Source organism: Linepithema humile, chromosome 3, assembly GCF_040581485.1.
Source record: "Linepithema humile isolate Giens D197 chromosome 3, Lhum_UNIL_v1.0, whole genome shotgun sequence".
Taxonomy (NCBI): Eukaryota; Metazoa; Arthropoda; class Insecta; order Hymenoptera; family Formicidae; genus Linepithema; species Linepithema humile.
The window spans coordinates 10,355,333-10,408,608 of record NC_090130.1 but is presented as its reverse complement, the minus strand read 5'-3'; the positions used below and the strand labels follow the sequence as shown (position 1 = coordinate 10,408,608).

General features: G+C 32.3%; 4 protein-coding genes and 3 long non-coding RNA genes across 12 annotated transcripts; 4 read left to right on the top strand and 3 right to left on the bottom strand.

Annotated features, from left to right (window-relative positions):
- Positions 1-4,934: 4,934 nt before the first annotated feature.
- Positions 4,935-8,379, bottom strand: LOC136998907 (uncharacterized). Its single transcript, XR_010889424.1, has 2 exons — positions 5,559-8,379; positions 4,935-5,348 (listed from the first exon to the last, which is right to left on the bottom strand). It is a non-coding gene; the product is annotated as an uncharacterized lncRNA (long non-coding RNA).
- Positions 8,380-9,618: 1,239 nt separating this feature from the next.
- On the top strand, positions 9,619-10,985 carry LOC136998906 (uncharacterized). The gene is made up of 3 exons (XR_010889423.1): positions 9,619-10,057; positions 10,143-10,413; positions 10,516-10,985. It is a non-coding gene; the product is annotated as an uncharacterized lncRNA (long non-coding RNA).
- A 966-nt stretch (positions 10,986-11,951) lies between these two features.
- Positions 11,952-13,383, bottom strand: LOC136998905 (uncharacterized). The gene is made up of 3 exons (XR_010889422.1): positions 13,051-13,383; positions 12,538-12,773; positions 11,952-12,179 (listed from the first exon to the last, which is right to left on the bottom strand). It is a non-coding gene; the product is annotated as an uncharacterized lncRNA (long non-coding RNA).
- A 1,633-nt stretch (positions 13,384-15,016) lies between these two features.
- Positions 15,017-17,251, top strand: LOC136998903 (uncharacterized). The gene is made up of 2 exons (XM_067352279.1): positions 15,017-15,800; positions 15,861-17,251. The coding sequence occupies exons 1-2, from the start codon at positions 15,221-15,223 to the stop codon at positions 16,118-16,120; spliced, it is 840 nt and encodes a 279-aa protein (XP_067208380.1). The 5' UTR covers positions 15,017-15,220; the 3' UTR covers positions 16,121-17,251.
- Positions 17,252-19,023: 1,772 nt separating this feature from the next.
- On the top strand, positions 19,024-24,927 carry LOC136998901 (uncharacterized). 6 transcript variants are annotated; one of them, XM_067352277.1, is made up of 6 exons: positions 19,024-19,549; positions 19,980-20,272; positions 20,383-20,470; positions 20,873-20,936; positions 22,297-24,334; positions 24,643-24,927. In XM_067352277.1, exon 5 carries the CDS (start codon positions 22,309-22,311, stop codon positions 24,331-24,333), a length of 2,025 nt encoding a protein of 674 aa, XP_067208378.1. In that variant the 5' UTR covers positions 19,024-19,549; positions 19,980-20,272; positions 20,383-20,470; positions 20,873-20,936; positions 22,297-22,308; the 3' UTR covers position 24,334; positions 24,643-24,927. The 6 variants fall into 6 exon arrangements, with proteins under 6 accessions (XP_067208378.1, XP_067208374.1, XP_067208377.1 ...); XM_067352273.1 differs by having other exon boundaries at positions 20,686-20,936; XM_067352276.1 differs by having other exon boundaries at positions 20,674-20,936.
- Positions 24,928-29,029: 4,102 nt separating this feature from the next.
- LOC105679557 (uncharacterized) lies at positions 29,030-29,848 on the bottom strand. Its single transcript, XM_012379634.2, has one exon. The coding sequence runs from the start codon at positions 29,846-29,848 to the stop codon at positions 29,030-29,032; it is 819 nt and encodes a 272-aa protein (XP_012235057.2).
- Positions 29,849-30,569: 721 nt separating this feature from the next.
- On the top strand, positions 30,570-32,943 carry LOC136998904 (uncharacterized). Its single transcript, XM_067352280.1, has 5 exons — positions 30,570-30,813; positions 30,902-30,964; positions 31,334-31,587; positions 31,713-31,872; positions 32,692-32,943. The coding sequence occupies exons 1-5, from the start codon at positions 30,696-30,698 to the stop codon at positions 32,814-32,816; spliced, it is 720 nt and encodes a 239-aa protein (XP_067208381.1). The 5' UTR covers positions 30,570-30,695; the 3' UTR covers positions 32,817-32,943.
- Positions 32,944-53,276: the final 20,333 nt, after the last annotated feature.

Here is a 53,276-nt window from a genome sequence, read left to right as displayed (position 1 = left end):
TTACCTTGTTAGGTATAACCTGAGTAGGATTTGTTATTTTTTTTACGCGGGGGAGAGGCTTCGCCCCTACGGGGCGAAGTCCTCCGCCGCCTACGCGTAAAATTTCAAACAAAGCGAGGTTCAACGTGGGTTTACGAGTTTCTATACAAAGCGCAATAATGTCATGTGCGCAATGTGTATGTGTACAATAATGTCTTGTGTGCAAACGTACGTTTGTATTTTTAGTTTTTAAATGTACGTAATAATATTATGTGTGCAATGTGTATATGCGCAATAATGTCTTGTGTGCAAACGTACGTTTGTATTTTTAATTTTTAAATGTACGTAATAATATTATGTGTGCAATGTGTATGTGCGCAATAATGTCATGTGTGCAATGTGTATGTGCGCAATAATGTCATGTGTGCAATGTGTATGTGTGTAATAATGTCTTGTGTGCAAACGTACGTTTGTATTTTTAATTTTTAAATGTGCGCAATAATGCTTGTAGGCAATCGCTCTGTAGGCAATCGGGAATATCGGCAATTAAAGCTGTCGGCAAAATGTTGTGGGCAAACGAAGTTGTTGGCAAATGGAAATGTAGGCAGTTCAACCCCTCTCAATAAAAGCAATATGTATATGTAATAAGTAAAAATTATATAACACAATTAACCCATTAAAGCCCATAGCTAGACCAGCGAGGTTAGCAAACAAATAACAATTGGAAATAGAACCGCAGTGTGAAAAAAGGTTAGTGACATAAAAAGCACTGCAAAAATTAATTTTGCAACTAATTGTTATAAACAAATTAATAAAAATTAACTGTAGAGAGAAACTGATTACGCCAATTGATTCTACGAGAAAAAAATACAAGAAAAAGTCATATATGTTTCTTTTGTATTTTTGGGTAGAGTTCCAAAAGAGTCAACCCTCCGATTTTGCTTTGTTTGGTATACTACTGTATTTTGGTGCGCTAATTATGAATATGATAATGAAAATTACCGACAAGGTCATTTTCTTGATCAAAACTAAAAAAAACTCAAAAATCATCATTTTTTAAACATTATTTTGATAAATATTGATGTAACAAAGAAATGTTTCAAATAAAAGTTGTAGCTCTCAAAAAAATACATGCATTTTTTGCATAGAAGCAATATTTTTTGAAAAAAAATGAGATAATAGGAAAGACACTCCCACTGCATCCAGGCATACACTTTACAACGCGAAGCAAGGTTCTACATGGGTTGCAACTTTCCACACAAAGCGAGGTTTTAACTCAAACCTATGTGTATAGTTTTTTGATGGCGGAGCCTCCCGCAGGGGGGCGGAACAAATTGCATAGTGCGGGGGAGTGTCTGCCCTATTATCTCATTTTTTTCAAAAAATATTGGTTCTGTGCAAAAAATGCATAGGTCATAAATGATGTATTTTTTCAAGAACTACAATTTTTATTTGAAACATTTCTTTGTTACATCAATATTTATCAAGATAATGTTAAAAGAAACGATAATCTTTGAGTCTTTTTAAGTAGTTTTGACTTTGAAAATAACCTTGTCGGCAATTTTCATGATCATATTCGTAATCAGCGCACTAAAATACAGCAGTATATCAATCGATAGCAAAATCGGAGGGGTGACTCCTTCGGAACTTTATCCGTATTTTTTTCCCGTACAATTGATTGGCGTAATCAGTTTTTCTCTACAGTTCATTTTTAATAATATGTTCATAACAATTACTTGCAAAACTAATTTTTGCAATGTACTTTTTATGTCACTAACGTTTTTTCACTCTCCGATCCTATTTCCAATTGTTATTTTTTTGCTATTCTCGCAGGTCTAGCCATGGGCTTTAATGGCTTAAAAGCGTTTATTGTATTTACAAAAAGAAACGATATGTACATGTGTAGTAAGTAAAATTATCAGACATTTACTTGGTACAGATATTTGCGACATAGTGACATGTAAATAATACGAAATATGTTCACAGTACGTTCTTCTTTTTCTTTGAAAAATGTTTTTGTAATGAATAGACGAATCATTTACGTAAGTTTGATGACAACAAATTATCTTTGCATTACAATCTACAAAGTGACAATTCATCTATTTCAAATAACTAAATCAACACATTTCTAGACTATACAATAGGCCAATATTTATTAAAGAATTGATAAAACTGTCGTTTTCCTTACGGTGCTAAACTAATTGTACATATTATTTACACATATGTGCAATATAGATTTTTTATTGTTACTTTTAATTTGCTTTTAACACTTTTAATACAATATGTTTAACTATCTTATTTAGCTATTTGTAGTTAACTATATTTATATGCAGTTATAATGTATTCTCTTGTATATCAGAAGTGTTAGATTCTCTTGAAAAGCTTTCAATTGTACGTTGTTAACAAATACATTGTTCTGCTCAAAGTGTGACTGGACGTAGATTTACAAGCTGTAACAAAATGCAAAGTATTATGACATTACGAAAAAATTGGCTTATTTATGCTTTCATTTATTTAATTATAATAGTCATATAACAAAAATAGTAAAGGAATTTTTGATTAATGTAATATAAGTATGCACACTGTCGAAAAATTCGGAAAATTTACACAAAATAAAAATTACATAATAAATAATGGAAATATACAAAGTAAATAGTATAAGATTTATGAAATTATGTACATTTGCAATATATATTTACTAAATTTCTGTTATTTGTCATGTAATTTTTACATCTGGTTTTGTAAATTTATCAATTTTATTATCCAGTATGGAACGCCGTGTTTAATTATGATACTACCTTATTATGACTGCATAATTGGTCATCAATCAGACTGTTATTTATAATTGTACATCTCCATAAGATTTCTGTTTTTTCTTCTATTTGTACGTTTCGTAAACATGCGGATTAGTTCTCTGCGAAAAGTTTGTCCCGTTGCGCAGTACAGAACAAAATTTATACTGTAATGTGCTACGTTCAATAAGTCGAATATTGTGATCATAACAAACACATTGACATATTCATCTATCTGCAAAAATTATTATTGTTATTTTTGTTGTATAGAATGGGAGGGTCTCAACTGCCTACATTCCCATTTGCCAACAGCTTCGTTTGCCCACAACATTTTGCCGACAGCTTCAATTGCCGACATTCCCGATTGCCTACAGAGCGATTGCCTACAAGCATTATTGCGCACATTTAAAAATTAAAAATACAAACGTACGTTTGCACACAAGACATTATTGCACACATACACATTGCATACATGACATTATTGCGCACATACACATTGCACACATGACATTATTGCCCACATACACATTGCACATATGACATTATTGCGCACATACACATTGCACACATAATATTATTGCGCACATACACATTGCACACATAATATTATTGCGCACATTTAAAAATTAAAAATACAAACGTACGTTTCACACAAGACATTATTGCACACATACACATTGCACAAATGACATTATTGCGCACATACACATTGCACACATAATATTATTGCGCATATTCTTTCCATGCGAAACGAGGTTCAACATGGGTTTACAACTTTGTTTGTGAACCTTGGTTAACCTTGTTAGGTTTACCTTGTTAGGTATAACCTGAGTAGGATTTGTTATTTGTTTTACGCGGGGGAGAGGCTTCGCCCTGTAGGGGCGAAGTCCTCCGCCGCCTACGCGTGAAATTTTAAACAAGGCGAGGTTCAACATGGGTTTACGAGTTTCTACACAAAACGCAATAATGTCTTGTGTGCAAACGTACGTTTGTATTTTTAATTTTTAAATGTGCGCAATAATGCTTGTAGGCAATCGCTCTGTAGGCAATCGGGAATGTCGGCAATTGAAGCTGTCGGCAAAATGTTGTGGGCAAACGAAGCTGTTGGCAAATGGGAATGTAGGCAGTTGAACCCCTCTCGTATAGAATTATTATTAATAATAACGTGTCGTATTTTAACGCATCCCTTTTTTTACGTAAATATCTAATGTAAAAACATTATTATATGATGTCATTTATAATGTAAAAATTAAACATTATAAATTATTTTATAAATTCAAATTTTAAGAGAAAAATTAATTAATATTTTTTGTTACATACAAAATGCATTTTTAGAGTAAATAAACAATATATTATGGTCAGTATTATTTTAATATGAGTTATTGATACGTACGTAACTATGAATGTAAGTAATGAAATATGCAGGTAATTTCAATATTACAAATATGCTCGAAACGAGAATAAGCATTTTTGTGATCTTATGCTGAAGCATTTTATCCCTAGATATCTGAGTTCTCTCATTAGAAGAGTCGGACGCTGTAATCAAGGTTTTGCGAACATGATGTTGATGGTAAATATGGCATCCTATCAGAGTATTGCAGATTACTATCACGAGAGCAGGTAGAGTAAATATTAACATAGAATCCATTATGTGCGTTTTCAGAATAATTCCTTGTTGAAGGTCAAGTTGTAGATGTTTATATGCATCAAAGGTACTCATTTCTCTTCCTCTAAATATTTCATAGTGTATAGTTCCATAAAAAAAGTAAATATTTAAAATGCTGCGCAAAATTGCCAGTCCCATTAGTATGATCACTACGATTTTTGCTCGTTTGATAGTGCACCAAGATCGACGTAGAAGCGGATACCTTGTCACTATATATCTCTCGATGGTGAAGGCTACTATAAGCCACACACTCAAAAACTCGGAAAAGAAGTTCAGAAAGCCAACAAAGGTATATAACCAGTGCAAATAATTTTTTTTTAGATTTATATCCATTAAAAAGAGCCAGTCTATAAATAATAACATTGAATAGGCGATGTCGCTTATTGCTAGCATGCCCAAGTAGATGTTGGACGAGGAAGAACGCATCTTTTTACGGAAGAGCACAATGGCGGACAAACAGTTTCCTAAAAGACCCGGAATAATTAAAATTGGCAGAATGTACTTTTTGATATTTAATAAGGTCTCGAAATTATCTACAATTACACGGTTTAGCTCAAAAAAAAGATAAAATTCATTTATGACATCAGTGATGGGAAAGTGTCTGCCTACAATATCTTTGTTACATAAATCTTTGAATTTTGTAATTCTACTTGTATTCACAAGTGAATGATTCATCATGATCTTCTGACTACTGTCGATATACACGTAGATAAAATATTCAGTTAAGCTTCGCAAACTTTCGTCAAGATGTCTTTTGTTGTTACAAGCATGCAATAATAGTTCGTGTTTAGATATGCTGGAATAATTTTTGCCGAGATCATTTTCAGAAAACATCCTTGCGTATGGTTATGAATTGTTTGCAACAGTTGCTTATGAGATGAAAAGCGATATAATCAAGTTGCGTCACGTGTCTGAAAAGCGTTATAACATTATTATTAATATGTTATTCTTTGAAATCAATGAATCTTGCATATAAATTTTATTTATCGATATATTTATTAAAATAACTTTTTTAATATTAAAAAGAATAAAATATACAAAATACACAAAATATGTACAGTTTTAAAATATATACGTTTTAAATATTTAAAGTAAAATGTCTTGCGCACTATCTCACTTACCAGAGAGTCGTTAAAAATTGTGAAGCCTACGAATACAGGGGTTACAAATTCTCAGCAATTCCCCGATTTCAATCGTTCAACTACTAGACACTAACGATTGCAAAAGACTGAATGTCGAAACGACTGACTTGGATGGTGATAATTTTTTCTTCCTGGAAGTTTGTGGCTTACTAAAATGATTAATATTTTGATTGTAAGGTTGCTCATATCCGTTGACATGTGAATTTCTGCAGGAGCCTGTAGCTCTAATGAAGTATTTATAATGACGAGAGAGGTCCGTTTGTTTTCATTTTTGATTGCCAACAGTTTCGTTTGCCTACAATGTTTTGCCGACAGCTTCGATTGCCTATAATGCTTTTCCGACAGCTTTGATTGCCTACAAGTATCATTGCGCATATGTAAAAATTAAAAATACAAACGTACGTTTGCACACTTGACATTATTGCACACATACACATTGCACACATGAAGTAAGGAAATCGTATTAATACTTTGCACACAGGATATTATTGTGCATATACAGATTGCATGACATATAACTTAATGATATAAACCTCGTCTCGCATCTGAAGCATCGGGTGATGTGAGTTGGTTCTCGCTTGGCGTGGAAAGTTGCAAACCCACGTGAAATCGTCTAATTATAAATTTTTCAGTATAATGTGTTGATTTCCTTATTTGACGTGTACAATAATACTATGTGTGCAATGTGTATGTGCGAAATAATGCCATGTGTGCAAACGTACGTTTGTATTTTTAATTTTTGCATATGCGCAATAATGCTTGTAGTTAATCGCTGTGTAGGCAATCGGGAATGTCGGCAAATAAAGCTGTCAGCAAAATATTGTAGGCAAACGAAGCCGTTGGTAATCGGGAATGTAGGCAGACTCCCCTTATAATAACATTAAAAAGCAGTAATAAATTACCGAAACACTAAATGTCGAAACGACTGACTAGGATGAAGATAATATTTCTTCCTGAATGTTTGTGGCTTACCAAAATGATTAACATTTTGATTATAATGTTGCTCATATCCGCTGACGTGTAAGTTTCCGCGGGAATCTGCTGCTCTACTAAAGTATTTATAATGACAATAAAAAGCAACAATAAATATCACTAAAATAATAAATAAAATTTATTAAAAAGAAATTTTTTTATACAAATAATATAAAGGTATTACTCTTTTTCTTATTATAATAATATTTGCGAAAAAACAAGATTATAGTGCCGGAGCCGGTTGGATTTGCTAAAAAATTTACTTTATTACAAAAATTACAACAGACGTTTCGGCCAAAGGGACGTGGCCATCTTCATTGTAACAAATTAATTTAAATAAAACAGTCGCTAGTGGAACAGCGTTGTTAAGAAAGTCAGAATGGACAACGTTCTCGAACAATAATTATGATTTTGGTAACGCATCCTGTTAATATGAAATGACAAACGAGTTAAAAGCGTTCTCCAAGCCCGAAATTACCCCAAAAAATTATATATAAATATTTTTGGTAACACGGAAAGTACATTTTGTTTTTTGTCTTGTCAAACCTATGTGAAGCCAAGGATCATCTAACTTGCAATTAGAAAAAAATAATAAATAAGATTTTAATAGGTCAAAAGTTGTTCCCTGGTAGAAAGTGCCATGCTAGATCCTGATGTCTAGCTAGCTCCTATCTTGACTGTCATGTTGTATCCTTATTTAATATAATAAATTTAGTTTTGAAGTGGCGCGAATCAGCGTCAAGCTATTTCTAACGAGGTGCTAGAAATATACTATGTTAATAATGTCTAATTAGAAGTAGCCTGGCGCTAGTTTTTTCCAGACTACTTCTAGTCAGGGCTATTCAAGGCTGGGAAAAGATCATTTCTGACATAAAATATGACATTTCTGGCATAAAATATGACATTCGGAATTAGTTAGGCTAGGAATCGAAAGATTTATGTACTGCAGTCTGCAAATATATCTAAATAATCTAGACGTTTTAAAATGGATAAAAATTTGAAATTATTCTCTGCGAGATACAGAGCTTCCAAATATAGAAATACTTTAAAATTTAAAAGACACATTAAACAAATTAGTATTAATAGGCAAAACAAAAAATTGAGGAGCGGCGTGGAATCAAAAATAAAAGAGCATTGTGGCAATTCCAATGATTTAAGAAAAGAATCTGTATTTGACACCCAAGAATCTATTTCAGTTTCTGAAAATAAAATTAATAATCAAGACACTAATAGTGATGATTCTAGTGAGTGTAACAACGATGAAATATATGAAGAAAACGAAGATAATGATGTTAATGATCCTGAAACTCACATAGAAACTGAACCCACTGATGCAGACAAAGAAAAAAAATTAAGAGCATGAGCTTTAGAATGTCAAGTTCCGCAATCAACTTTAGATAAGTTGTTAAATATTTTTCGGGCTAGGTTAATGCCTTCATTGCCAAAATCCACAAAAACCTTTTTGCAGACAAATACTGCAACATACAAAATAATTACAATAACAGACTCTGACGGCACTGAGGGACAATTTACTTACTTTGGTATTAAACAAGGCCTACAGTCTTGTGTAAATAACGATATACATAACAGCAATACTTTAAATTTAATTATTAATATCGATGGCATAAAACTATTTAAATCTAGTGCAAAAGTTGTATAGCCTATACTCGTAAAAGTTTACTTTGAATCTGACGTTTATTCTCCATTTGTCACAGCATTATACTCAGGAAATCATAAACCGAAGGATGTAGAAGAATTTTTATGTCAATTTATTTTAGAAATTAACGATCTTAAGCATAGTGGCATAGATATTAACGGTAAACAATATGAAGTAAAAATCAAATGTTTTGTATATGATACACCGGCTCGATCATTCTTGAAAGGTATAAAAGGACACAATGCTAAATATGGCTGTGAACGGTGTACAATTGAAGGAATAAAAATTAATAATACAATGACATACATAACCAAAGATAATTGTGAAAAACAAACTGACGAAACTTTCAGAAATTTCAACGATATCGAACATCACACAATTGTTTCTCCGCTTGTATTAATACAGCCATCATTGAATATGATAGATCAATTTATTCTCGACTCAATGCATCTTTGTTTTTTAGGAGTCATGAAAAAAATATTGGATGCGTTGATGTCTAATGATTTAAATGTTAAATTAAGTCAAGAGCAGAGAAGCGAATTATGCAAGAAAATGGAAATTATAAAACACCAGCAGCCAATCGAGTTTGACCGAAAAATTAGACCTCGTGCCATTTAAATTATAAAGCAACTGATTATAGATTTATTTTATTATTCGGCGGGCCAATTCTATTTAAAGATATTCTCGATAAAAATATGTACAAGCATTTTCTTCTTTTACATGTAGCATGTCGAATGTTATGTTCAAAAAATGCTTTAAACTATGTCGATTACGCCAGAGATCTGTTGCAAAAGTTTATTTTAATATCAGAAGAACTGTATGGTCCAGAATTTGTGGTAATGAACGTACACAGCCTTCAACATATACCAGACGACGTACAGAATATGCAATGTAACTTAAATTACATAACTGCGTTTCCGTTTGAAACTTTTTTAGGAAAAATGAAAAACACATTACGTTCACCACACAATGTTGCTCCTCAATTAGCTCGAAGAATGCACGAAAAAAAATTATGTCTTAATGAAAAACCGTCTCTCCCTTCAATAGAAATTCTACAACAGACTAATGAAGAAATAAAAAAATTAAAATATAAACAAATAACCATTACAACAAAATCACTCGACAATACTGTTATTTTAAACCATAAAAATATTTGTCGTATAAAAAAAATATATGTCACAGATGGTATTTTTAAAGCAAACGTCGACATTATGAAAGTAAAGGATTTCGTGTACACATATCCGTGTAATTCTGCAAATGTAGATATTTATGAATTAAATCCTAAACCAGCATCAACGGACAAATCAATTTTAATTAATACAATTTCAACAAAATTAATGATTTTAAAATCAAATAAAGAAAATACAAAAGTCTTTGCTTTGGGACTTTTGCATTAATATAAAAGCAAATATTTAAGTTTACAATTGGCTTAGTGTGATGTGGTGCGGTGATAAGTGCGGTGATAAGTGCAGTGTGCAAAACATGAAAATATGGATTTAAATAGAAAGGTTTATAACAATGTAGTGTGGTTGGCAGTGATAGTCGTGTAGAAACTTGCAATTTCCAAACTTTTGCACTCTAAGCCACTACACAGAGCAAATGCTTTGTGTATACCGCAGGCTAACGTCTGCAGAATTCGAACTGAAGAAAATAGTGTCTATCTAATGTCAAAATAGACGGTGTCAATATTCATGTGTGAATGTCGACAATGTTGTCATAGAAACGCTACCAAGGCTCGAGAAACAAAAAACGTTGCAAAAAACACGAGCACGAACAAGATGGCAGGACTACTGAACGAAAAGTATTTACAAGATTGAACATCGCTATTGATAAAAATCGAATTTTCACAGTAAGTGATATTGTAACATAGCCAGTGACATAATTTTTCTACAGGTTGCTGGGTATATTTAAATTTGTTTATCTTATATTTATAGATGTCTGACACTAGTGATAGTGACGACGAAAGTCGTCCATACGTGATCGTCCAATTCGTGACAAGAGGAAGAAAAGGGTCCACAAAACAACTGGACATTGTGCCAAGAAATTGGCTCGACTGAAACGCGAAGACAAAGAAAATAAAATGTAAATTTCTTCCGCCACCATACACTGAGAGAGATTCCGAACTGTTACATAACATTGTAAAGAATTTAGACACTGCACCAACATCATGGCCGGAGTACACCGTGGAAATTAAAGCACATGGAAGTATAAATTTATGTAATTTTACTATTAATTATATAAGAAGTTAATACTGTGAAATATTACCAAATTTTTATTATTGTTATTATTGTAATAAACTTATTACAGAAACGTATGCCGATGCTCTGCTTAGATTACAATTATTAAATGACAAGGAATTTGCTTTTACAAGTAATTCAAATAAAGATCAAAATGAAAAATCAAAGAAGGTAGAAAATTCAATTCGCAAAAAAAAACTTCAAAAAAATGAAGAACGGATAAAAGAACTATTCAATTCTGTCACGACAGTGGAAGAATTTCTTCACGAGGATCGTCTTCCAAACGAATGTATTTGTAAAATGTGTATTTAAAGCATAATTAATAGGATGAGATGTATTAATAATCTATTTTTATATTCAATAATAATTTATAATTATTAATTATTTTTAACATTTTCAGCTTTCAAAATATTGAAAAAGACTGGCGAAAAATCATATGTAGGAAAAATTGGTTCTTCCAAATTATCTAGCTCATCTAAATGTACTTTGTAATTGTCTAAGTTTAATATTTAATGTATCTATTTAGATTTTTACCGCATATAATTACATTTTCTTATTTTTTTAGGCGAAAATTTATCAAAAAGACTTGAGAAAAAGAATAAATGCACGGACAACCTACATATATAGTATATATAGTATAATATATGTAAAATATGATAAAATATAGTATATAATATAATTAGTTATATATACGACAGCTTTATGTACAAGAGTTTTATAGAAGAGTTTTATAGAAATAGTGTACAAGTTTTTTCATAGTTCTTTAGTTCCACTTGGTGCCATTTCCTGATATCATATTTTTTTTGTAAGAAGTATATAGGATAGCTTTTTTTGAAAATTTTAATACATATGACAGGTTTTTTTGAAAGGTTTAATATATACGACAATTTTTTTGAAAAGTAAAACAATACTGTTTTGTTTTAGTTGTAACAAGAACGTGTACTTGGCGCCTTTTTTTTATAGATTATACACTAGACTCATATTTAATAACAGAATTGATAAAACTGTCGTTTTTCTTACGGTGCTAAACTAACTGTACATATATCAAGAGACACGGTAGTGTCTCGCGCCAAGTTCACGCGTAGCGCAAGACCGACCGTGTATCTTTACGCGAGCCCGAAAGTTGAGACGAGCCGAGATTATCGGATCTCGATAACGGCTGGGCCGATTGAGTTGGCAATAGGCTCAATCGATAGCGCATACCCAAATTACATCAGAAAAGTCTGCTTGTTTTTGCTCTGTGTGCTTTATAAAAATAAATATATGCATTCAAAGTCGAGAAATCTAGAAAATCATCTCGCTAGGATGTATGTCGCGTTGAGATGTATGTCGCTCGTGTCTTATTGGTCAGCGTCATTCTAACATGGCGGCGCTCAGACCTGTCAGCTCGCAGTTTTGATGTATATATTAATTACATTTATATATTAGTATCGGTCGTAAAATGTATATATAACGTGTTGTGGAGACGAATAAAGATAGTGTATATCAAAATACTATCTACTCATATGTGCAATACAGATTTTTTAATTGTCATCTTTAATTTGTTTTTAATACTTTTGATACAATATATTTAACGATCTTATTCAGTTATTTGCAGTTAACAATATTTTTATAAAGTTATAAAGTATTCTAGTGTATATCAGAAGTGCTAGCTTCTTTTGAAAAGCTTTCAATAGTGCGTTGTTAACAAATACATTGTTTTGCCCAAAGTGCGATTGGACGTAAATTTGCAAGCTGTAACAAAATGCAACGTATTATAAAACTGTGAAAAAATTGGCTGATTTATGCTTTCATTCATTAAATTATAACAGTCATATAACAAAGATAGTAAAAAAATGTTTGATTAATGTAATATAAATATAAGTACACACTGTCAAAAAATTCGGTAAACTTACACAGAGCAAGTGTAAGGATTACATAACAAATAATGAGGAAAAATACTAACTAAATAGTATAAAATTTATAAAATTATGTAACGTTGCAATGTATATTTAGTAAATTTCTGTTATTTATAATGTAATTTTTACATCTAATTTTGTAAATTTATCAATTTTTTTACAATATAGAACGCCACGTTTAAATATGGTATTACCTTATTATGACTACATAATTATGCATCAATCATACTGTTACTTATGATTGTACATCTCCATGATATTTCTGTTATTTCTTATATTTATTTGTGCATTTCGTAAACATGCGTATTAGTTCTCTACGAAACGTTTGTCCCGTTACGCAGTAGAGAACAAAATTTATACTGTAATGTGCTGTTTCTAATAAGCTTGTCATCATAAATATTGTCATCATAACTGACTCATTGACATGTATCTGAAAAAATTATTATTCTTAGTTTTGTTGTACATAACTGTTAATAATAACGTGTCGTATTTTAATGCATGCATTTTTTTACGTGGATATTTAATAAAAAAAAACTATTATATGATGTAATTCACAATATAAAAATTAAACGTCATAAGTTACTTAAAAAAATTTAAATTTTGAGAGAAGAATTGATTAATATTTTTTTGTTATATACAGAATTTTTAGAGTAAATAATCTATATATTGTTGTAGATATTATTTTAAAATAAATTATTGATACGTACCCAACTAATAATGAAATGATAGCAATATGTAGCTAATTTCAAGATTACAAATATGCTCGAAACGAGAATAAGCATCTTTGTGATCTTCTGCTGAAACATTTTATTACTACAAATCTGAGTTTTCTCATTAGAGGAATCGCACGCTGTAATCAAAGTTTTGCGAACACGATTTTGCTGGTAAATGTGGTATACTATCAGAGTATTGCAGATTACTATCACGAGAGCAGGTATTATAAATATTATGATAGAATCTATAATGATCCTTGTCCGTATAGCTTCTTTCTCAACGTCAAATTTTAGATGTTTGTATAAATCATAGATATTTATATAATATTTAAAAAATACTACATTTCTATAATGTAAAATAAAAAAAAAAAAAAAAATATGTAGAATGCTGCGCAAAATCGCTGGTCCCATTAGCGTGACCACTACGATTTTTGCTCGTTTGACAGTGCACCAAGATCGACGCAGAGGCGGATACTTCGTCACTATATATCGCTCGATGGTAAAGGCTACTATAAGCCACACATTCAAGAACTCGGAAAAGAAGTTTAGAAAATCCACGAAGTAATATAACCAGTACAAATAATTTTCTTTTAAATTTATACCCATTAGAAGAAACCAGTCAAAAAGTAATATCATCGAATAAACGATGTCGCTTATTGCTAGCGCGCCTAAGTAGAAGTTGGACGAGAGAGAACGCATTTTTTTACGGAAGAGCACACTGGCGGATAAACAGTTTCCTAAAAGACCGAGAATAATAAAAATCGGCAGACTGTACTTTCTTAACCTTGAAGAGATCTTATAATAATCTACAATATAATGTTTTAACCGCAAATAATTATTAAATTCATTTATGACGTAAGTGACGGGAAAAAGTCTGCCTACAATATCTTCGCGTTACATAAATCTTGAAATTTTTTAATTCTGCTTATGTTCACAGATAAAGGAAGCTTTATGATACGTTTTCTATTGACATAATCAATAAAATATTTAGCTATGTTTTGCAAACTTTTGTCAAAGTCTCTTTCGTTGTTACAAACACGCAACCGAAGTTCGTGTTTAGACGTGATAGAATAATTTCTGCCGAGATTTCTTTCAGTAAACATCCTTGCATATGATTATGGATCGTGTGCAACAGTGTTGCTTATGAGATGAAAAGCAAAAAGCGATATGATCAAGTTGCGTCACGCGCCTGAAAAAAAGGCGTTATAACATTATTACATATTAAATTTATTGAAACCAATGAATCTTGCATATAAATTTTATTTTTTGATATATTTATTAAAATAACTTTTTTTAATATTAAGAAGAATAAAATACACAAAATATATATAGTTTTAAGATATATACGTTTTAAATATTATAAAGTGAAGTGTCTCGCGCGCACTATTTCACTTACCTGAGAATCGTTAAAAATTCTGAAGCCTATAAATACAGGGGTACAAACTCTCAGCAATTCCGCGATTTTAATCGTTCAACTGCTAGACACTAACGATTGCAAAAGACTGAATGTCGAGACGACTGTCTTGGATGACGATATTATTTCTTTCTGGAAGTTTGTGGTTTACCAAAATGATTAATATTTGGACTACAATGTTGCTCATATTCGTTGACGTATGAGTTTCCGCAGGAGTCCGTCGCTCTACTAAAGTCTTTATAATAATAAAGAAAAAGAAACACTAAATATTACTAAAATAATACATAAAATTGATTAAAAGCAGAATTTTTTATTTTTTTATGTAAGATATTATATTGAATATAGTTTTTTTATTAGTATAATAATTATGATTGAATGACAACTGTAATTATTGTATATTATGTATTGTATAACGAGAACAACAAAATAATTTACTTTGCGTTGTTTAATTTGTTGTGTGAACGTGTTCCCAGCGCCATTTATGCGCAAGATATGAGTCAGTAGGGACCGCCGGGGTTAGGCAGGAAGGGCCCGGAATTGCGTGTTGGAACACGGTCGCAAGACACTGCAAGAGACACAGAAATATTGTCTACGTGATTATTACGAGTACCAAGGACCTACACGGCACAAGGACGTACATGACGATAACAATACATGGTGTCAGAAGTGGGATCACCGAAAGAGAGTGAAAAAAAAAATCCCAAGAGTGATACAAGTGTGTGATAAGTATCAGCAGGACAAGAAAGAAAAATGCCGCACGACACACAAGAAGCAAAGGCAATTCTGCCTAGTGTACAAACACCTTCGGAGTTTAATTTCGAGAAACCCGAATCGTGGGCGATGTGGTTGAAACGTTTCGAACGATATGTTTCCGTCGCAAATCTCAAGGACAGAGCTGAAAGTGAGAAAATCGACTTATTGCTGTACACGATGGGAGAAAAGGCTGAAGAAATTCTTGCACAAATATCCACAGGAAGCAATTTGGCAACGTTAAGGGCCGTCACAGACAAATTCACGGAATATTTTTCGCCCAAGAAAAATACAATCTTCGAAAGATACAAGTTTAATTCGCGAAAGCAGCAACTGGGGGAGAGTGTGGACTCATTTGTCACAGCATTATACTCTCTCGCTGAAACGTGTGAATATGGCGTGTTAAAAGAAGAATTAATACGTGACCGAATAGTCATTGGTGTGAAAGACGCACGTATCTCAGAGCGTCTTCAATTATCAGCGGACTTAACCTTAGAAAAAGCATTGAACATGGCTCGACAAGCGGAGACACAAGCCAAAGAGGGAAAAATGCTAAGAAAAGAAGCCGAATCGGAACAAAGTGAGTTAAACAGAGTACTTCGCTCGTGAAAATATAAAGGTGAGACAAAGAACTATCCAGAACAGCGCGACAGCAAGAATAAGATGCAGAGAGGAAACGAAATCTGTGGAAGATGCGGCAAGGCGAAACACGCGGATTTCAAGAAGTGCCCAGCACACGAGACAATATGTCACAATTGCCAGAAAATGGGTTATTGGGACAAAATGTGCAAGTCGAAGAAAGTACGCAGAGTCAAGGAACAAGAGGACGACGAAGGCAACGATTCTGATACGTCAACGATATTTTTAGGAACAATACGCGAAAATTTACTGTCTAAATGAGAATTTTTATTTCGTGCGTATGTGAGAGAGTTTTCACAACAGGTAGATTTTATTATAGATACAGGCGCGGATGTTACTTGTATTTTTACTGATACAGTTCCGAGAAAATTAAAAGATAAAATAAGTAAGACAGATAGAGTAATACTTGGACCGGATGGGAAAAGACTATCAGTTGCAGGATATTTACCGTTAAATATAAAAAAAGGAAATATCTCAACAAATTCGAATATATATACATTAAATGGATTAAAACAGAATTTATTAGGAAAACCGGAAATAAGTAAATTTAAATTAGTAAATCAGATTAATTATTTGCAAAGTAAAAGTCTGTCAAGAGTATTGCCGTTTGAGGAATATCCCAAAGTTTTTAACGGATTGGGAGCATTTAAAAGAAAGCTAAAAATTCATCTGAAAGAGGAGTTCAAGCCATTTTTTCAGTCAGTGCCACGTACAATACCAATTCCGCTATTAAACAAACTTAAATTAGAATTAGATAAATTGGTCAAAGAAACAATTATACTTCCGGTTGATTTTCCTACAGAGTGGTGCAGTCCTATTGTAGTAATTCCAAAGAAAGGTACAGATCAGATCAGAATTTGTGGGGACTTTACACAATTAAATAAAAATGTAAAAAGAGCACATTTTCCTATACCAAAAGTAAATGTAACATTATCGAATTTAAAAGATTCTAAAATATTTTCAAAGTTAGATGTCAAAACGGGATTTTATCAAATAAAATTGGAAAAAGAAAGCCAACCGTTAACGACAATAATCACACCTTATGCCCGAGTCGAAATTTAGCGTCTCTTTTAATGCTCATACAGCCTATATGAACCTATTTTTACGGAATTAGAACCTAGAACTCCTCTTTTAAAACTTGATCTCCTATAATTTGACGTTGAAATACTACTTTAAACCTATAGAGCCTCACAAAATAGATTGTATTACTGCGAGAACTCCTCCATTAAACCTCGAACTTTTATCTAGTATATATATATACTAGATAAATTCGACCTATAAAAGTTATTATAATGTTTAATCATAAAGGAAAATATTTGATTCGTTGCATTTCCAACTTTCATTAATATTGATACTTTTCCGTTTCCTTCTTCAAAATAGTGATATAATATCTGAAAAAAATTCGACGCAAAAAAATTTTTTTAAATTAATTTTTTTATTAAATGTTAACTATTTTAGATGTACTCGTTAAAATTCAAATAAAAATGAAAAACTATACGAGCAATATGCATAATGTGGTTGTATTTTGATTATTGCTTTATTAAGTGATACAATATTATCAAACGTTTCAGTCTTAATTTGGACCTTTTTCTGTATAAGTATTTCTGTCTGAACTTGTTTTAACGCATGTTAACTATACTTAATAATATACTCTTAACTATATGTATTACATATACTTAATAAATAATATTTAATTCAATAAATATTATGTAATGTTTTTAATATCTTATTTTATATTTAATATCTTAATTTAATATTTTTAATATAATCACAAAGGTATATGGATTTTCAGCACTAGTTTTATGATATTATCAAGAAATTCTAATGATTGCAAAAATCTTCACAATAATAAAGAAAATTACTAACTATATAATTTTAATTGATGATAATTTTAATAGCATACAATTTTTAAAAATATCAGAAATCAATACTCAATAGTTGAATTTTGATATTATATTTTGATATTATCAAGAAATTTCTAATAATTACAAATTTTCAAAAGATAATAAAATTCAACTAAATGGTATTGATTGATGATATTTTTAAATTGTATGCTATTAAAAATTATCGTTAATCAAAATTATAGTTAGTATTTTTTTTTATTGTGAACATTTGCAATCATTAGAATTTCTTGATAATATCATAAAAGTAGTGCTGGCAAAAAGGAATCTATATATTTTCAGGGTCTAAAGCGGGTCAACGGAGGGTTTTAACTAAACCCTACTTTGAAGCTTTAGCAGGAAAAAAGGAAATTTCGGACATATTGTAGCGCCAAAGTAGGTGCTATTATATACATACGATACAATGCATAACATCTACTTTGACTCTCTTATGCCTACCTCAAAATAAAAGATTAAGGTTCAATATAGGTGCTAAATTTCGACTCGGGTGGTAGATATATGTTTACTCGACTACCATTTGGTATTAATTGTTCGCCAGACTATTTCACGCAATGGTACGCTGAGATTTTAAGAGATGTAGCAGGCGTAGAAATACATACAGATGATGTAATAGTACATGGTGCGACAGTGGAGGAGCATGACAAAACACTTCGTACAGTATTAAGTAGGTTACAAAAAGCAGGTATAACGCTAAATAAGGATAAATGTGTTTTCGGAACTAATAAAATTGAGTTTCTAGGTCATCAAATAACAGAAGAGGGTATAAGTATTTTGCCAAAGAGACTAGAAGCAATTACAAACTTTGATTCTCCAAAAGACAAAAAGACTCTTATGCAGTTTCTAGGAGCAGTAAATTACGTTAGTAAGTTTGTACCGAATAAATCACACATATTAGAGCCATTAAATTCATTGTTAAAAAATAATGCACAATTTGTTTGGCTAGAATCACAAGAAAAAGCGTTCAACAAACTTAAAACATTATTAAAAACAGCTCCCACATTGTCGCATTATGACTACAGTAAGCAAGTTGTAATACAAGCGGATGCATCCAGTTATGAATTAGGTGCAGCGTTGATGCAGATAGGCAAGAATAATAATCGCGAAATAGTAGCGTATGCGTCTACCACACTTACAGAAACGGAAAAAAGATATAGTCAAATAGAAAAAGAAGCGTTAGCTCTGGCGTATGCGACAGAACATTTCAAAGATTATATAACAAGAATAGATATAATACTGGAAACAGATCATAACCCAGTAAACATCGAAATCTTGTAGACATCGAAAAGATATTTTATTCAAGATGTCTTCAAGATATTTCTAAAAGATATCTAGAAGTTATTTAAAAGATGTCTAAAAAAGTTTCGTTGAAGATATCTTTATAGAATATCTAAAAGATATCTATAGACATCTAAAAGATCTCTTAAAAGATATCTTTAATATATTTTTAATAGACATATTAAAGATATCTAAATGATTTCTCTTAAAATATGTCTTTAAGGCGTTTCTAAAAGATATCTATTATATCTTAAAGACATCTAAAAATATGTCTTTAAATTATTATTTCTAGTAAACAAAATATAATTAAGTGTTATATAATACAGATCATACGTATAATACAATAGATGTGTTGCTCTAATTATTAAAATTATGCGGGCATAACATTTATTTTGATTCCGATTCTGGTTCCGATTTCCAATTTCGAGGTGGCGCGCGACGGTGCCACGATGGTTCGGTCTCTATTTCCGCCGACCACGATCCTAGGCGGACGCGTATTCGATAGAGAACAAAAGTAATTTTCTTTTTTAACATAACTTTTGTAAGACATTTTATAGAATTATATTTCATTTTTATAATATTTGTTAAATATTCATAAAATTACACACACATACACACACACACACACCATATTCACAAATTTGAGGTTATATCTTGTACAATGCCAAAGCCGCATAGCAAATTGTAAGCCTTGTTCATTTTGTCTCTCGAGGACTGCTCGGAGTTTTACATTACATTGATTGCTTACATTTTAATTTACTACGCAGCTTTAGTATTGTACAAGATATAACATCAAATTTGTGAATATGGTGTGTGTGTGTGTGTGTGTGTGTGTGTGTGTGTGTGTGTGTGTGTGTATACGTGTACATATGTATAATTTTATGAATATATTTAACAAATATTATAAAAATCAAAGTCCCCTTAATCATATTTTGTTGTTATAGTACAACACAACATGGCTAATGTCAATATGAGAGTATTCTTTGACATCGAAGTGGGTGGATTGCCCATGGTCTGAATAGTCTTAGAGCTTTTCTCAGTTATCTATCCTATAACGTACGAAAATTTTTGCGCTTTGTGTAGTAGAGAAAAAGGACTGGAAAAACAACATACAAACCGTTGCATTATAAAGGCATTGTATTTCATAAAGTTGTGAAGGATTTTTTAATTCAAGGTGGAGATTTTTCAATAGATAATGGAACAAGTGGCGAATCAATTTATGGTGAAACATTTGCAGGTAATTTTATTATTTTAATACCGTAGACTTGATTTAATGTATGAATTTACAAAGAATACAATTAAAGTATATTATCTTTGATTACTACTTAAAAATTGCAATTTTTGTAGATAAAAATTTTATCGTGAAACATAATAAGCCATTTTTATTATCAATGGCAAACCGTGGTAGAAATACTAATGGATCACAGTTTTTTATGTAAGTGCTTTGAAATAATATTTAAAAATACTATATTTTTAAACTGTTAGTTGCATTGTTATTTAAATTTATAATCTGTGAAGTTTAATAGTGTATATATCTGTTAAATATCAATTAGTAATTAATATCAATTAGTAATCAATTATAAAAATTACAAAGTATAATTTATTGTTGCACGATATTATGTCTGTTTATGTATGTAGTAAACTTTGCAGGCATCTTAAGAAACAAGATATTCAACATGGTTATAATTATATAAGTTCCAACTGCTCTTAACAAATGACTGTTACCACAGTTTTGATAAATACGTTTTGGACACACTATATAATCGCTCTTCCTAACAACCGTTGCTCTCCAACAGTCATGACAAATAAAAGCTGTTTTTGGGATCTTCTTTTCCAGTCGTTCTTCAGGCGCTCTACATTTTCATCACAAGAAAAAAATATTTTAGTATCGAGAAACAAAGGTATTTATATATGTATAAAGTTTAAAAAATTCTATTGTCATGGATATTATAAAATAAATATTATATATATAAATATTACATCTATATATGCAGTCTGTTTCACAAAAGCGTGTACAGAGAAACTCGAAAACGATTTGGGATAATGAATTGAAATTGAATATTTAACTTAATTGAAAAGAAAAACACAGATTGGGCATGATATAGATTATGACGCTTTATTAATAAATTGTCCTATCACCTCCATTATCAATAATTGCCTGGCATCTCCGAGGTATACTTTCTGCCAATGTTATAGCACAATTTTAAGACAAATATTTCTATATAAATTTAATCTGTCGAACTAACTGCTTAACAGTATAAATATTCTTCCCTCGGAGCTTAAACTTGCACGATTAATAGAAGAATTTGCCAAAAAAAAAGCTTCATCCGAAAAAATAACATTGTCCTAATCACGGTCCAAATTTTCTTTCGCCCAAGCGAGCCTTTTCTCGACGTAGTTTGCAGACAGTAGCGGTTTCTTCACTGTCCTACGAAATTTCACACTATGAGCCTGTAAACGCCTTCTTGTAGTATCACATGACACTTTTTTGCACAAAGCCGTTTGTCCGCTATGCAATAATAAACGGGGATTCTTTTGAAACATCTTTAAAATCATTGCGTCTTACTTTTTCATTGTTTTTTGCACAGAGTCACGATCCAGCAGGTCAACAACGTTTTTTACATCGAAATAGCGTTTCATTCACTTATTTACAAATGTCTTCAATTTTTTTCATGTACTTGGAAACCGTTCCGTATGTCATTTTTGGTCCTTTCTATGAAATTAAAAAAATACACTCAACCGCAAAAAAACGGGCCATTCAATCTTAACACAATTTTTTGATATTTTTGATATTTTTGAAAAGTTGAAAGAAAATTTCTCTTTAAACTATTGCGTTGCTCTGGGGAATCGATTGTCTGACACAAAAATATATGAGTATTTGACTGTATATGTACATGTATATACCAAAAAATATTATTTAATTCCTCTATAAAACAAAAAAATAGTTTTCGATTTTTTTATTACTCAGTTCTATTGATTACATTGTTTTAATAAAAAATATTTTTACTTGAATATATTTAGCAATAATAAAAAATAATTTTTATTATGTATTTTCTCGCTTCTGACATTACAATCTGAAACAGTTGTGATGAATGAACAAGAGACTGTTATATTTAATGAGAGAACTTTAACTTTTTTAACTTTAACTTTTTTTTATGAGAGAAGAATTTTAACGATTTGTTGAAAAATTAATTTTGGAAAAATTTTTATTTTGTAAACACACGGTATGAAACATTTTAATTTTGTAAATACTCTTTTAAGAAATATTGTGATATGCCGAAGAGGAAAAACTATGAACATTTGAGTCGTTCCCAACAATGGCGTCGACGACAAGAAATAGACAAGAAGTTTACAATTAATGAAACAAATAATAAAGAAATTGAGAATGAGAATCCTCAAGGAGAGTCTCACAAAAATATTGATATTCGTAACATTTCGATGGAGAATGATGTATCTCAAGATGTTGAAGATTTTGGGATTGATTCTTATTCTGAAGATTCTGACGTGGAGTCAGATTTAGATGATAAACATAACGATGAAGTTTTGAATTGTTATCCACAAAAAGAAGCAACACTACGAGAATTTCTACGGAGTTGGAGTATTGAAAATAATATTACTCATGTAGCCATTACTAAATTGCTAAAAGGTCTCAAAGCTTATGGACATGAAGATCTTCCAACTGAAGCTCGAACGTTGTTGCAAACACCACAAACAACATCAATGATTAATACTGCTTCTGGAACTTATTATTACCACGGATTGAAAAGAGCATTGGAAGATCATTTGAAACACACTAGATCTGTTAATATTGAAAATCCAATCAGGATCAATTTAGGCATTGACGGTTTACCACTGGCAAAAAGTTCCAAAGCACAGTTTTGGCCACTTTTAGGACAAATTGTTCACATAGATTATAGAGAAGAACCTTTTGTCATTGGAGTTTATCATGGATATTGTAAACCTGGAAAACCTGATGAAATTATTGATAATTTTATTGAAGAATATACTGAAATTGAAGAAGAAGGATTTAATTATGAAGGAAAAAATTATGAAATTTTGATAAATACCGTAATATGCGACGCCCCGGCAAGAGCATTTATGAAATGTATAAAAAGCCATACCGGATATTATGGATGTGATAAATGTGAAGAAGAAGGTGAATGGATAAATGGTCGGATGTTATTTTTAAACAAAAATGCTCCATTACGTACTGACGAAACATTTTTGTTGCGGCAAAATGAAGATCATCATTTAGATAATTCACCTTTTGAAAACATAGCCTTGAAAATGGTTACACAATTTCCTTTAGACTACATGCATCTGGTTTGTCTTGGTGTAATGAAAAAACTTACAAAATTATGGATTACAGGTATAAGGAATGTTAAACTGTCTGCTTCTGAAATTCATAAATTGTCAGATGATTTGAAACAGTTAATACCGTATATACCTAAAGAATTTTCAAGAAAACCGAGAGGATTGAATGAATTGGATCGCTGGAAAGCGACGGAATTCAGATTGTTTCTTCTATACACAGGCTTGGTAACTTTGACGTCATATTTACCAAATGATTACCTGAGGCATTTTTATGTTTTACATTGTGCAATTAGTATTTTGTGTAATCCTACTGATTGCAAGTATAATAACAAATATGCAAATGAATTGCTAATACACTTTGTACAAGCATACAAGCTTTTGTATGGTGAACAATACATTACTTACAATGTACATAACTTGATACATTTGCACAAAGATGTTCAAAACTATGGATGTTTAGATATGTTCAGTGCGTTTCCATTTGAAAATTATTTTAAAGAAATGAAGAAGATGCTTCGAAAAAGTGCACAACCTTTACAACAATTACACAGACGTTTAATGGAAAAATCATACAATGGAAGAGATATTAGATATGAGTATCAACAATATCCCATTCTTCTGAATTCCAGGAATAAAGAATTATTATTTGGATGTACATATTCCTACCGGGAAATAAAATTCAAAAATTTTTCATTGTCTTGTATAAGAGAAGCTGACGCTTATTGTTATATTGATCATAAGCATATTGTCATGATTGAATATATTGGTAAAAGAAATGGAGAAATAGTAATAGTTGGAAAAACATTACAAAATTCATCGAATATTCCTTTATATCCATGCGATTCACGACAGTTGGGAATTCACATCGGAAATATATGGTCCGAAATTGGCATATATCCAGTCAGTAAAATAAGCGCTAAAGCAATGCGACTTCCTTACAAAGAAACTTTTTGTATAATTCCCATTATACATACTGATAATTGAAGTAAGCAATTGCTGTAAAATAAAAAAATATTTATAATAAATAATTATATTACATAAATAATATCAATGATAATTATATATATATATATGATGCTAATGATGTCACGAAAGATAATTTCTAATTTTTGAAAATATTTAAAAATTTTTTAATTTATTATAAATTTATAGTAAATTTTATCGTTATTAAAAATTCTAAGCACAACAATATTTTAGAAAATAAAATAATGTTTTAATTATATATTAAGAAGATTACTCCTTCTATTTATCTCTTTAAATACTTACTATTACTCAATCAATATTTTATTTTAGATGTATTGCGTTGTATTTTGGGACCAATATTGCCAAATTGTTCCTAACTGTTGGATAAACTTTTTGCAAAAAACATTTGCATATCCATCATCTAAATATAATATGACTAATGCAATAAAAAAAAGCTGAAGCCTGGAAATGATTGGAACGTTTCCAATTATCATAAAATTTTGGGACCTTATGATACTTACGATAAAGCTCGAGAAATAGAAAAGTCATGCATTAACATCTCGACTTCAGATGAAGTTCAATTAGCTACATTAAATGATTCTGAAAAAAACCAAACATTACCTGCAAAACGTTTGATAAAACAAAGACAATTTTATGGCGATTCTTCTGACGATGACAATCATAATCGTAAGTTATTGGATAACATAAATTAATAAATATTAATAGATAAATATATATAATTAAGAAATATTATATAAATATTGAACTAAATTAAAATATTGAATAAATATATATAATTAAGAAATATTATGTAATTATTGAACTAAATTGAAATATTGAATTAAGAAATATAAATATTGAAGAGTCATAAATTTATTTACAAAAAATTTTATGTATATTATACAGCAAGTGCTTCCAAAAGAAACAAAACAATAGAATTACCGCCAGGAAATTATAAAAATCGCTGGGAAAATGCTACACCTAAACAACTTGAAGGAGCACCGGCAAATCCAGAATATAATAAGAAGCAAGTGAGTATTAAAAATAATAATGATAGATAGATAGATAGATATATTTATTTGTTCCCCTCAGGGTTACAATCTCCCTCTCCTTCTCCTCTTCCATTTACATCCAACTTACTTCTAACTTATTCTAACTTACTCTAACTTACTCTAACTTATTCTATTTATACTCTATCCTTAACCCTAAATCTACATCATGAGTATTCACGAGCGTCTCGTGCCTACCCCTTGTACACACACACACACACGCTTTGTGGACTTCCGTTTCCTATTGCATCTTTTAAATCATTATATACTCTCTCCCCGCCTTCCCCTCGCTCCCCCCTCTCTCTCTCTCCCTCCCTCTCTCTCTCTCTCTCTCTCTCTCTCCCTCCTTCTCCCCCTCTCTCTCTCCTTCTCTTCTCCTCTCCTCCCTCCTCTCCTCCCTTTTCCCTTCCATCTCTCCCTCTCTCCCTTTCCATCTCTCTCATCCACCATTCCCCTTCCCCTTCCTCTCCCAGTATTCTTTCCACTACTTCCTGCCAACTTTTCCCTCCTTCCTCCCATTCTCTACATTCCTCCCAAATGTGCTCCCACGATTCTATCCCTCCTTCACACAGCCTACACCTCCTTTTTTCCTCCTCCTCCCAATACCTCCCTTCTCTCACCTCACTTCCTAATCTAAACCTCGCCACTCTCTTCCACCTACTTTCTCCCCACCCTTTTTTTAAATACCCCGGTATCCCCTCCCTTTTCACCATTCCATACCACTTATTATACCTCGATTTTTCTATTCTTTCCCATCTTTCCTGTCTGTCCCTCCTTTTCCCTTCCTCTACTATCTCCTTCTCCCATTCCTCTCCCATCTCTCTCTTCCTCTCCACTTCTTTCATTTCTATCCCTCTTTTCTCAAAATATTCCTTTCTTTCCCCCTCCCAATTCGATCCTATTTTTCCTTCCTTACTTCTCTGCCTTATTTCCTCCCAACATCTTCTCACCAACTCCCCTCCCTTACCCTCCCTCAATCTTTTCTCATACCTCCACGCTCTTATCCCTGCTCTTTCCCTCAATTTCTCCCTTTGCATCTCCTCCCTCACCATATACCCCGGCGTCCTACTCTCCACTCCTAATATCCATCTCAAATATCTTTCCCCTACTTTCTCCACTTCCTCTCTCTCCTTCCATCCCCAGATCTCCACCCCATATCCCATCACCGTCCACACTAACTTATCAAAAAGCCATATCCTTCTTCCCCAGTCCCTTCCAAATCTTCTTTTCCCTATCCCCCACACCTGTCTCATAACCACCGCTGCTCTTCTCACCCTTTCTCTTATTTGCGCTTCCTGCCCCCCATTTCTCTGTATCATATATCCCAAGTATCTATATTCTTTTACCTCTCCTAGCTTTTTCCCTTTCCACCTCCAATCCTTTTTCCCTATCCTCCCTCCCCTCCTCCTAAACCTTAGGATTTTCGTCTTTTCCGTGTTCAGCACCAAATTTTTTCCATCCAGATAACTTTCCAACCTCCCTATCATGCTTCTCATTTCATCTTCACTCTCCGCCAATAACACCATATCGTCCGCGTACGACATTGTATATACCCTACCATCTCCTAACTTTACCCCACCCCATTTCACCTTTCTCATCTCCTCCTCTAAATCCGCCATCAATATATTAAATAACAAGGGACTTAGCGGGCACCCCTGCCTCACCCCTCTCGTCGTCCAAAAACATTCCCCTGTCCTCTCTCCTACTCTTACTCTGCTTTTAGTTTCTTCCATACTTTCCATACTTCTCTCTATAATCCCCTTTTCAATCCTTCTTTTTTCCATATCTCCTCTCAATACTTCCCTATCTACCATATCAAATGCCGCTTTCAAATCCACAAACAATGCTACCATTTTCCCTCCTTTCCTTTCCAGCTGCCTATTTATCAAATAATTCAGTACATATATATTATCTATCGTTCCCATTCCCTTCCTAAAACCCGCTTGATTCGGTGATAAACTTTCCTTTTCTCTCATTTCCTCCTTTAACCTTTCCGCCAATATCATCATATATACTTTATATGCTGTCGGCATTAACGTTACTCCCCTATAATCCTCTACCTTCCCTCCCTCCCCTTTCTTAATTATCGGAATTACTTCTCCTTCTCTCCACACCTCCGGCCATCCTTCCCCTTTCCATACTCTCCTGCATACACCCCATAGCCACTCCTCCACCTCCACACCTCCATATTTCCACACCTCTCCTGGTATTCCGTCTTTTCCTACTGCCTTTTTCTCCTTCAGATTTCTTATCGCCCTTTTCACCTCCCCTCTACTCAACTCTTCTCCTCCTCCCTCCTCTGTTTCTTCCCTCTTCCTACCTCTTCCTTTCACCCTGTTTTCCACTCCTCCCAACATATCTTTGAAATATTCTTCCCATTCCTCCATTTCTATCTCCTCATTCACTCCCTTCCTTCTCTTTCTCTCTCTATTTATTATCTCCCATACATCCCCCTCTTTTTTTGCCTCCATCGCTCTTCTCTCCCACCTCTTATTCTCCTCTCTCTTCTTCTCCTCACACAATTCTTTGTAGTCCCTTTTCTTTTCTCTATATCTCTTCCCCTCCCCTCCCTCTCTCCTCCACCTCCTCATCTCCCTTCTTAACTCTCTTTTCACTTCCTTACATTCTTCATCCCACCACCCTCTTCTCTCCTCATTCCCCCTTTCTCTATCTTCCCTCCCCATTTCTCCCAATACCCCTCTTATCCTCTCCTCTCCTTTTCTCCATACCTCCTCAATTTCTCCATCTCCTACCTCCAAACTTGCTAATCTCTCTTTGAATCTCTTTCTCCCTTCCTCATCCCATTTCCCTCTCCATGCCTTCTCCCCTCTTTTGCCTACCTTTCTCCACTTTACCTTCCCTTTTATCTTTATCTCAATCGGCTGATGATCCGACTCTACCCTGCTCCCTATTCTCATTTCTCTCACCCTTTCCTTAGTCCTACTACTGCCCAATATGTAATCAATTACCGTATTTCCCTTCCCTCCCGTGAATGTATATTCTCCTCCTTCATCCCCCTTTACCCCTCCATTAAAAATTTCCCACCCTTTCTCCCTTATACATCTTAACAATTTTTTTCCCTCTTTATCCACCTTCTTATCTCTCGACATCCTCCATCCATCCTCCTCTCCCCTCTCCACACTTCCCTCTATTCCCCCACCTTCTCTCCCCGTTCTCGCATTAAAATCCCCTCCCATCAATATTCCCTCCTCCTCCTCCTCCTTCTCCATCCATCCCTCCAACTCCTCCAATGTCCTATCTATCCCTTCCCTCCTAACGTATACTCCTATTATCTTCCATCTCTTCTCCCCTATTTTTATATTCCCCACCATTATCCCCTCTTTCTCCTTCTCAATTCCCGTCCCATTCTCCAATATATCCTTCCTTATCCCCATAATCATTCCCCCCATAGCTCTTCCTTTCTTATTTACTTTCTTTGCTTCCTGCATCCCCCATATAAATCCTCTCGGTAACCACCTCTTTATCTTCTCCCATCCCTTTTCCCCCACCCACGTTTCTGATAATACCATCACATCCCAGCTCTTCAGATAATTCCAAAATTCTTTATCCTTGTTTCCCATTCCCGCCACATTCCAAAATAATATCCTCCATTCTCTCTCCTTCTCTCTACCTTCCCCTCCCTCTCTTTCCCTTCCTCCACTTTCTTGTCAATCTCTCCCTTCTCCAATTCTCCCCTCCTCTTTTTTCCTTCCCTCCTCCCTCGCCGTTCCTTTCCCATTTCTCAATACTTCATTCTCCTCATCCCATATCCACCATTCCTCTTCTATTCTTACCTTCCCGTACACTCTCCATACTCTTTTTCCCTTTCTTCTTTCCTCTTTCGCTATTTCTTCCAATTTCCACTCCATTCTCCTCTCCCTCCATGTCAAGTCTTCCCTAATTATTTCTTTTCTCCCCCTTAACTCCCTCTTCCTTCTCATCACCTCCCTCTTCTGCTCTTCTTTTTTTAACTTCACCCACAGCGTCTCCGTTCCCCTTTCTATATTCCTTCCTAACCCCCTCATTTCCTCTATCTCCACCTTTGCTCCAATCTCCGCCATTAATCTCTCCACCGCCTCTCTCCTCCCCCCTTCTCCCACTTTTAACTCCTTAACTATTACATTCTTCTTCCTCTCTTCCCTTTCCCTCCTCTCCAACTTTCTCTCCAATTCCCTTACTCTACTTTCCACCTTCCCTTCCTCCCCCACCTTTCTCTTCTTTTCTCCTTCTTTCTCCTCCCATCTCTTTTCCATGTTTCCTACCCTTCCTTCCACCTTTTTAAGTCCTTCTTCCCACCTCTCTCCTTCCTTCCTCCAACTTTCCTCCCTCTCCCTCATTTCCCTCAACTCTCTCTTTAAATCCTCCACCTCCTTCCTCAACGCCTGCTCTTGCCTCCTTCCTTCTTCTATTATTTTCTCCGTTATTTTTTCCTTCAACTCTTTGTTCGCCTTTTCTCCATTTATTTTCATCTCTTTTACCTCCTCCATTAATCCTCTTATCAAATTTTCAATCCCCTCCCCTTCTCCTTTCCCTCTCTCCGGCGACCTCATTGTTTTTTTACATGTCCTGAACACTTCCTCCTCCCCCTCCCCTCCTTCTTCTCTCCTCCTTTTCCACATCTCATCTACACTCACACTCCTATCCCTCATCATTATTTTCCCCCTTGCTCCTCTCACACTCATCTTCTCCCTGTCACGCTTGCGCACTCTCTCTACCTGCCTCTCCCTAGTTACTCTCCCGCACTCTCGCTTTCCAATCTATCTCCTACCTTCTCCCTGACCGACTCGAGCCACTCGCTTACCTCTCTACCTTCCCTATGTTCCGCGCCTTTCACCTTCTTATATCACCTGTCTATTTTCCTTCCTCTCTCCTTGCCCTTATTCTTTCTATCCCTGCCTCTCCACTTTCTCTCCCCTTCACATGCACCTCCACTCACACCCCCTCCACTCTCACCTTCCCTCCTTATCTCTATACCCTTTTCTCACTTAATTTTCTCTCACTACCGAACCACGTATCTTTCTCACTACGCACCGGAAACGGAAGTCCTAAAAATAATAATGAATAATATGGATTAATAATTCTTTACATTGATACGTAGAGAAATAATGAATAATAAATAAAAAATAATTATATATATATTACAAAATATGTATACATTATATATTTAGATATATATATATAAATAGATTTTTATTTTGAATTACTCAGGACCTCATATGTGATAAAACCTCAAGTGTTAACAAAGACAAGCCAATCATTTCTGATGTTCCTTCATCTTTGAAGGACCATCTATTTTCGCTTCAAGTTTTCCACGAAGAGAATGAAAGTGAAGAAATGGAAATAAATGATGATATTGCTGACTGTTATCGAGAAATCGGTAGTAACGAGGAAAATTCTAATTATAATATAGAAATTGACAATGATGATAAAGAAGCTGAAGACGAAACTATCGGTAACTTTTTATGGAATAATATAGTATAATACAAGTCAGTAATTAATAAAGAAATTAAATAAAGTATGATTATTGTTATTTGTTACAGATGCAGAAGTGAATCTTCCAATAGTGACAGTGAATATGAATGAAGAAATACATGCATCTCTGAGTAAGTAGCATTATTTTCTGAAACAGTTCAAGAAATTGAAACAAGAACTGCAAATAATATATATCAATTGTATATTTTATTGTATCATTGTTCTCTTAAACACTGCAAATAATATACACAAGTTGTACGTTTTAGTACATTGTAGTATTATAATCTTTTATATATAATATTTTTATTTTCTTTGAAAAATATTTTTATTGTATTGTATATTGTACCATTATAGCATTATAAATTATAGTATTATTATTATATTATAGTATTATTATTGTATTTTAAAATTATTTATAACATTGCAAAAATTTGCATCTCTTCTGATAATGATTATATTAAATTTTGAATAGTAAAATATTAATAGTTTTTTTGTTTCAGATTCTTTAAGTGAAAAGCTAAATATTTTATATGAAGGCTTTGAACAATTAAGAAAAGAGATAAAACAAGAAGCAGCTAAAAATAGTTCCAAACTGAGTGCAATACTTGCTATTTTAAGAGATAAATTTCCAGCAAACGAAGGAATTGATGAAGTTACTATGGATTTGATGCCTCAATTTCCTTTGACATCAATTGAACAATACCTAGAATTCAATGAAACATTGAAAAATAATGAAGCATTTCGTAAATGTTTTGTAAGTATCACATTATTCATATAAATCAATCAATGGATTAATTTAGAAATGATAAATATCAAAGAGTCAAGAATACTTGTAAATAATGTTTTAATAATAGCACTTACAGACAATATTTTTTGTAGGACAAAAGAATTAAATGTATTGGTGGTGACTCCATACAAAAAATGGTTTCCAATATTCTAACAAACTGTATATCATTTGACCTTGGTCATAAGCTATCTTGGACCGGTGCAAAAAATACGATTGCAATAGAAAATTCTACTTTTGCAAACATCATAGTTGGTAAGTGGTACATACTTTTGCATACAGTAAGAAATTATCTATATGAGCTTTCAAATTTTTGCAAATGTTATTTTTTAAACAAATGAAGAGGAAAAGAGGGAATCTTGAGCCCAAGAATTTTTAGTTGTTATTCTTTTAAAAATTTATGTAATATTCGAGTAACATTTCGTATAGGTTTTGGTTAAAATTTAACCATTTTCAGTACATCTTAAGCAAGATTCAATCCATTATTTATTATATATATATAATATTTGTAAGAGCCACGTAATGCAACATATCAAATCTTTAAAATACTTTCATTTATTTAATTAATTAGTACTCATTGTGTTGTGATTATTTTATGATTTCATACATATTTTTTACAAAACAATCTTTTAATTATTCCAATTGTTAAATGACAATGTATTATTTACGGCTTTTACAAATAATTATATATATAATAAATAATGGATTTAATATTGCTTAAGATGTACTGATGGTTAAATTTTAATCGAAACTGGAATATTAAATAAATTTTTAAAAGAATAATAACTAAAAATTCTTTGGCTCAAGATTCTCTTTTTTCCTCTTCATTTGTTTAAAATTACATGAGTCTTGGTTTTAACATTGTTATTTTTTATTTTATATTCTTTGTGAATGCACGTATGAAAATACTCATTGACATTTATAATGTATAAAAATTATATAGAAGTACAACTTGCTAGCTATTTTTTAGAATAGTAATATTTTTATTTATATAAATAGAAATCTTCCTCAACCCCATATTTCATGTTGTTCAACCATATTTATCTACTAATATAAATATGTATATATTTGCAGCGGCTGTAAGTTTTACAAAAGGCAAAGGACCTGACTGCACCGTTACATCCATTGTAAAACATATCAAGAGCTGGTTACAACATGCTGGTGATAAGATGAGATATAGAATGAAAAAACAACAATAGAGGACTGCTTCATCAATATTCTCGATTGAAATACATTTGGCGTCATCTTTCATATATGTATATTTGCTATTAATAAAATATACTGTGTTAATAAAATATCAAGTGAAAAAATTGTTTTCAAGTTTCTCTATCAGAGAAACATAATATGACAATGTTAAGTATATTAATTAAAAGTTGCAGTTTAGAGCAATTTGCACTTATAATTAATATACTTAACATTGTCGTGCTATGTTTCTATCCATTTTTCCAATATAGATTTTAAGATCTCTCAAAAAGATATCTAAAAGATATATTCAAGACATCTAAAAAGACATATAAAAGATATCTAAAAGATATTTAAAAGATATCGAAAAGAGATCTGTAAGATGTCTTCGAGACATCTTTTAGAATCTGCAAGATATCTAAAAGACAACTCTAGATATCTGAAAGATATCTTAAACTGTTGCATAAGATATCTTTTAGATTCCTAAAAGATATCTTTTCGTTAAAAATGTAAGACATCTCAAGACATAGCAAGATATCTTTTAGGGATCTAAAAGATATCTTTTTGTTCATTTGGGAAGCCACTGATTCAAATTTTACAGAGCAAATCGCTTGATGATTTAACGCCGCGTTTGCAAAGAATCAGATTAAGATTAATGCGATACAATTACAAAATAGTTTACGTGCCAGGTAAGCAACTGGTGTTGGCGGACTGTCTGTCAAGAAGTCCGATTAGTAGAGAATCATATTACAGTGATGAGTTACCGCAAGAAATTGAGGGATATATAAATTTTGTAGTTGATAACTTTCCAACTACACAAAATATGTTAGAGAAAATAAAAGACGAACAAAGAAAAGATTTTATTTGCTCTAAATTAAAGAATTATTGTCTGGAAAAGTGGCCAGATAAAAATAGGTTGGAAGATGGTTTGTTACCGTATTATAGCCTCAAAGAAAATATTTCGTTCTGTAATGATTTATTATTGTATAATGCACGGTTAATAATACCTTCGAGTCTGCAGGTAGAGATATTGTCTAAGATACATTCAGGTCATTTGGGCATAAATAGATGTCGCGAAATGGCGAAACAATCAGTGTGGTGGCCAGGTATTAGTAGCCAATTGAAGACATTGGTAGAAAACTGCCCAAACTGTATAGAGCAAAGAAGAAATATTAAAGAACCGTTCGTAAAAGAAAACTTTCCCGAGAGACCGTGGCAGAAAATTGCGATGGATTTATTTAAGATTCAAAACAAATGGTATTTGATTGTAACGGATTATTATTCACGATATTTTGAAATTTTATCTTTAAAATCATTAACCGAAAAAATGGTCATCAGGAAATGTAAGAAAGTTTTCGCAAGATTTGGAATTCCAGAAATAGTAAGAACTGATCCAGGTACGCAATTTTCGGCCGAATTCAAACAATTTGCTAGAGACTTCGACTTCAAACATATAACAAGTTCACCTAAATATTCACAAAGTAACGGCGAAGTCGAATCAGCAGTAAAAGTTGCTAAAATGATTCTAAAAAAATGTACAGACGTTAGCAAAGGGTTATTATCATATAGATCGACGCCTCTACATTGTGGTTATTCCCCTGCTGAGTTAATGTTTTCAAGGAAAATTCGATCACTTGTGTCTATGTTACCAGCTAAATTAGGGACATTTATAAAACATAAAAAGCTCACAAAATTTGAAAAAGCAAATAAAGACAAGCAGGAGAATAATTACAACAAAAGACATCGCGTAAAGAAATTGTCACAATTAGCAATAGGAGCTAAAGTATGGATTACAGATAAGCAAGTTTATGGAAAAGTAGATGAGATAGATGAGAATCCGAATTCATATATAATTAAAACAGAAAATGGTAGAATACTACGTAGAAATCGATGGCATCTAATATACGCTCCATATAAAGATACAGAAGACTTTGACGCGACAATAGTAGTAGATGACGAGGGACCAGTTTACGTAGAAGAAGAGAGAGAAGTGGCGAATGATGAGAATGATGAGCAGACAGAAGTAGAACAGGTAGAAAACGCGGAACAAAATGTAATCGAAGCGAAACATGATGTAAACGATCAGGGCGAAGCGAATGGTGTAGTTCCAGAGCAGGAACCACCCAGAAACCAGGGATCAAAGCGAGAAATTAAACCGAATACGAAATATAAAGATTTTGTATGGCGCCAAAGTTCTGTAAGAAAAAAAAAATAAGTAACTCAATAAAAGGGAAAGGGTGTTGTGTGAACGTGTTCCCAGCGCCATCTATGCGCAAGATATGAGTCAGTAGGGACCGCCGGGGTTAGGCGGGAAGGGCCCGGAATTGCGTGTTGGAACACGGTCGCAAGACACAGAAATATTGTCTACGTGATTATTACGAGTACCAAGGACCTACACGGCACAAGGACGTACACGACGATAACAATACATAATTAATTTTATATTTTTAGTAAAATTAATTTATGTGCTTATATGCGAAATTATCGTGTTACTACTTTAAGAAAATTTCGATACTGATATTTATTTTAACAAATTTAATTGGAAAAATGTGACCGGGGTAACAAATGCATCCTAGGTTGATGATTACTCTCTTGTTTTGACAACTATTTTTGACACCAAAGACAAATTTAATTTATATTATTAATCTAAGTATATCGATCAAAAATGCTCACTTAAAAGAAAGCAATATGTACATGTAACAAATAAAAATTACAAGATATGTTTAAAAATGTTTATTATATAGAAAAATTAAAATGCTCATGCGTAAAAAATAAAATTATCAAATATGTACTTATACATTAATACGTTAATTTGTATAGATCTGTGTGATACAATTACATCTAAGTAATACGCAATACGTTTTTTAGTACGTTTTTTTTTTTTTTAGAAAATATTCTTGTAATAAAAGAATTGACGTAATTACGGCTTTATTTACGTAACTTTGATGAACAAATTGTCTTTGCATTACAATTAATCATGTGACAATTCACCTATTTCAAATAGTTAAATGCACACTTCTCCTAAATTACATAGGCCCACTTTCAGTTACAGAAACAATAAACATAAAACTCTCGATTTCTTTATGGTGCGCTCAAATATTGTATATATTACTTACATATATGTGCATCATAGATTTTTTTATTGTTATTTTTAATTTATTTTTAATACGATATACTTTTAATACAATAATACGTATAAGTATCTTATTTAGTTATTCGCAGCTCACTATATTTTTATGCAGTTATAATGTATTCTCGTGTATATCAGAAGTGTTAGGTTCTCTTGAAAAGCTTTCAATTATACGTTGTTAACAAATACATTGTTCTGCTCAAAGTGCGGTTGGACGAAAATTTGCAAGCTGTAACAAAATGCAAAGTATTATCAAATTGACAAAAAATTGATTAACTTTTTCTTTTATTCATTTAATTATAAAAGTCATATGACAAACATAGCAAAAGAATTTTTTATTAATGTAATATAAGTATGCACACTGTCAAAAATTCAGTAAATTTACACAAAGGAAAGAAAATTACATAATGAATAATGGAAATTCTCGGCTTAGCCACTCGCGCCCTGATATTTTTTCTCTCTCTTCCTTTCTTTCCAATAATCCCTATATGTACATTAAGTTTCTCGATATATGAGAACAATGTACTTAAAATTTTGTACACTTTAGGTATCTCGATCTGAGATCGGTGTACAATTTAACTGTCTCTTGTGGACTAATTTATTAATTTTTTTAAGAAAAATTAAAAATTTAGCACTAACATCCTGCGACGGCTCTTAATGCTCTTCTATTATATTTCTTGATTGTTATCATATGAAGCCTTACTATTGTATGTGTTTTTAAATAATGGAAATATATAAAGTAAATAGTATAAGATTTATAAAATTATGTACATTTGCAATATACATATATCCAGTAAACACAAGCTAACAGTAACATAACGTCATTGTTATAATTTCCCACTCAACAATGTAACTGCAATATAACATACCTTGTACGTAACAATTATATTGTTAAGTGGGAAATAATAACATTAATGTTGTGTTACTGTTACTTTGTGTTTACTGGGTATGTATTTAGTAAATTTTTGATATTTATCAGGAAATTTTTGCATCTAATATTTAATTTTATCGATTTTTTTGTAGTATAGAATGCCGTTTAATATAGAACATAGTATAGAATTTCAATTATAGTCTTACTTTATTATAACTGCATAGTTCGGTATTAATCATACTCTTACTCATAATTATCCATCTTCATGATATTTCTGTTCTTTCTTATTTTTGAACATTACGCAAGCACGTGGATTAGTTCTCTGCAAAAAAATCCTATTTGCATTAAGTCGAGCCATGTTATGAGTGATATCGTCGAATAGACGTTTATTGCTAGCATGCCCAAGTAGATGCTGCACGATAAAGAACGCATCTTTTTACGGAAGAGCACGATGGCGGACAAACAGTTTCCTAAAAGACCCAGAATAATAAAAATCGGCAGAATGTATTTTCTGAAATTTGAAAAGATCTCATATTTATTTACATATGCATTGTATATCGCAGAAAAAAAATTAAATTTATTTATGATGTCAGTGACGGGAAAATGTCCCCCTACTATATCTTTGTCACATAAATCTTTGAATTTTTTAATTCTACTTGCATTTACAAGTAAACGATTCATCACGGTCTTCCGTCTTCTGTCGATATAAACGTGGGTAACATATTCAGCCAAGCTACGTAAACTTTCGCCAAGATCTCTTTTGTTGTTACAAACACGCAATCGTAGTTTGTGTTTAGATATACTGGAATAATCTTTACCGAGATTTTTTTCAGAAAACATCCTTGCGTATGGATTTATTGCAACAGTTACTTATGAGATGAAAAGCAAAAAGCGATATAATCAAGTTGCGTCACGCGTCTGAAAAGCGTTATAACGTAATTATTAATATTATGTATTGATATCTTTTATATAAATTTTATTTATCGATATATGTATTGAAATAATTGTTTTTAAAAATTAAAAAAATAAAATATACAAAATATATAAAATATATACTGTATTTTAAACATTTAAAGAGTAAAATGTCTTATGCACTATCTCACTTACCTGAGAGTCGTTAAAAATTCTGAAGTCTACGAATGCAGGGGTTACAAACTCTCAGCAATTCCCCGATTTTAATCGTTCAACTGCTAGACACTAACGATTGCAAAAGACTGAATGTTGAGACGACTGACTTGGATGATAATATTATTTCTTCCTGGAAGTTTATGGTTTACCAAAATAATTAATATTTTGACTACAATGTTGCCCATATCCGTTGACGTGTGAGTTTCCGCAGGAGTCTGTCGCTCTACCAAAGTCTTTATAATGATAGAAAAAGAAGCACTAAATATTACTAAAATAATAGATAAAATTTATTAAAAACAGTATTTTTTATTTTTTTATATAAGATATTATTGTTACGTCCTGATCAGACTACACGATTCTTTTCCCACTTCACAAGCGATCTGAAACTACTCACCACTTAAATCGGAACAACTATCTTTCTCTCACCGTAACGAGTAAGTCGGTTCATTCCTTTTTTATTTTATTATTTTTGTACAAGGCTAAGTGTGGTAGCGCTTCTCTTATCAATTTATAGAAGCCTAAATACAGTTGCGCTTCTCTTCTGTAGGGACTGAACTACATCAATCTCGCTTTTAATAAAACTGCAGCAGTAGCCTAAATACGGTAGCGCTACTCTACTGTGCTGAGTGCGAGAACAAATAAAGACTAAAGACTCAAACTTTATAGAATATACAATTTTAATCTTTCGTAGTGTCAGGATCTTTTTCTCGACTACTTGACTTCGTCGGGATCCGGTTTATATACCTTTACATCAAAGATACCGCTAAATTTTATCATAATCGTTATCCGCCGATAGCTAACATAATATCCTTTATAATATGAGATAACTCACTCGACAATTGCATTTCCTTTCGAGGAATAGTAATCGCAGGTCTAAGGTTTAACTAGGTCAGTAGGCACTAGGCCAGCGTATGATATTTCACCGCATGATCAAAGCCGCTGCCGCCGCATAATAAAAGCGCTAATTCTAAGAAACAAATTTTAAATCAAGTATAATACTACATTTTCTTTGTCCTCTCTCCTAAAGAATAAAAGATACACACACACTATTGTAAATATACACGAATATAAATATATATATTGTTACGTCCTAACCTGGAGGGAAAGGGGTAGGGTCAGGCATACGGGCGGACGCAACCATAAAAGTATTTTATGGTGTTTGCTCGGTGGTCGGTATGAGGAGAGGCGACCGCGCAAGCCGAACGATTTTCTTTGGCTGAGAACAGGTCAACGATCGTAAAGATCGATATTATCCTGTTAGAGGCCTCAACCAATCGTTCGTGGTTCCGTTTTCTGGTCAAGAGACTTAAGAAGGTCCTTTTACCAAGGATGGAACCTCGTGTAATTTTCAAAGGGAAGGGGGGGGGGTAGAAGAGGAAGGCGCGAGAGGTCTTACAACTAATAATTATTTAATTATGAAGGTTTTGACTTACTACTTGGATGTCCTGGAAATATATCTGGATCTTCTTGGATCGTTCAGTGGTCCGTATTCACACCGATGTATAACGAATATTGCTCGGAGGTTGGTTTAATATGTGGAGAAGCAATTGCCGCGCGCGGTACTTTACTCCTCCGCGACGAATTTTGGATTTAGGGATAAGAAAGGATATTTATGTTAGTCCAGAAATTCCAGGCGTAAAGCGTGCGGTGGGCCGCACCACGATACGCGGGGATACAGAAATCGATACCACGTGCGGTGGTCCGCACCGAAAATATCGATACTGAGTGCTGATCTGAAGAAACAATTAGGAATGAGGCGGGGTAGGTTGAATGTGTGAGAAATGGTTTTAGTCAAAATATTGTTTAACAAACACGTTTACTATAATTATTGATATACAAGCACTTTGAGATACAATCGGTTTTTTCTAATATATTAAGGTATGAACTAAGATTCGATAATAATTGAGCTGGATTCAGAGATGTTGAGAGAACTATATTAACTGCCTGCTTCACGGGTGGGTGTCTTCCTTTTATACTCGAAATTTTGGGTTTTGGAAGGGAGACATTCCTTCCGAGGGGTTGTTAATAAAAATAAGATAAAAAAGGTTGTTTGAAGATTAATAGATGGATTGCTCGAATGACATGTTTATCGTTCCGTCGGCTTTTCTGTCGGCGAAAATTCAAAGTCTACTATCGCGGTCGCGTGTCGCGTATCTCGACAAATTTTCGATTGAAGGCCTAAAAGATTATTATAGTACATTCGGGATCTTAAATCATTAAAATAATATTCTCGGAACGTTTCTTTGAATTTTTCCGACTGGTTGTGAGAAACTTGTGCAAGGGAAAGGTCCGTACAGGACGTAGGACGTAACAATATATTAGTTATATTAGTTATGATTAAATGTTAAGTTTTACTTATACTCAAACCAAAGTTAAGATTAAATGTTAAGTTCACTTGTACTCAAACCAAAGATTATGATTAAATTTTAAGCCATCATTAATTAAAATTTTGCTTTTATTATTTAATTAGACCCTCCTTTGTTCGTTCCTCACTTCTCCTTCAAATTTTGCACAAGGGTTCCGTCCCGGGTAAAAGGAATTCGATTTCTTGACCCAAAAGGGAACCTACGAGCGGTTGACTTGTCAATGGAGTAAAACGACTTTTTCGGTCGCTGACCCGTCGCTAGTCCTAACAAACCGTTCGGCTTGTGCCCGCCTAACATTGATCGTCGAGTCCAAGAAAAATTCTTCCATCAGGATGTAACAGACTTGATAGTAAAGAAAAATTGAGGGCTCGTTCGGGATGAAAAATGCAATTTTTGAGAGACAGAAATGACAACAAGATCTAAATCCAATAAAGATAAAATAGAAGAACAATATAAAGCCGTTATAAAAGGCAAAAAGAAAACTAAATCAGACACACTAGATACACTTCACACATCCACTCCAGTAGCCTCCTCCGCTCGCGTTCTCAAAAGAATTAACTTTAAAGCTAATAAATCTGAAATTGAAGCATTCTTAGTGGAATCTAGTGCTCCCGAGTACAATTCCGACGATTCCGGCGACGGTACTATTAGACCGTGTGGTAAAAGCGAACACTTAAATTTTAAACCAAGTCCAAATAACAGTAAAAAGGTGAAAAATATGGTGCAAAGTAATCCGTTCGCTACCCTAAAATACGCGGTCAAAGCCGTTCCATTTTTTGGCGGAAAAAATATCCCACTAAATTATTTTATCAAAGGATGTGAAGAGGCAAAGTGTTGCCTAGTGAAGCAGAGCCTTAATTCACTAAAATGTTACGAACGCGAATAGTAGGCGAGGCGCGACAAACAATCAGAGATCAAGATTTCGAAACGGTAGCGCAATTAACTAAATATTTAAAACAAATTTACGGCGGATCTAAAAATGTGTATCAGTTACAGGAAGAATTAGGAAGCGTATATCAAAAGAACGACGAGGACGTCGTCACTTATGCTAATCGTGTAAAACTGCTAGGAAAACAGATACGAGAAGCTTATCGTAGTTCAGAACATGCGTTAACAGATCAAGACGTTCAAGCATCTTTAGAAAAAGACATGTGTAAATGTTTCATCTGAGGCCTAAAACCCGAAATTGAGCAGAGGATCGCTCGAAACTTAGACGTACAAGCGACCGTAACAGACGCCTTACGGATAGAAAGAGAGCTTCGTGCTATTACAGATTTACGACATAGATCTGTTAACTCCGACCGAAATAATGTAGAAGAAAATCGTTCCACAGGAATTTGTCAAATTTGTTTTAAAATTGGCCACACAGCAGCTAACTGTAGGAAGCTTATGCAAGTGGCAGGCTTTTTTAAACAAAATAATTTAAGCACAGAAATTCTGATCTGTCAGATTTGTAAAAAACGCGGGCATAGCCCAGAGAAGTGTCGATTACGCGAGTGTCCTCAAACTCGACGACCGATAAATGTGGTGCAAGAAAATATAATAAAATGTCAATTATGTTTAAAACCGAGTTATAATGCAAAGAATTGCCGCTTAAATAATTCTAATAAGCAAACAAGTAATTTTAACAATAAGATCTCCATAATTTGCCAGTGGTGCAACAGACTAGGGCATTCCGCCAATAATTGTTGGAAAAGACAAAACGAGCAAGCAAATCTTAATAATTAAACCAAAATTATCTGTTAAATTTGTAATAACTTTGGCCATACAGCTAAAAACTGCCGTTCAAATTTTAATTAACGACCAAATTTTGTTGACGGACATTTTGCCGTTATTGTAAAGAAAACGGGCACTTAATTGAAAATTGTCAACTGCGCATTGCAAGCAATAATCGTAAAAAAGAAGGAAACACGGGAACGGCCCCTCGAAATCGGATATACCGCAGGGGTCCGATCAGACTTCATGTCCGTCGACTTCACAGAAAAGTAACTCTTCGGAAATTCGGCCCGTAAACGGTAAATCTTGACAGAGTTGCGTGCTCACTGTCCAAATAGAAATTAATAAAATAATTTTACCCATAACTTTTATGTTAGACACAGGTTCTTGTTCTAACAAAATTAAAGAAAATTTTGTTCCTCAAAATTTAAATATTAATTATAATAACCACTCGCGCCCTGATATTTTTTCTCTCTTCCTTTCTTTCTAATAATTTTTTCAGTACATACTGATTCTCCATATGTGAGAATGTACTAAAATTTTCGTACACTTTAAGTATCTCGAATCAGAGATCGGTGTACAAAGTTAACTATCTCACGTAGACTAATAAATTAATTTCTTTAAGAAAAATTAAAATTTCGCACTAACATCCCGCGACGGCTCTCAATGTCTTTCTATTATATTATTTGATAGTTATCATTTGAGCCTTTCCTTTATATGTGTTAGATTTAATTATAATAACGTTTTACAGTTAAATGGTATAAATAATTACCCCGTTTATACACTCGGAGAAATCGCTCTAACTCTTTTCGGCGAATCAGTAAAATTTCACATAGTGGCTGACGACTTTCCAATTATGCAATCAGGAATATTAGGAAACGATTTCTTTTAGCAAACAGCTTCAACTATCGATTACGCGCACGAACGACTAAACGTTTTTGGAAACTATGTGACATTTCCCTCTCTGAAAACTATTGTAGCATCAGCCAGAGAATTCTCGTTTTACGTGAGAATAGAAAATCCGGAAATAAAATTAGGATATTTTACCAAAAATCAAACTAGCGCACGAAATATATTTGGGAATATATTCTACTATCGTGGAAAACGTGTCGGAAAAAACTTACTTGAATGTCATAAGCACTTTGGACGAAGAAGTTGAAATTCAAGTGCCTACCCTTCGACTCAGGCTCCTGAGTGAACTGCTCGACGACCATAAAATTGATCTTAACCAGGTTTAATGAAAACGCAAGAGACGACTATACAACCTGAGAGTGACAAAATTCTTAAGACGCAAAATGAGTTTTATAACGACAAATTCAACGATGAAAACATTAATAATGTTAACATTATTAATAATGAAAAATTCGAAGATGGTAATAAAAATAAAACTAAGATCAAAGGGAATAAGTGTTAAGAGCATGCTGGAGTTACCGACCGGATATTATATTTTTTTGAACAAAAATATCTTTTTATTGGTTGCATAGAATTGTAAATTCTTTTGCAGGATTAAAGTGTATATAAAAACGAAATTCGGACTGCTCGACTTCATTCGGAAAAAAAAGAATTAATAACAAAATTTATTTCTATTCATTAATTTCTATTCTGTTCTTAGGATACATATTGAATAGGGCTATCTATTTTCGTTTTTTATAAAAGTTTAACAGTTCTAAGACGCTGAATAAGAGCAGCCCGAATTGCGGACTGCAGAATAAAATGTTACAGAACGATTAAAATTGGGCTGAAAAGTCTAATGTAAAAGATATTTATTTTTACATACGTGTGTGTCTAATATCGGTATAATAGATGAAAAAATAGCAATAAATCAGTTCCCAGATAAGATCGTTTGGGTAGTTGAGTTTTTTTTTTTTTTTTTTTTTGGCTCACCGATCTTTTTGTGGCCCGCTATGTTACCTCTAATTTGACATTTGGCCCCCTAAAACATCTAGTTGCGTTTCCCTGTTTTAGTTTGTTTTAGGTTAGTGTGCGTGTGTAGTTATGTGTGTATATTATGTGCTAAGAAACCTGACTGAAGATAAGTTGAAGGCACTTTAAAGGATAAAAAAAGTGTATGTATTATATATTAATTTTGCAACATTTTTGCAACATTTTCATTATTTAATTACATACATTTATATTCTAATTTTTGTAAAATACTTTTATTCATGTGCTTTATGTGTATATATTATGTATATTATGTGCTCCATATTATGTATATTTACATCAAAATATCTATGTAAAAAGTTAATAACAATTTGTATATTGTATATATTTTTATAATAAATGAATACGTCATATAACTTATATTATGTATAAATAAGTTATATGACGTATGAGATATGTCATATAACTTATTTATAAAACATGAAATATAAAGGTATTTTTAGTTTTTTTTGTATGTATCATTTGTAAAAAAATCTTGATAAAAGAAACAACATTAATTTTGTGATTTACAATAATCTGTTTCAATATACAGGGTGTTTCATTTTAATCTAGCCAGGCGAATATTTCAAACGCTGTTGAGTTTAGAGAAAAATGTTTCAGACAAAAGTTGTAGGGTTCGGAGGGGGACACAAGATGGCTTGAGTTTTAGATAAAGGTAAAATTGAAGGTCATATAAAGGTCAACTTTGTTTTTTTAAATAAAATGTAGTATTTTTCATTGCATATTCTGAAAGAACATAAAATTTTGCATTAAAATTGTCTGACACGTTTTTCATGAAAATCCATAATTTTTGAGGAAATTTAGCAATTAAAGAAAAAATGTTTGTTTTTTGTAAAGAGAATCATGTATCAATTTGTACATGTTCATGAACATTTCTCGTTCTTAGAGTTACCCATCAACGGCGTGGACGTGACGAAAATTTGATTCCATCGGGGTGCTTGATTTTGTAGTAACTTCTACAACGTCAGCACACGATAGACCGCCTCTGGCTTTTCTATTTCTATATCGCCAGCCCACGATAGACCGCCTCTGGCTTTTCTATTTCTACATCACCAGCACACGTTAGATCGCCTCTGGCTTGTCTTATCCTTTATTGTAAAATACTTTTATTACGTCATGTGCTTTATATATATATTTTGTATATTATGTACTCCATATTATCTATATTCATATCAAAATATCTATATAAAAAATTAATACCATTTTGTATACTGTTTTTACAAGAAATGTATATGATATGCGCTGCGCGTGAACTTGGCGCGAGACACTACCGTGTCTCTTGATATGCCACATTTTTTATTTCTAAAGCATAAAATATAAAGATATTTTTAATTTCTTGTGTCTATCATTTGTAAAAAAATCTTGATAAAAGAAACAATATTAATTTTGCGACTTGCAATAATCTGTTTTGATATATGTTTTTTTTAAATACTTAAAATTAGCCTTATTTTATGTGTTTAACTTGGCATTTAAAATACATATTAAAATTAAAAATATATTTCTGTTACAGTAGAGAAGAAACATTGTGTTTTATAACAGAGAGAAATGACAAAATATAATATTATCTAAAGTACAGTTCAATAAAAACTGTTAAAATTGAACATTATATATAATAACATATGTAATAACATATATTATAACATATTTCTTTTCTATTGTAATAGAAATAAATTTTATATTTTGATGTGTATTTTAGATACCAAAGTAAACGCATAAAATAAGGCTAATTGTAAGTATTTAAAAGAAGTATATATTGAAACAGATTATTGCAAATCACAAAATTAATGTTGTTTCTTTTGTCAAGATTTTTTTACAAATAATACAAACAAAAAAAACTATAAATACCTTTATATTTTATGTTTTATAAATAAGTTATATGATGTATTCATTTATTATAAAAATATATACAATATACAAAATGTTATTAACTTTTTACATAGATATTTTGATGTAAATATACATAATATGTAGCACATAATATACATAATATATACACATAAAGCACATGAATAAAAGTATTTTACAGAAATTAGAATATAAATGTATGTAATTAAATAATGAAAATGTTGCAAAAATGTTGCAAAATTAATATATAATACATACACTTTTTTTATCCTTTGGAGTGCCTTCAACTTATCTTCAGTCAGGTTTCTTAGCACATAATACACACACATAACTACACACGCACACTAATCTAAAACAACTATCTTTTTTATCTCTTTCTATTCTATCTTATCTGGCTATGTGAACGGCTTTACTGCCGTTCGTAGATATTTTCTTTGTGACGAAAATAAACGATAGACATCATTACATCCGTCAAAAGAAAATAATCGAATACCGCGTTCTACCCATACACGAGCGTTGACACGAATATTACATCCTATATATTTATACACTAGCATCCTCCGTTTTGGCTTCGCTCGAGATAATAGTGTGATTGTTTAAAATCAATAAAGAAATTCATAAAAATACATTTTACCTCCTTTCACCCTCTTAAGGGTGGAATTAAAAAAAATCCTCTTTTAGCGAGCACTTACACCATGGTAGAAATATACCATCAAAATTTCAAGTCGATCAGTGCAGCCGTTTGAATTGGAGGTTGATGAGTCAATCAGTCAGTCAGTCAGGAAGCTTTTTTATATATACGGATATCTTGTATATATATATTTTTTTAAAATTTATTTATTTCTTGTAATTTCTATATTTCATAGAATTGATGCCTAGCAATAAATACATCAATTGTAAAACGTATCAATTTCAAAATTATTACATTTATGATGAAATCAGCAATACATATATTTATAATAAATTTTATTCACATGTATTATTTATAAATATACGATTGTAATTCTAATTTTGTTACAATAAGAAATGAAATTCTAATTCAGATCGTTAAATGCATAATAATATTAAATAAATTGCAAAAAATATAACTATTAAAAATATTCAAAAGTAATATTAAAACAGTGGAAAATAATAATAAACATGGACTTACCTTTAATGTTTACCAAAACTTCAGTGTAATTGTTGACTAAATACCGTAAGAGACTAGCCATGGTAGTATTTGTTCACGTTACGTAAAATCTAATAAAAAAAAATCTGAAGCGTCAGTACAAAATGTACTTGTTTTACATTCACATATCTTTAATGTGTACTATATGCGATAAATTTAAAAATTTTTTATTTACATTTTTATTTTAAACTTATAAATTTAAAAAAGTAAAATAATTTAAAAGCTTATTTTTTATCCTGATAAAATATTAACTTTTTGTCTTCGTGTTTAACATAATTTTCATAAATAAAATGCATATTTAATAAAATACTCTTTATAGAATACTAAAATTTATAAATTATGACAGTAAATGATAACGCCGCTACTAATAAAAAATAGAAAATTAATTGTATTGTCATTTACAATAAACATAGTTGAAATTACTAGTCTACCGTTGCATTAAAATTTAAACAAATAAATAATCGAATGCTAGTCGAACAAACAAATAATCAATGTCAATCTATTATTAATAATTAAATATATATATTATGTTTTAATAAAAATAAACATTATTTATGTAGCGAAGAAAATGTTACGATTTCCTGAAAGATGCCTAAACAATCCAGCCTATTTCTAATATAAAACGCTCCTGAGCCAGAGTTATCGGTGGCTCGGTCGCCAGCGGCCGGGCGGTAGTGGGGAAACAGGAGGCGTCGTCTTGGGAATTGGTCCGAAATGTGCAACTAATTCCGAGCTCTGCAATAAACATTCTATACAATGTTTATAGAATGTGTTGTGTTATTTGGGGAGTATATGCATTCTTTTTTATTACAAATTTATATTCATGTTATAAATAGCATTAAATTGAGGTACGTGTTGCATAACTTATTTTATGACGTTTAAATTCTAATTTTTAATTTTGTGACATTTTAATTTTTAATTCTTTTTATATTCCACAAGGTTTACCACAAGATAACATTTGTGGATAACTGGTTCAGGACGGGCGTACTATACAGGGACCAATTTCAGTAATATTAATTAATAATTAACAGTGCTACAACTTCAATTGACATACGCCAATCTCTAACGCCCGAGTCAGAAGTTGGCCATATCGCAGGGCCGAAAGTAAAAAGGTAGACGTCGCCCGCGATACTTCAAGCCGATAAAACTCGTACAATATGTAAAATATTTATATTAAATCATACATTGTTGTATTCTTTTCAAACAGCTCTACAATTTATCTTACATTAAAATGTCTACATTATTATAAAAAAAATTATGCATACCTCTCCGTTCGTTAACACGAATAGCTTTTGTAAGCAACTATTATGCTTACAATAGAGTTCAGTTTAAACCATTTAATTTAATATATATTTGTTATGGTCTATCTCTTTTAATTTAAAAGATAAAAGGTGGCCACTTTTGGTAGGACACCCTGTATATATTCCGACAAAGCAATTACATCACATCCATGTCGAATTTACGGAATCTAATTTACGGACTACATGGGTGCAGACTTACGAATTATTCATATGGATGCTACATTCCTTTTTTATGACTATCGAAATTTTTACTTTATCCTCGAAATGATATTGAAGATTTCACCGTTATATTTAGACTGAAAATTATAATTAATCAATCAAGGTATACTGTGTTTATCACAATGTAATTTTTAATGGATAATTAATTTATAAATATTTTGATTTCTATTATATATACTGTAGATGAGATAAATTTATATTAAACAAGATAATATTACTCTATAGAGAAAGGAAACATAAATTACATGGATTCGACGTGAATGTGACGTAACTGTTTTACTAGGCAGAGGAAATATAATGTTAATAAGGATTATAATAATTATTATACAGTAAGATTATGACGAACTAAATATTTTATGAGGTATTTTAGATTTTATATTAAAATATGTCAGATTAAGATATAAAATAATTCAAAAAGTACTTAATAAAAAAATACTTTATTATAGTGTTTTGAAAATGTCTCGACTTCAGCTACAAGAACATGCAATAAAAAATGAGGGATTCCATTTAAAAAATTCAACTTGACCTTTATATGATCTTGGGGAATCCAAAAGTCAAACTAATAAGATCTGTAAATAAATCTTTTTGAATCCTACAACTTTTATTTGAAACATTTTTCTCAAAAATGTTTTATTTTCGAGATATTTGCCTGTTGCGGGACATTTGGGACACTTCACTAAAAAAAATGATCTTGCAACTACAGCGAAAATTTTTTAGGTGCGAAAAATTAGCTAAAGTAGATAAATGATAAGCAAATACTGTGATATCGAATATGTTTGGCACTTAAGGCTCCTGGTCCCGTAGCCGTGAACTCCGCGTTGACAGTGGCGACATAATTGTGGTAGGAATAAAAACCTAGTCGAATTTACCTAGTCGATTTATTGTATAAGTAAATAGTGTAACAGTTTGACCTAATCAATTGATACGATAAAAGTAAATTACTGAATAACATACAAAATGCTAATTTATAATTCAAAAATTTGTTTACAAAAAAATAAACGCGATAAATACAGAATATATATAGCTTAGTACCGTTACCGACATGTACTACCCAGGCTTAATCGCACATCAATCTAAATGACAGAGACAGAATTTATATCTGAACTATTTGTGAAATTTAGAAAGAAAGTTTTTCTGCGGCGCCTATTCATGTTAAAGCCAATAATTGTTATAAAGTTTGACTGTGGTACACAAAAAGACTAGCGGCGAGAGACAAATAAATATACCCCCATAGCAAAAGAAGTCACAGTGACATTACAACAGACTTACAATAGAGTCACAAGATTACAGAAAAATTGAGATGTCATTGTGACATTATCAGAAAGTTACAGTGATATCATTAGTTACAATTGTGGTGATATCATTATAATATGACATCAAATGTCGCAGAAATATTACAACATTCTAAAAACAGTATTTAGTCATTAGTTCGTTCGCTTGCTGCTATGTGACGCATTACGCGCTATCTATCTCGTATTTAAATTTTAATCATGAGAATTATATAAAATTTGCAAAAGGCAGCTAATAATATTAAAGATGTAATAACTTTCTATCAGTTTAATATCTGAATCCAAACAGGGAATTTAGATAGACTGATTGTTCAGAAATTGAGTAGATAAATATTTATTTTATATTTTTATTTTATTTTTTATATCACAATGATGTCATAGCGACATTATATCGGTGATAAAGCAGACATTCGTATGTCACCACGATTTCATTATGACATATTTGAGCGTCAGAGAGAAATATCATTATGATATCACTGTGATTTGTTTTGCTATGCTGGTATGGTCCTCACATCTAACATAATTTGTATAATGCGTCCGTTATAATCGGCAGCTATATTTCTCACAAGAAATATAGCTCGTTCTAGCTACAGTATCAAAACTCATTTACTCAATGCAATTATTATTATTTGGCAATGAGACTTAAATTTTCTAGAAGATATTGCTAGAATGTCTGTTACAAATTTTAGATGTGACAAACAATATTTTAGCAGATACAAAAAATAGCGATATATTTTTGTCGTGACACCTAGAAATCTACCTACATCAGCAAAACATTTTTTTCAGTGTTTGTATTTAGGGTGTCCGATAATTTCTGAATTACGTCTCGAATGTAGGTAGAGCGGGTTAAACCGAGTAGAAAAGTCTTCTATCAATTGTCGATTTTTGTAATAATTAATGAGAAATTAATTTAAAAATATCGGCCAATTCGCGCGAGTTTAAGCGCGCGGCGAAAAGAGACAGACCAGTGTTACGTGATCGCTAGGATGCGAAGATCTAACATTACACACCGCTCGTACATAGCCGTTGTCATTTGTAATTCTTCCAATATTTTATCGCGCGCCGAGTAACCAAATAACAGTAGGATGTCTCTTCTCGCCGCGCGCTTAAATTCGCGAGAAATGGCCGATATTTTTTAATTAATTCCTCATTAATTATTGCGAAAATCGCAAAATGATAGAGGACTTTTCTATTCAGTTTAAACCGCTCTACCTACTCTACACCCGAGAGGTGATTCAGCAATTATCGGACACCCTGTATATAATTTTGTGTTTCAAATTTTATACAGGGTGTCCGGTAATTGCTAAATCACTTTTCGGATGCAGATAGAGCGGGTTAAACCGAGTGGAAAAGTTCTTTACCATTTTGCAATTTTTGCAATAATTAATAAGGAATTAATTAAAAAATATCGGCCAATTTGCGCAAGTTTAAGAGCGCGGTGAGAAAAGACCCGTGGCGATACAGCCCATTGTTATTTGGTTACTAGGCACGCGATAAATTGTTGGGAGGAGCGCTCTATAAATGACAACGACACATACGAGCGGTGTGTAACGCTAGATCCTTGCGTCCTAGCGACCACGTAACAACGGACTGTCTCTTCTCGCCGCGCGTTTAAACTCGCGCAAATTGACCGATCTTCTTTAATTAATTTCTTATTAATTATTGCGAAAATCGCAAACCGGTAGAGGACTTTTCTACTCGGTTTAACCCGCTCTACCTGCTCCCGAGAGGTGATTCAGCAATTCTCAAACACCCTGTATACAAAAATAATAATATCGACGAATATCGATAAATTATGTGTATACTCGTCAATGATTACATAAAATTCAAAAGTTTTGATATCAGTCATATTAAATTTTTTTATGTAAATTACATTTTATAAATTTTAAGTCGAATAAACTAATCAAATCTTAATCTTTTAGCACATTTTGATGAACAAGCGTAACATTCAAACTTTGCATTGTCAATATGTTGTGTCGAGAAAAAATTAAAATCCAGTATTTTATAATACTCAGGAAAATTTATGAAGCGCTTTCCGTAATAATGAAAACATGGACTTTTTTTACAAAGAAAGCAATGTCTTTTATTATCCAAATATTTGACCAATTCTTGTGGTAATGCGTTTGTGTGATTTAATCAATAATCGTCAAGATTATTAAAAATGTTGAAATAATTTTGACTTATACAGTATTTTTCAAGAGTCAAGTTAAATATAATTAAAAACGTCGAAATAATAGCAACAAACCTAGATTTCAAGATAACTTCAGCTGAACAATCCACAAGACTCGGCACTTTCAAATTTGTAGTCAAAACATCATCACTATCGTCATCTAAATTAAATGTATTCCCATTAACATATATACAGGGTGATTCAAAATAACCTGATGTCCTTGCAATGCTATATTCTTGAGCGAATTCTGAGACGATTTTTTCTTTCACAAAATTTTGTCCAAAGCTTAGTTTTCGAGTTATAATTGAAAATAGTTTGCTACTTACGAGTCCGATACAACGGACAGGCAGGGACGGTGCAATGCGTCATGAGACGATAGTAAACATTTGACAGTCTCATTATACGTTGCACATCCCTGCCTGCCCGTTGTACCGAACTCGTAAGTTGCTATCTATTTTCAATTATAACTCGAAAACTAAGATTCGGACAAAATTTTGTAAAAGGAAAAATCGTCTCAGAATTTGCTCAAGAATATGGCATTGCAAGGACATCAGGTTATTTTGAATCACTCTGTATACGCCGCGCGATAAATGTGCTATACTTTCTAGTAAATATAACAAATCATTGTCGGCCAAATCAAGAAATATTAATTTTTTCAGATTTGCGAAACTTTGTGGTAAACATTTTAACTTATTGTATTTAAGGTTTAAAAGAAATAAAGCATTTACACTCAAAAAAATAATTTTGCAATAATAGCTAAAATTTTCTAGGTGTAAAAAATTAACTAAAACAGATAAATGTTTAGCAACTGTTGTGATATTGCATATGTAATTACTTAATCAGTTTAGATGACAGAAACAGAATATATATCTGTATTGTTTGTGAACTTTAAAAAGAAAGTTTCTCTAAAGCGCCTATCTATATAAGATCAATCACGTGTTAGATCATGCAATGAATAACATTTAGCAATGGTACCTAAATTTTTCAGAAGCTATTGCTAGAACATTACTGCTATAAATTCTATATGAGACAAACAATGTTTTCACAGATACGAAAAATAGCGATACATTCTTGTTGCGATATCTAGAAATCTAACTACATCAGCGAAATATTTTTTTGAGTGTAGCCATTCCCACGTATTGCGATTAGATTTTCCAAGGTGATTAGAAGAGAGATTAAGAAGGACAAGATGAGGCAAAGTACCTAACTCTTTTGGTAAGAGCTTGATCTTATTTTTGCATAAGAATAACTCTATTACACTCAAAAAAATATTTCGCTGATGTAGTTAAATTTCTAGATATCGCAACAAGAATGTATCGCTATTTTTCGTATC

Excerpts from the sequence above, each read along its gene's own strand:
- LOC136998903 (XM_067352279.1), top strand. The coding sequence starts at position 15,221 with ATGCCGCACGACACACAAGAAGCAAAGGCAATTCTGCCTAGTGTACAA. Across the intron at positions 15,801-15,860 it reads AGAAGCCGAATCGGAACAAA|AACAGCGCGACAGCAAGAAT; the intron begins GTGAGTTAAACA and ends AGAACTATCCAG.
- LOC136998901 (XM_067352278.1), top strand. The coding sequence starts at position 22,309 with ATGCCGAAGAGGAAAAACTATGAACATTTGAGTCGTTCCCAACAATGG.
- LOC105679557 (XM_012379634.2), bottom strand. The coding sequence starts at position 29,848 with ATGGAGGAGGTAAAAGAGATGAAAATAAATGGAGAAAAGGCGAACAAA.
- LOC136998904 (XM_067352280.1), top strand. The coding sequence starts at position 30,696 with ATGGAAATAAATGATGATATTGCTGACTGTTATCGAGAAATCGGTAGT. Across the intron at positions 30,814-30,901 it reads AGCTGAAGACGAAACTATCG|ATGCAGAAGTGAATCTTCCA; the intron begins GTAACTTTTTAT and ends TATTTGTTACAG. Across the intron at positions 30,965-31,333 it reads AGAAATACATGCATCTCTGA|ATTCTTTAAGTGAAAAGCTA; the intron begins GTAAGTAGCATT and ends TTTTTGTTTCAG.